Here is a 61,437-nt window from a genome sequence, read left to right as displayed (position 1 = left end):
TCCCTCTGGCTTCCGTTTTCTCCCCCCATTAGGTATCTCGAGCTGACAAGAATGATCAACCCAGAACAGCCCATGAGGGAGGGCTTAACACCATGATACAGCCTAAGTGCCGAGGACGGAAGGGCTTGCACGGCGGTGGAAGAGGTGGGGAGACCTTCATGCAGGGGCTGTAAGTACCAAAGGGGCCACGGAGCGACAGCCCTGGAAGGTTCTCAACCATTGGGTGCCCAACAATCTCCTGCCTGGCCTGCATGCACACTCGTGGGCCCTGACCCTACTAGTCTAGGCTGGAAGCCCAGGAATCTTTATTTTGGACCAGCACCCCAGGGAGTCCTACACGTTCTGAGAGACATCCCTGGATAAAGTAGACAGAACTTAGAGCATTTGACCAGGGTTCAAGTCCCATCTCCATCTCCTAGCTGTGGGATCTTGGGTGACTTTCTTAACTTCTCTGAGTCTCGTAAATAAAAGGCAAGGCTTGATGCCCGTTTATTTTTCCAGTTTCTCAGTTGAGGTGGTGCTAAGGAAAGTGCCATGAACATTCATGTGCTTGGCACTGGGGATGCCAATAAGTAAAAAATAGGGGACTCAGTGGGCAGTGAGGCGGGGGGAGATGGTTACAGCCTCGTGGCCTATCCAGGGCCAGAAAGTTCCCCTGCTGATCTCAGGGGAGACTCTCCTGGGGGCCCACCTCTAACCCTGACACGGGCTGGCTCTGGACTAGGAGGCGGGTCCCAAACTGCCCTGCTGGGTCTCTGTACCTCCTGTGCCTGCCCTGTGCCAGGAGAGCTGAGTCATGGAAAAAGTTAGTTCTCCAGGCTACAGCTCACCCCCCACTCCATCCAACCCACAAAGGCTCCTTTCACGGTTTTCTTTTTTTTTTTTTTTTTTTTGGTGGGTGGTGGAGGGGAGGCACTGTGGGGCCCTCTCCCTGGGCTGGGATGTGAAATTTCAAACTTTGCCCTGAAGTTAAATTCCTCACCCCCTGCCCCCAAGGAAACTAAGGGAGGAGGGGTACCAAGAGCAAAGGACAAGGGATGGGGGCGACAGGAAGGGGTCCTGCCCATGCATTTCTCACCAAAGCCAAGCCACAGGGACCCTCTGAGCCCACCTGCTGGACTGGACACCCCCCAGCCCAGTGCCCCTTCAACCTCATCCTTCTCAGGACCCGGGGGGGATGCTCTACAGAGGAGGTGACAACACCTCTACGGGGGAGCTGATGACAGAAGAAACCTGAGGCCCCCGGGGATGCCAGGCCCACAAAATCCACATCCTGAAGGTGATACAAGCAGAAAAAAGCTGTCTGCTTCCCGGCCATAAGCCAACCCCCAGCACCTTTTAGGATCGTCTGACTTGTTCCTTTTCATTCTGATTTCATCCCAAAGCTGACTGCTGGGAAAGAAAAGGGCACCATCCCATGTGGCCTTCCTAAGTCACTTGGATTTGCTGTGCCTGTTTCCTCCCGCGTCAAATGGGTGTGAGGACACCCACCTCTGCGGACCGGCTCCTTTCTTAAATGAGAGTATGTGTTGAGGGACCTGATACCCGGAAGGTCAACGTGAGTCCTCAACCTCCTGTCTGCCCACTGCCTGCCTTCCATCCCAAGGACACACCCAGGGGAAATGTAGGCAGAACCCAGTGGTCCCCCAGCTGGCCTGGCGTCGGAAGGGAGCAGGACACATGTGGGGGACCAGGGGATATAGGTGAACATGCCACGGTGTTTATGAATTGCCTAACATCTCTGTGCCTCAGTTTCCTCCTCCATAAAGCAGCAGGCATGTGGGGAGGTGGGGCTATGATCTTCGCAGGCCCTTTTAGGCTCGGGGTGTTGCCACTACGTAGGAGAAAGGTCTGGAAGAAAAAGGATAGCTGGGGAGTGAGCAGAAACATGGGAGGCCTTGGCTGGGGCAGCTTGGAGGTGCAGTGTCGCAGGCGGGCCACTAGGCGGTTCCGAGGATAAGGGATGGTAACAGGCGGGGTCCGGGGAGGGGGGTGGGGTTCCAGCTCCAGACTTTCCCAGGGGCTGATTGATTAACAGGCCCGCGGACACCAGGCGTGGCGGCGGCTGGAAAGGGCCGGTCTCTTCTCAGGTTGGGATTTCTTTTCCATTTTTACAGACCTCCAAGGTGGGAGGTGTCAGGCACTTCGACAGAGTCCTATCTTTAGCCCCAGTCTGGGAGTGGGAATGAGGGCGACGGCCGGCTCCTTCAGTCACACTTGTGGAGGGTCGAATGGAGACGGGAGGGAACGTCATCCTCCACCTCTGTCGCCCGCTTGTGCCCGAGTCGGGTGGGGTGGGAGGAGAAATCAGGTCCATGTTGGAATCCCTCCCTCCTGCAGTTTCTGGCCGGGTAACCAGGAAAACGGAGCTACTAATACCCCCGTTGCAAGGTCAATGGGAGGATTAAATGTCAGAATATAAACCCTCAGTGTAGGAGAATTTCTCCTCCAACCCCACTCATCCAAGCCTTTCCTGTTCTTCCAGTGGCTGTCCAGATGAGTTTCCCAACTCCCCGGGAAGGAGGACCCTCACCTGCACAACCTCTCCCCAGGACTAGAGGGTCTTTGTGGAATCCCCAGCCGCCACCTCCCCGAGTCAGCTTTTCTGAAAGCAGTTCTCTCACCGGATTCGCAGCAGAATTACCAGGTGGAACACAGGGATTCCAGTGCACCCAGCCCTGCTGAATCAGAACGTCTGGGGGTGAGGCCCAGCCTCCTCGCCTGAACACGCCTGGCGCTGGGGAACCACTGTCCCAGATTACAGGGTAGTTGCCCGGCTCATCCCCTCCCCTGCTGGCCTGGGACGGTCAGGGGCAGTGGGAGGCAAGTCCCATCAGCACTTTTAACTGGGGCTGCCTCTTCGTGACTCACCTCCCAGACTTCCCGCAGCAGACATCTCTAAATAGCAGGCTCCCACCCTCCGGCAGAGGAGGTATTCTCCCTGCGGGGGGGGGAGGGCAGGAGGTGACAAGGTGGGTGCCAGGCTAGGGCAGCCCAAGGAGACGCATAGACAGAAGACGCTGCCTGCGCAGCGCAGGGGGCACCGGTGTAGGACGTCTTGTTTGCAGGCTTTTGTTATTAAAGAAATTGCTGTCACTCAAGGTAATTCTACCCCAGATGAGCAATAAATATGCTCCCAGCTAATCTTACGGGGATTTTATTGGCACCTTGGGGGCAGAGGTTCCTTTACCCTGCTCACCTCCCCCCCCCACCCCCCTCCCTACGCCTCTCAAAACAAAACCCTGCTCCCCAGCTGTTTCCCCCCAGCAACAGGAAGGACTCGGGCCGACTAAGAAAGTGTACGCTAAGTGAAGACAGAAGGCGTCTGGGCAAAGGGCGGGAGTGGTTTCCTGGTCCTACCTGGAGGCAGGGGGTGACCAAAGAGCCCGAAATAACCCCTGGTCGACCTGGTTGGATCAAAGCGTGCGCGAGCTCCCCCGGGCCTGCCCCGCGCGCAGGACCCGGCACCTGGCCCGCGGGCGCCCCAGCTCGGGGAGCCCGCGTCCCCGACCGGGAGGAATGTCTCGAGGAGAGAGCCGGTCCGCAGGAGTCGGTTCCAGCGTGTTCGAGTTACTGCCGCGAGCCCTCAGGGACACCGCCGGCAAGTCCCGGCTTGCAGAGAGGGGAGCCTGCCCGGGAGAGCGCGAGTCGGAGCGAGCCCGGGGGCGCGCCCGCGCGCGCGCCCCGCACTGCGCGGGGGGAGGGGAGGCCGCGGCAGCCACTCAGAGGAACGGTAGTGGAGCCTCCGCACAACTTTAACTGTCAATCAGACTTAATGGGGTATTAAAAAATGGGGGGGAAAAAAGGGCAGCCCTCTCGCTCCGCGCCGCTGCTGCCCCGGGAGCGAATGAATAAGGCGGCGCTGACGAGGGCGTCCGATCCACACGCGCTCCGCACCCGGGCCCTCTCCAAGTTGGAAAGGACAAAAAGAAGGCAATAAATGCTAACAGGGGAGAGAAAGGGAGCCGGATCGAGCGGCAACTCCCGGCCTCTGCTGGGAGAGGGAGGGAGAGAGCCGGAGAGAGCGAGCGCGCGCCAGGGCGAGCCATGCACGTAAAGAAACTGACACCGGGACCCCCCACTTCTCCTGCACGTTGCTGGCAATCAGATCGCGTTTAAGCAATTTCCTGAGCCCAAGAATAGCAATGAGTCGGGAGACTTTCGCGGGCTGAAATTGGGAGCTGCAAGCACTCCCCCCCCACCACTTTTTTTTTTTTTTTTCTTGGAGAAGGGGGGGGGGGGGGGCTACAATTGGAAAGGGCCTTCTTTTTTTTTTTTTTTTTTTTTTTAAATCTTGCACTTTGAAACCGCGGGACTGTAGCAGGGTGCGTGCGTGTGGTTGGTGCCTTTTTTTTTTTCCCCTTGCCTAAACTCCTCTGTCAGCCTGTAAACATTACCTGAGAATTCCCCAGCCTAAACGGCTGCTGGGGCAAGAAACTTCTTGTTAGAACTTTCCACCTCCGGCTTCCCCTCCAGCCCTCTTACCGTCCCAACCTTCTCAGACGGTTTTTCTCCTCCCGAGGAGGATTTATCTTTTTTTTTTTTTTCCCTCTCTCTTTTTCTCTCTTTTTTTTGCTGGTTCTGGGGTTTTCTTTTTTTTCTCACCCGGTGCTTTGCTTTTGGGAAGAGGTGATTTCAACAGTGGCCAGGTGGGACGCCTCTCTCCCCCTTTCATTCGGTTTATTTATTATTGTTTGGGGTGTTTTCTTTTTTTAATTCCTGTTTTGCTCGGTCCGGGGAGTTTCGCCCCCCCTGCCTGTCTCCGCGGCGCGGAGGATGGTGTGGAAATGGCTGGGCGCGTTGGTGGTGTTCCCTCTGCAGATGATCTATCTGGTGGCCAAAGCAGCCGTCGGACTGGTGCTGCCCGCCAAGCTTCGGGACCTGTCGCGGGAGAACGTCCTCATCACCGGCGGCGGGAGAGGCATCGGACGCCAGCTCGCTCGCGAGTTCGCAGAACGCGGCGCCAGAAAGGTACCGGGGCACGGCGACTCCAGGGGGTGGGGGCCGAAGGTGCGGGGGACGCCCACCTGCTGCCGCAGCCGGAACCCGCGCCCAGAGGAGTCGCCGGCCACCCTACTTCTCGGCGCCACCCGCGAGTGCTGAGCTAGCCAGTTTCACCTTGTAAATTTTCCCGGGCACCAGACTGTCTTTTCTGGCAGGTCCGGAGCTGGTCCGCTCCTTTGGGATCGGCGGCCGGTTGGCCGTTCGCCGCCACCCCGAAACTTAGGAGACCCACCCATTTCCCACATTCCTCCCTCCCGAAGGAAGGTGTTGTGTTTTCCCCCCTCGCCTTCCCCTCGATGCCGCCACCCTGGTGAGTGCAGGGTGTGTGCGCTCCTGGGTAGAGCTGGGAGCCGCCTGCTAGCTGGCTTCGTATTTTCCTTGGCAACCCGCTTCCCAGCTCCAACCTGGGCGGCTGCAGCTCTGGAGGCACGAAGAGAGGGGATACTTGGTTTGGGTTTGAAAGGGGGGTGGGGAGCGGTCTTGGATGTCTAGCCAGGCCTGACATGCACTCCCACGCCCAGGTATTTGGAAATCTAGAAAGAGGGGGACAAGGGTAATGGCAGCTGATAAAGCGCCCTTGTTCTCACCTTCAACCGTGCCCCCTCCCCCCCCCCAGATGCAGCCCCAGAGGGGATCCCTCCCCAGTAAATGGGGAGGTGGCACTGTGGGGAGGGCCCTCCCCCTCCCCAGGGCTGTCTTTAGCTTTTTGGTGGTTACACCATCTCTTCCTCTGGTTTTCCCAGACCTGGTGCCCGAGAGTGGGGAGGGTGAGCCGGCTGTCACCCAACTCTGACCCAAGCTAGGCTGACTCACCCAGTGACTAGAGCAAAGGAGAGAGAGAGATTGGAGGCTGGCAGGCCAGACTGTCTCAAGCCGGCCCTGTGAGGAGGAAGAGCAAAATCAGGGAATTAGTTTGAAACTTCAACTGTTGAGAGCAAGGGGGGGGGGGGGGGGGGAAGGGCCGGCAAAGCCAGCTGATCTGACACGGAGCCACATACCTAGGGGATTAAGTAAATATGTACTGTAGAAAACCAAACCTGCATGTAATTCCAGGTTGCTTTTGTTTTGTTAAATACTGCCCTGAGATTTACAATTCCTCCGGGGTGGCTCAGACTGGGACTGAACTTTGGAGCCTGAACTATCAGCCAAAGCTGATGGCGATTAACTCTTCCCCTGCCGGGCCCGCGTGGGGGAGGGGAGGGCCGTGGTGGCCCAGCTAGCTGGAGTTGGCTGTCCCTGGCTCCTGCTTCTCCTTGGGTGGTTTGGACAGCTGCTTGACCTTGCAGTTGGAAGGATAGTTCGGAAGTGTTTTTAACCCTTGGACACACTGAAAAAGGAGAAGTAAGAGACTTGTACTCAGCAGTTTCATTGCCTTGGGGTGATGCCTCCTCGAAAGTCTCCCAAAGCTCTTTGTGGAGGGGTGGGGAGGGGCGGAGGGGGGGAATCAGGATGGCAGATGAAGGTGTCCTTGTGGAGATATGTGGGGTCTGGGACAGTCGCGTGTGATTGTCATTCCTTGGATGTCTGCATCCCGCAGAAACTTTCTTCAGAGTCTTCCAGCTGGCCCAAGTCCTGGTCTCTTTTACTGCTTTTGTAACTGGCTGCAGTAGGCTTACGAAGAACTCTTTTTGTCAATCTGGAGAAACTTGACTAGTGTAAACAACCCTAAATTAAAGAAGTATATGGCATGGGAGGGGGAGGCAGTGAAATAGAGTGGAGTGGCACCCCACAAGCTCATGCACTGGGAACCCTGTCCCACCTTACTTGGAATGGACATTCTCTTCCAGGGTATAAACTCAGGGCCAATTAGAAATATGTCTCAAATTGGTATCCCGTCACCAGAAACAGGATCCATGGGGGCCCGTGAAACTTCCAGGGCCGTTCATGCTTAGGTTTAGTCATCAGCCCGGTCAGGACGAACAAGAGTGCTCCCTATAACTAATAACTGTCTGACCAATTACTAGAGATGGTTTTTAACGAGCCCTCCACTTGCCGCCATGGTGGGGAATTTGGAATCTGCCTGGGTCCATCTGGGGCCGGGGAGAGGGCCTTGGGACAATGCTGAGCCCAGGAGTGTGTGCGCTGCCTCTGAGAGCCCTTCCAACCTGGATTTGGGTGGGATCGGATCTGGAGGGGGAAGGCCCCCAAAAGAGAAAGAAGGAAGAGCTTCTCCCAACAGTGGCATATCCAGAAGAGAAGTCCGTTTACCTTTGGGAAGGAGCAGCAACCCCCCTCCCCCCCCCTTTCTCATAATGATCTTTGGCAATATTTGTGGGCGGAAGTGTGCCTTAGGCTACAAAGGTGACCCAAACGAGGGTTTTTCTTAAAGGGACACGAAGGCTCCAGGAGTCAGAAGTTCCCTCACCTGGAAACATCTGTTCTTACCCATGGCATCCTGAGGTTAACCAAGGCAGGGCTGCCCATGGTCAGGGTCTCCGAGTGGGTTATTCCCACTATACTCCTTTTTTAAATTTTCTGTGCTCCCCCGGAATTCCTTCCATGAAAGCATTCACAGAGCTTGGGCGCATCCGGCTAGCTGGTCAGCTGGCACAGCCTCCCAAGTCTTTGACTTTGACAGGGTTTTAGCAGGGGGGCCCTGGGAGGAGGAGAACTGGACTGTTTGTTTGGAAGTGTTTGCAGTGGCTGTTCCAGCTAGATGAAAGCCCTGGGCTGTGATGGTGGGCCCAGGGAGGCAGGGGCAAAAAAATGCGGACCCGGTCCATCCGCGAAGGACGGCTAGAGCTGGGAGTCAGGGCCCCACCCCTTTCAATGAGGTACTGTGAGAACTGGCTTGGAGTTGTACTTGCTTGGCTGTTATTGAGTTTCCAGCCTGTGGGTTGATAGCCTTGTCCCTAAAGCAGCTAGCCAGGAAGTAGCCCTTTATGTGGCTTTGGGAATCCTATTCTTCCCATCCATTCAGCAGTCCCATATCCTTCCCATTCCCGGTGCTGGGCCAGGCCCCGGGCCCATCTGTGCCATGATGACCGTCTAGTTCACCGACCCTGCTTGAGGTGTCTGGCAGGTGTTTGGTATAGCTCTAAGCCTGGAGAGGGGGTGGGCCCAGCAAAGATGAATAAGACCCAGAGACAGTGGCAGGTGTTTAGAGTCAGGGCACAGATCATTCGTTTCTTCTGGCCACCATAACAGATTAGTAGGGCCCCGCTCCCTTTAAGGACTCTAAGGGAGATTCCTTCTTGCCTCTTCCAGCTCCTGTGGCTCCTGGCCTTCCTTGGCTTGTGGTGGGATCTGTCCAGTCTCTGCCTCCTCGTGTGGCCTTCCCCTCCGTCCCTGTCTCTACGTCCTCTCCTCTCTTTATAAGGATACCAGTCAATGTGTAATGAAGCCTCAGCCAGGAATGAATGAGCCTGAACTGATTACATGTCCAAAAACCTCATTTCCAAATGAGGTCACATTCGGAGGTTCCAGGGTGCCCATTCATGGGTGGGGGGCGGAGGGGACACTACACAGTGGGAGCCCGGTGGAACTGTTAAGCTATAACAGAGGCTCACAGAAGGGCTTCGGGAAGGAGGCAGCATTTGAGTCAAGAGTTCCAACCTGAAGGGATGTGACAAGGTCACTCCGGGTGCAAGATAGCACCCGATCAAGGACTATGCACCCCATTGGAACTGGGGAAAGGAGGCCGGAGGCAAAGAAAGACAATACTGTGGATTGGGATAGGGAGCTGGGGAGGTAGGTGGGGAGTCGTATCTCAGACTCTGAGTCAGGCCAGTACAAATAAAAACAGGAAAGAGGAAGAAGAGTGGAGAGGGGTCCCGACAGGCCTTCCTGTGGGACCCAGAGTCACCAGAACAAAATAGCTAGTAAACAAAATAGTAGTAAACAATGATGGATGGGACGCCCGGGTGGCTCAGTGGGTTAAGCGTCCAACTTTGGCTACGGTCGTGATCTCCCCGGTTCGTGAGTTCAGGCCCCACGTTGGGCTCCGCACTCCCACTTGGGAGTCTCTCTCTCCCTCTCTGTCTCTGCCCCTCCCGAACTTGCACACTTGTTCTCTCTCTCTCTCTCTCTCTCTCTCTCTCAAGTAAATTAACTTTAAACAATGATGGGTGATGAAGGTCAGTGGCCCTTCCCCCCTCCAACCTCACCTTGAATGCAGACTTTGCCAGAAGTTTCTGGGAAAAGGATCAGGCTCCCATTTGTTGTGTCTTGGAGCAAAAAGGTAGGGCACCTGTCCTACCTGTGGCATTTGGGAAAAGCCATTCAATAGCATCAGGTCCTTGGGTTTCAAACAATGGGCCTTACAATTTGGGCTGTGTCATGAATGGGCAAACACCTCCCTCTTACGGCCTCACCCACTTCCCCTGCGGAACAAGACCTCACAACTGGATCCATGCCAGCTGTGGCCTGGCTTACCTGGGCTGGGAGGCCAGAGACTGGGTTCTAGACCCAGCTCTGCTGCAACCCTGGGAAAGGAACTACCTTCTCTGGGCTGCAGCTGACAGGCACACCTATAAAATGAGAGAGGACACAATGACCCCTGAGATCCTGGCATGCCTTGAAAGTCTCGTTTTATGGATCAGCCTCCCAGGGAAACAACAGGTTGCTAATAAGCTCCCTGAGTTGGGAGGAAGAGACCTCTTCAGAACCCATTTGTCCTCCTCACTGCTGATCTCAGTCTTTCTTGCTACTCATCAGATCCCACTGACTGAAAAAAGAAGCAGCTCAGATTTGGGAAATGTGCCGACAGTGGATGGGAGGCTCACTCCCACTCCTCAACTATCTCAACAGCCTCCAGGGAGCTGTCTGCCATGGGTTTATTTCAACTCTTACAGATGTTAATGTTATTTTTTAAGTTTTTTAATTTATTTTGAGAGAGAAAGAGAGAGAGAACCAGCAGGGGAGGGGCAGAAGGAGGGGGGGTAGGAGGGACAGAGGATCCGAAGTGGGCTCTGTGCTGACAGCAGAAAGCCCAATGCAGGGTTCCATCTCACAAACTGTGAGATCGTGACCTGAGCTGAAGTTGGATGCTTTACTAACTGAGCCACCCAGGCGCCCTGGAAATTTTAATATTTTCAACCTGTATTTTTCAAGGGATCCAGGGGCCCAAATTTCCCAACTAGCATGTCAAAGGAGAGCTTTCACCTTTTTTCTTTTCGAATTTTTTTAAATATTCATTTATTTTTGAAAGAGAGAGACAAAGAGCATGAGCGGGGGAGGGGCAGAGAGAGAGGGAGACATAGAATCTGAAGCAGGCTCCAGGCTCTGAGCTGGCAGCACAGAGCCCGGTGCGGGGCTTGAACCCACGAACCGGGAGATCATGACCTGAGCTGAAGTCAGACGCTTAACTGACCGAGCCAACACAGGCGCCCCTAGAACTTTCAGCTTTTATCCTAAAGTCACCAGATTGTCTATTTGGGCTTTAGAGAATGCTCACTAGGTCTAGCGATGCTGAGCCTCGGTCAAGAATCTCACATCCAGTCTACCTAGCCTATCCACTAATCCTTGCTTCGAGTCCAGGCTCTTATGAGCTTCAAGCTTCTCAGAGCCATGGCTGTGATCCCTGCACAGAGCCCTCTGGGATCTTCATCATTATGGTTACTTTCCCTGCTCCATTTCCAACTTCATCACTGAGCTGTGACCTCAGCCATATTTTTTTTTAATGTGTTTATTTATTTTTGAGACAGAGAGAGACAGAGCATGAGCAGGGGAAGGGCAGAGTGAGAGAGAGAGACACAGAATCCGAAGCAGGCTCCAGGCTCTGAGCTGTCAGCACAGAGCCTGACGCAGGGCTCGAACTCATGGAGTGTGAGATCATGACCTGAGCTGAAGTCGGACGCTCAATCGACTGAGCCACCCAGGCGCCCCTGACCTCAGCCATATTTATGAGAAGGTAGCCCTTGGCTGTCCTTTCTACCTGGGAAAGCTATCTGATTGTCACAGCCACTGCAACTTGTCCCGGAAGGACCTTGTCCCAACCTGCCACTGCCATCAAAATCCAACAGAGTCCTGGGCATCGGTGCCGGAAGGATTCCAGACCCAACGTATTCTCCTCATTTATCCTTGTGCAAAAGCACCACCCCACCTGGAATGTTCTAAGAGGCTCTCCTTATGGCTGCCTTCAAAAGACACAATCTAAAAATACACTAAGTATATAAGATATTTGAAAGGAAACATTTGAAACGTATTATTCAGATGAACCATGAAGGTCAGGAAAAGTTAAATCCAAATGAGAAGGAGAGAAGGGACTCTGCTTAGATGCTGGCTTCCTCAAATGCCCATGCGACTACTGTGGGACCAGTGCGGGAGGCGTTAGCGCTCCAAAACTGAGTGCTCTGGATTCTTAAAAAGAGAGGGCCAAATACCAGAACAGGTTAGCAAATGAATGGTGGGCGGGAACCCATTCATTCATTCATCCATTCCCTTAGTCATTCACTCAACAGACCTATGCACCTTCGGTGTGCCAGGTATCAGAGGCACTGGGGATATGGTAACGGTAAGGAGCAAAGCAGACAGAAATATCCGCCATGTAAACAGCCCACAGTTTAGTGAAGGAAACAGAGAGATAATAAACAAGAGACATAAAATAGAGAGCACAGTAGGCCGTAATGGAAACACAGGGCAACACAAATGAGGCAAAGCAGACCAAGAGGACATGGTGGGAGAGGAGAGAATGGCATTCCCGGCAGTGCAGGGGTGGGGAGGAGGGGGGCGGTTAGGGCAGGGGCTTGTGGGGAGCAACATTCTCTAGAAGTGGCTTTGGCTTTGACGCTGAGTGAAGCTGCGAGCAGTTGGAGGGTTTGGGGCACAGAAATGACAGATCTAACCTGAGTCTTAGCAGGATCTCGGGGCTGTCAGAAGCCAAGACAAGGGAGGTGTTATCAGGCCAGGGGCAGGGAGCTGTTCGGAGGCCACTGTGCATTTCTGCAGCCCAACCCCCCACCCCCCACCCCCCACGGCCAGAACATGGCACCAGACCTGCGCCGCCCTCTTCTGAGAGCCTCTTTCTCAGGGCGGGACCTCAGCTTTGCATGTGGGACTGGGAAGATGTTGGCTGTGTCCTCCCGATGTCTCTAGAGTCGGATGGAAGCAAACGGGCTGAAAGGGGATCTAAGTGGGCCGGAGCACCCCTAAGTGGAGTGGGTGGGAGTCATCGGGGACCCGGGCCTCAGAGTCTTCTGGGGAGACCTGCTGTCGGCCAGGTCCCGATCTCTTCTCGCTGATACCTCCGGCAAAGAATGCCAGCCAGCTGGAGGGTGGCATGGCTCTGGGTAATTGTGACCGTGGCAGACCGTGTCGCTTGATTCAGCGAGCAGAGGAACCGCACAAACAAGGTTCTCTCCCAGTGGCACTCAGGGTCTGGCATGATGACTGTCCCCAGACTGACAAAGCCCCTGATGCTTTGGAAAGATGAGCCCGCTCCGGCAAGATGGCTTGGATGGTCATAAGGATGAACCGCCCCCCCCCCCCCCACTAAAATGAAAACAAAAGCAGATGTTCTGGTGCCCAGGGTGAAGGAGACGCTTTTCCGTTCCACTTTGTCGAAGCACTTCTGGAGCACTGTGGTCAGGATTGGTCAACACTTTGAGAGGGTCCTTGAGCAGTTGGAGAGTGTCCAGGAAGTGGGCTCAGGATGACAGGGACTTAGGCTGGATGGCAAATCCGTGACTCCTTTAGGGGCTGGAGACGGAATCAGCAGCCTTACGATTCGCAGAGGCAAGGGGCCTGGGCCAGGTAGGGCGAAGGGCCGCGCCAGGCTGCAGGGGCGGGGGGTGGGGGGTGCTCCAGGATGTGCACTGGGGTCCCGCACCAGGACCGCCGTCCTGCCCTTTGGAGCCAAGCGGGCTGCTCTGGGAGAGCGTGTGCTGTGGACGCCTACCACAGGGAGGGAAAGGCTCTGGGCGGCCACCCGGGGCCCCTCCACCCCTCAGGCTCTGAATCATGGTTACTACGGTGAGGACAGTGACCCAGGCAGGGTCAGGGGCCAGGAAGGGGAGAGGATACCAGCATCGATCAACCAACACTTGGAAGAGGAACTCTTCTCGACGTGACCTCACCGGTGTCCTTCAGGGGTCGTGTCATTCCTTTGCTTGGGTGTTTCAGGGTGCTGGAGAGAGGAGAAGGGAAGGTGCGGGACAGGCCCCTGTCACATCCTTCACTCTGACCTTCAGTCATGACTCAGACCCTGCGGCCCCCAAACTGGATGCTGAGGGCTTCCTTGGGCTCCTAGTACTCTGCACGACCGCGTGCTATATGCAGCTGTAAGTTGAGTAGAGTACGGACGTGACAGGTGCTTTCTCACATTCTCTGTCTCGCCCACGTCCCGAGGTGGGTGTGATCGGCGGCCCCCTTCTAAGATCCAGGTGAGGTGAATTGTCCAGGATGCTTGGCCGAAGGCAGACTCTGAACTCAGGATTCCCAGCTTCCAAACTGGGCCCTTGGCCACGAGGACAGATCATCTCAGCCTGGCCCCGCCTACCCCAGTCAGGGTTACAGAAGGGTCAGGAGACAAGCTGTTAAATAATGGGGCCTCGTGCACAGAGGGTTCTGGACAGAGGGTTGATAAGCTGTACCAGAGTCAACAGGACGCAGTCAACAGGATGGGCCAGGATGCAGTTCCGTTCCCCTTTACTCAAAACACTTTTAAGCACTAAGTATTTGCATACAATGAATGGGATACTTGCCAAAGGATTAAGGTAGTCCTTGGTTATCAGGGTTTGCTTTAAACAACTGAAAAGCAGGAAAACAACACAGTTTGTGCTTCAAATCTACTTCATTTGGACTTAATCTGACAAGCAGTGTAACCCCTCCAATATGCCAGGAGCCAGCTTTGCGGGAACAGTGAGTGCAAACAACTTCCAGCTAACCCTGAGCCCCCGCCCCCAGCTCGATCCTCTGAAGGGACCAAGAGCTTTGATAGTACAGAGAAGGGAGCAATCACTGCACATTAAGGGAAATCTTAGAAGACTTCTTGGAGGAGGTGGCAATGTAGGGAGTTGTAGTAAGTCTTCATCTTTGGCTGATTGTAGAACCCTGGGATCTCGTGGTTTGTGGGTTCGAGCCCCACATCAGGCTCTGTGCTGACAGCTCAGAGCCTGGAGCCTGCTTCAGATTCTATGTCTCCCCCTCTCTCTGCCCCTCCCCCACTCTCTCTCTCTCTCTCTCTCTCTCTCCCTCTCTCTCAAAAATAAGTAAACATTAAAAAAAATTTTTTTTAATAAATAAACCCTGTTCTAAGAATACACGATACACATTTTTTTTTTTGAGAGCATGAATATGCACACACCGGGGAGTGGCAGAGAGAGAGGGAGAGAGAGACTCCCAAGCAGGTTCCATGCTGTCAGCACAGAGCCCAGCATAGGGCACCATCTCACAAACCACAAGATCATGACCTGAGCCGAAATCAAGAGTCAGACGCTTAACAGACTGAGCCACCCAGATGCCCCAGGAGAGGGAGACTCTTAAGCAGGCTGCACGCCCAGGGCGGAGCCCGTCTCAGGGCTCGATGTCACAACCGTGAGATCATGACCTGAGCCCAAGTCAAGAGTCGAACACTACGGACTGAGCCACCCAGGCGCCCCACAAGACACATTTTTAAATGTTTATTTATTTGTCTTTGAGAGAGAGAGAGAGAGCAGGGGAGGGGCAGAAAGAGAGGGAGAACCCCAAGCAGTCTCCACACTGTCGTCACAGAGCCCAATGCAGGATTCGATCTCACAAACCATGAGATCAAGAGTAGGGGGACGCTTAGCCGACTGAGCCACCCGGGTGCCCTGCAATACACATTTTTATGCTTTCAAGTGGTCCTTGGATGCCCCCGATGCCTATCCCATCCACCAGGTTAGGAAGCTTGGCACCACGCCTAAGTCCTTCAGGCTTGGATTCCGGTGCAGGATTTGAGCTCATACCACAGGCAGGGGACCCCCTGGTGTCCTGGGACCCAGAAGCCAGAGCCAAGCCCAAGGGGACAGCAGATTTGTGGCCTGGTGGTGCTTAATGCCAACAACAGTCAGTTCAGCACCGGCCACCTGGCCCCAGCCTTTCTGACTCTGTTGGCCATTCCCCTTGCTTTGGTGAATGAAACCTTGAAATCCCTTTTTAGGGGCCTTCCAGGGAAGGTGCCAAAAAAGCGTTTTGATCATGAACAGTGTGACCATTTTGTCCGCATTTGAAATATCCCTCCTGGGAGGTGTTTATAGATAATTGTCTCCTATCTATATGTCCCACTTCTACAGACATCTGGCCCATCTAGGCCCTCACATCCCCCGATACCATTTGAGGTTCTAGGAGCCAGTTTTCAAACTGGGTTCCAGAGCGTCCGAGGGGCTCCAGGAAGGTGGGACCACATGGGAGGTGGGAAAAATAGGGTTCTGAGGGGCCCCCACCACCACTTAACTAGATTGGCTTCACTTCTGTTTAATACCTTCGAATTCCATGTGAAATTTTTGTGTGCATTTTGAAAGAATGCGATTACTTTCAAGAGAAGAAAAAAACCACAGCTTAAAAATAGCTGTTCTAGGAAATGCTCAGGGTACACGCCTCTCCCCAGTTGATCCTTGGATGTGCCAAGCATCATCACACTGGGTCCTCAATCTTTGGCTCTTTCCTGCAAGGCGTAGAAGCATGTGGACTGATGGGTCCTCCTGTGAGCTTGTTCCTTGGCCCTACAGGAGAGGGACCCCCACCCCCCTCGACTCCAGGCATGTGGAACCCCGCGTCCTGCTCACTCCTCAGCCAGGGCCTCTCCGCCACCCCTAGGGAGTCCGTGAACTAGAAGCCTTCATTTCTCAACCAGGATTGAAGGGGCCTCCCAAGTCCAGCATCCAGCCCTGAAGGACTGGGATTTGACCACCCCAGCCCCAGAGCCAAGGGCTGATCCATGGGTCTCTTGAGGGCTAGAGGCCAGCCCCCTGGCCACAGCACTCATGCAGTTCCTAATCCCATAAAGAGCCACCTGCGGTGTGACCTTAGACAAGTAACTTTATCTTTCTGGGCTTCCGTTCCCCTGTCTGAAAAATGAAGGTGTGGAGATTGAGTGAAATAACATATGTAAACCTCCTAGTTCATCATTTGCAAGAAAGGATGGTTCCTTCTAGTCAGGGGTAGGAGGGGGGACGGGGGGGGCAGTGTGGGGGAGAGGGGGAAGGCAATGGGGGAGGGGTGAGGCAGTTGGGGAGCAGGAGTGGTAGAAAGGGGGCCAGCTGGGGGGGAGGGGGGGACAGTGTAAGGGCAGGGGGACAGTGGACACACCCCAACCATGATTCTGCACCTTTTGTTTACTGAACCAGGTCGTCTATCTAGCGCGGGAGGTGGGGAGGTGGGGGAGGGGGAGGGGCAAAAGGCAAAGAACATGCTGGCTGAACTTGACCTGGTTCTGAGGTTCCCCAGGAAGGGGGTTATCCCACCCATGCCACAGAAACCCTCGAGCAATTTTAGCTAGAAGACAGTGGGAGGGAATCAGTCTTCCCACAGAGAGAGGGCTCAGAGCCTGGTGTCTTACCACCCACTGAGGCCTCCATCCCTGTTAAGATGGCCGGTAATGACTGTCCCTGTCCTCGTGGGTGCAGGCCTTTCTGTGGGTGAAGAGCAGAGGGAGGCTGGCCAAGGGCCCGGCCTCTGCTCTGCTCTGCGCCGGGCTGCCCACTCCCCTGAAAACCACCCAGCTTCCCCTCTGTGGGTTTTCATTAGTCATTTTCATCTCAGCATCCAAGTAGCTCAGTTGGTCAGGGTTGGGCTGTGGTGAGGCCAAAGTCACAGGTTACCATGGCAACTCGGGGCGCTCTGTGGCTGCTCGTTGCCATGTGTCTGATGCAAAAGACTGTAAGGTCCTCGGGGAGCAGGAGACAAGTCTCCTCACTCACCAAGCGTCCTAGGCACTTGGCACAGTATCGGGCACACAGTAGGCACTCGATAAATGTTCGCTGCCTGAGCAAATACGTGATCGACCCATCCTGGCTAGTTTAGAGCCTGTGTTCACTGAGTGCCTACTGGGCCTGGGCCCGGGGGCTGGTTCTGAGCACTTTCCATGTAAGTCATTTACTCCCCACAGTGAGGCCTAGCGTTGGTGCCGTTCCAATCCTCTCTCTACTGGCCGCGACTCTGGGGGTCAGTAACTTGAGATCTCACATCTAGTAAGTGACCAAGCAGGATTTAAACCCAAGGTGTCCTCTTGAGCTGGTGATTCTGGTACCTCCTCATTAATCATTCTATGGAACAGAACGGGTCATGTTGACAGCCCCCCAGCAGACTCCGTGCGGCCGATGACTTTAACAGCCAGGGAGTCTAAATGCATCAAACAACATTAGCTACAGTTCTCCTGATGGTGGGTCTGGAGGTATCCTTCAGACTGGTTTGTCGACCTCTGTGACCAGAAGGTCCAAGGATGGGACTACCTCTGGGCATGGCTTCAGGGGCTCAAACACTGGTGTCAGGATTCAGTCTCTCCTTGGGCAGGCCTCCTGCTCACGTGTGCCCCTCGCTGCCTTAAATACCCCAGCTCCCAGTCCACAGGATGGAGTGGTGTCTTCTGCTCAGCAGTTCCAGAAGGATCCAGGACTTGAGTCTCCCTGTCTGTGACTGGGTTGAGCCTGAAGCAGTCGCCAGTGATGGGTTACAGGCCTGTCCCTGAGTCAGGGGTGGACCAGCCCCAGCCAAGTCACAGTGGTTGAGAGTGGGGAGGTGGGCTTCCGTGGGGGTCTGTGGGAGTGCTGTTACCAGGAGCAAGGGTATTAGGAGCAGGCGTTTAGTCCTCCTTGTAGAAGGACCAATCCAGGTTTTAGTCATCTCAAGCAGAAACTTCCAGGAGATCCAGGCCCACCTGTTAGCCAGTCTAGTCTAGTCTCCCAAGTCTGGTCCTGCAGACATTATCAGGTCATTTACTGACACTTAGGGGCTAAAAGGACAAAGTGGTCCTTTTAGGCTTGAGCTGAAACCTCCTCGCCCTCGGGGAGTTTGTATCTCAAAGAGGCAAAATGAGCAGCCAGTCAAGGTGGCCTCGCAGGTTGTCAACACTTTCTTCGTGACCTTTTCTAGAAGACTGAAGGCCACTATGATAGGAGAGTAAAGGAAGTCCCTTTGCGGGGTCACTGTTCCTCGTGGTGGTTTCCTGAGTGTGAGAAGCCCAGTTCTCCCTCCTTTCTGGCCACAGGCAGGTGAGCAGAAGGGAGCCCATATTGGGTCCTTCCAGGGTGGGAAGAAGGGTCTCTGGGGAACTTCTAGAACTCCCAGGACCAGGGTCCTTTTAGAGCCCAGCCAGCCAGCACAGCATGCTCCGACCCTCTCGGGCCCCACAGCAGGTTATCCTGGGCAGCTGGGGCCAGCGTGACCACAAAGGGCAGGGCGACCTTACGGCAGGCTAGCAGTCCTGCCAGACACCCCCACGTGACATCAGGCCACCCTTGACTCCCGCGCCTCACGTCCTCACCTCTCACTTGGCACAGAAGGGCTCCCGCCTCACCTCTCCAGGCCACTTCCCTGTGAGCATGCAGCAGAGTGCAGGGGAATGGGTGGGGGTCCTCCAGCCCGGAGCACAGGGGCCACCCTGCACCCCTCTGAGGGCTCACGCCTCCTTGGCGGGCGGCTCCACTGTCCTGGTTTTGGGGCCACCTCTTGGGCCTCTGTGTCGGGCCCCGTTCCAGGAGCCAGTAGAGAACAGTGGTTCAGATTTTGAGCTCGGAAACCTCAAGCCAAAGTTCTTCCAGTTACTTTGCTGAGTGACCCCGGGCAAGCCTCTAGACCTCTCTGAGCCTCGGTTTCCTCATCTCTAGAGGGAGGACTCAATGAGATAACGTGTAGAAGTCCTGAGCACAAAACAGGCCTTCAGTATGTGTTGGCCCCGGGGGTGCGGCCGAGGATCGTGTTTGACTATTCACTCCTACCCGTCTCGTACCCCCTCTACAAAAGCACTTATGACCGGTTTGTTTGAAGCCGGGGAGGGTAGGTTAGATGGGGAGGGGCTGCTGTGCCACCGACAGCCCACACACTTTGGGGCAGACAGACTCGAGTTTCAATCCCAGCTCCTCGGGCCGGAGACCTTGGCCAAGTTCCTCAACCTCTCTGCAGGAGCTTCCGGTGGCTGTGCTAACACACGGCCACGCGCTCAGTGGCTTAAAACAGCATACACTTAGGCTCTTAGAGTTCTGGAGGTCGGAAGCCCGGCACAGGTCTCCCCGGGCTAAAGTCAAGGTGTCGGGGCTTCATTCCTTCTGCAGGCTCTAGGGGATCACCTATTTCCCTGCGCTCACCGCTTTTAGAGGCACCTGTGTCCCTTGGCTGGTGGCCCCTTCCTCTGTCTCCGAAGCCAGCGGCTGCCATGCTTCCTCACAGCTTCCTCTTACTCCCTCCTTCTGGCCCCACTTGTCAACTTGTAAGGCCCCCTTGCGATTATACAGGGCCCACCTGGGTAATCCAGGATAATCTTTCTATTTTAAAGTCAGTTGATTAGCAAATTTAATTCCATCTGCAACCCTAATCCCCCTTTCCCTTGCAAGGTAACACCTTCACAAATTCTGGGGATTAGGGCCCGGTGTCCTGGGGAAGCTTTCTCATCTGCAAAGTGATAGTGCTAATCCCAGCCTCCCAGGGCCTTTGGGAGGATTCCAGCAGATGGTCCAGCATGCTGGGCAGGGGCTCAGAAAATGCTGGTTGGATCTGCCCTGAGCACCTGCTGAATACAAAGCTCTGTTTCAGGTGCCATCCAGAGTCACCAAGGATGGAAGACAGAGCGGCTGGTATTGTGATGAGGGCAGTAGGACATCCCCAGGGAAGGTTTGTCCTTGGAGAGCAGCATGGAAAAACAGGGACTTTTACTGACCCTGTGCTGGGGGAGCAGCTGCTCCTGGGTCAAACCAGAAGGCTTCCTATTGGGGGCGGATGTGATAGGAGGGGAGGGCACACAGGGGACTCTCCTAGGTCACAGGGCCCAGGTGGACATTACACAGAAAACAACACAAGGCCGCCTGGGTGGCTCAGTCGGTTACGCCTCCAACTCCTGGTTTGGGCTCAGGTCATGATCTCAGCGTGTGACTTCGAGCCCCACATCGGGCTCCGTACTGGCAGCACAGAGCCTGCTTGGGATTCTCTCTCTCCTCCTCTTTCTGCCCCTCCCCTGCTCTCTCTGTCTCTCTCAAAATAAATAACAACTTTTAAAAAATAATCTAAAAAAAAGAAAAAAACACAAGGTTCTGGGTTCCAGCCTCAGTCTAGCTGGGAAAATGGACCAGTGGCCCTCAGTAACCTATATGGTGTGATGGGTGCCTGATGAGCAAACCACGATGGGAGTCAGCTATGGGCACAGCGTAGGGCTTCCAACCAGTCTCTGACTTTGCTGTCAATGCAGCTCTTCCTGTGCACTAGGTGACTTACAGGGACCATCTGAGAGGTAGGAACTGTTCCTGTCCTCATTTTTTAAATGAGCAGAATAAGGCTCAGAGACGTTAAATATTTGCCTAACATCACACAGCACGAATAGTCGTGGGATTTGAAGCCAGGCAGTCTGGCTTCTGCAGAAGGAAGGCTGGCAGTGGCTCGGCCTGGGGTCTAAGGCGAGACATCAAGGAGGAGGTGGAGGCCACGGAAAGAAAACATCCCAGGCCAAGGGGAAGTGCGTGTCTGGAAAATGGGAGAGGAGGTTGGGCCGGCTGGAACTGAAGTGTGAGTAGCGTGATGGGAGATGGTAAATGGCGACACCTCACAGTACTTGGTGGCCACAGACTGGATTGAAAGAGTGCTAGGGAGCCAAAGAGGAGCTTCTACAGGGTGTGGGACCAGACCAGGTTCCTGGAAGGTGAGGGAAGCCTGGTTTTCCAGCAGAATTTTCCTCTTTCTGCAGGGCTGGTGCTGAAGGGAATCCCCTTATGGCCCAGCATCCAGGCCAGGCAAGAACCGTGAAGATTTGCTCCCAGCATCCTTTCGCCTTTGCTGAGCAGGCCGATTCCCACTGCAGAACGTCCCACTGCTTCCCCAAATCCCCCAGCCCTCCAGGCCCAGATCCCCAGCCTGATAGCATGACGCCAGCCAGCCGCGAGGGTCAACTCCATGGCGTTTGACCTTCCTCCTGCAGAGATCAGACCGATTCCTAATTAATGGACTGTAGGCTAGATAGTTACCTTGGCACAGCTTGCAAGTAATTTAAAGCTTGTCCTCAGGAGGCCGGGCCATAAATAATGCTTAATTAGCCGGAGGTCTTCCTGGGACACACCAGCTGTGTGTTATTGGGCACACCAGCTCAGGGACCCCCGGATGCCTGGTTGGGATAGGAAGGGGATGCTGAAAGAATCACCCCTCCCCCAGTGAAAAATCAGTCTTGTCTTTCCCAAAACAACAGCTATAGTCTCACCTCCACCAGCAAAAGTGTTACCAGGGTTGGGGTCCCAGCTCAGCTACTCCTGGCCAGGCCCTTGACATTTCTAGGACCTCGGTGCCCCATCTATAAGATGGCCCAATAGCTCAGGTCCATGGCCCCTTGAGGACTTGCTTAAATGTATAGATCAAATCAAGAGGAGGGTGGGGAAAAAGGACTTTGGAGACTTTGGATTTAGGAACTGAGGCTAGGGGATGATAGACCTCACTGAAGCACCTTAGACAAGCTCTTGAATAAGTCCTAGAGCACTAGGGACCACTGTGACACGATTGTTTTCACCGCTAAATCTAATACGCTTCTGTACTGACTGCTTTTGGTTTTTTTGCATGTGTAGAGTGGGTGTGTAGGCAACTGTGAACCAGCTAGCTGTCGTCAGCCGTCTGTTGGGATGTGCTGTCCATTCTGCATCGTGCAGTGGGTCTGTTGGGGCCATGTTTCCCGCTGTCCAGGGCAGGAGGGGAAGGCACGTGACCTGGCATTCCGTGCCCCTGGGTATGGCTCTAGAGCCCGGTCCATGTAAAGGCCCCGCCCGGCTCCCTCGTGCGAGGCCTGTGGGCCATACTTCATCCGTCCCGAGATCCCCTTCAAGACACATTATCACCTGTTTCACAGGAGAGGCAAAATGATTTCATTCGTTCGCTCACATGCTCAGCAGGCACCTGACGACCATGCCACGTGCTGGGAATTCATCCCGAGAGCCTATGCTAGAAAGTGTGTGTTGGGGGGGGGGGGGGGCAAGAAATAACTTAAAATTTCAGATAGCGGCAAAATGCCGTAAAGACAATAAAACAGGGTGCTGGGAGGGAGAGAGATTTAAATATTAACTTCGGTGACAGGGAAGCTGGAATTGGCTCTGGTGTTAGATGGTGCCTCGTTGCATTCCTGGGGTGCTTTTTAAAGATCTGTAGTCATTTCTTCCTTACCCCCCCAGTCGCCACAAGGACTTGAATTAGTGGGGTCCAAAGAGGGGAGTCTGTGGCGGCTCCTTGGGCCCAGGGGACCATTTGCCCATATGTCCCCAAAGCCCTGGCCACTCACAGGAAATCCAGAAGGCAAGTTTGGTAGGTGGCTGAGGAGAGAGGGCCTGCTTGGGTTCCTTTCCGTGTCTCCAGGTTCTGCATCAGACCCCGGATCTGAAGGCTTCTAGCCAGCCCCAGGAGCCTGGTGAGGCTTTCGTGCACTTTTGACCTTCCCACAGCGGCACAGGGAGGCCAGTTTTGATTCTTCCCACTTCCCCGGGGGGGGTGGGGGGGGGGAAGACGGTAATGCCCAGAGATGCCAAGTGACTCATCCAAAAGTCACACAGCAAATCAACTCCAGAGCACAGTGCTGGCCTGCCGGCCCCAGCCAGGCTGCCTGCCATTCCCAAGGGCAGTTCAGACACCTGGGCCGCCAAGGGTGTGCGGCCCAGGGCCGTTCTGGGAGCCGCCTGGAACAAACGGTGGTCCCCTGCCTGGTGGAGGCGGGCAGCCGGCGGGACACGCTGGCATCTGCTCACACCTGGAGGAAGGGCCCCCAGCACCCCAGCACTTCTGCTTCCGTGAAGAGGGATGAGCTTCCCAGAAAGCCGAGCTCAAAGGCAGGCACTTCCCCAGTCTGTTGGGCAGAAAGCCCAGAGCTGACCCCAGAGGCTCAGCCCTCGGTTTTGAAAACCCCCTCCCGCCCCGAGAGGCAGGGGATGGGGTCCCCAGCGGAGAGGCTGACCCCAGATGGGTGGACGCCGCCAGCCCCCGGGGACGCTCCGGAGGAGGGAGGCCGCGCTCCAGCTGGGCCCGTGCCTGCCAGGGGGGCGGCGGAGGGTTCACGCTGCGGCCAGCAGACTGGCTGCGTGTTGCAATGTCTGGTGGCGTTTGCAGCATCCTGTCCGTGTGTGCAGCTGGGGTAACCTCAGGCCGGCGTGGAGGAGCGTGTGTGGCGCGCAGGCCTCGCGGCCTGGAGGCTGCTGGCACCTTGCATCTCATTTACAGCTCCGGGTTCAGCCGCGGGCCAGCGGCGCCCGTGACGTCACGCCGTTTGTTTACCGCGGGGAGGAAGCGCGGGCGGTCCCGGCGGCGGCCGGAGGGGCACCCCTTCCAGCCCCCGCGCGCGCCGCGACCCCAGCCCCAGCCTGGCCCTCCTCCCCACCTCCCCTGCCCCCTCCCTCTCTGCGCCCCTCCCCGCACCCCCAACCTCAGCCTGGCCCTCCTCCCCACGTCCCCCGCCCCTTCCCATCCGCACCCCAACCCGGTCCCTACCTACCCCGCCCCCTCCCCAACCGCGCTCCGGACACCTCCCTGAAGCCCCCTCCCCCCCACCTCCTCACCTCCTGGACCACAGCGCCGCCCCGCCCCCTCCACATCTACCTCCCAGCCCTCTTCCCTACCCTCTCCCTTCCTTTTCCGTCCGCCAAACGGGATCCCAGCCCGATCCCCACCCAGGACTCCAGCCCAGCCCTGCCCCACCCCCTCCCGGGACCCCCGCGGGCCCCCACCCTCCGCCCGCCCCTGGGCCCGCTTTCAGAAAGACTTCCTGGAGCCTCCTGCCAGACCCGTTGAGGTTTCGCCCGGCGGCTCCTCCTTGCCACCCCCTCACCCCATCATGTGAGCGCAGACTCGCCTCCCTGCACGGAGCAGGCTGCGGCGGCTCATTTCGCTGTCAGGGGCGGTGTTGGGATGGCCGGCGCTTTGTTATTGGAAACTGGGGTGTTTACCGGCGGCGCGCTAGGTGGGTAGCTGGCCAAGGGCGCGCTAGGTGGGCAGCTGGCCTGCTTGGCCGGCATCCAGGCACCCTTTTCCTGGGGAGGCGGCCCTCGCCACCTGGAACCGTTTCAGCCCTCTCCACCACCCCTCCCCCTCGCTTTGCCTAAGCCCAGTGTTGTGGATGCTGAAGGGACCCGGGGGTCGGAGTCAGGACCTTTCTCTTCCTCCGAACCTGGGACTTGCCAAAGCCGACCTTCCCTGGAGAGGGAGGCTCAGAGGCTCAGTGCAGGACCACTGTTCTACCACTGTCTCAGACCAAGCCCTTTGGGGTCCTCTTGGAACCCCTCTTCCTCTGGCTGCCCAGTCCTGAACCATCCTCTTCCAGAAACTTCACCCGACTGCCCCATCTGCCTCAAGTGTCACCCGCCTGTAGAACAGCTCCTGACAGGCCCCCCTGCACCGCCCTGGTTCCCACTCCCATTCCCAACCCCCAAATCCCGCAGTCAGAACCCGGTCCAGAAGCCAAGTCAAAAGTGATCATTTCTGTGGTGACAACCCTCTGAAGGGTTTCCAGTCTCATTGGGAATGGAAATCTCTGTCCCCCCCCCCCCGCCCCCGCACTCCTTACAGCTGCAGTGCTCAACTTCCTGTCTGCCACCTGGCCTCCCTGCTGTACCCCAACACCCTGAGCTCATTCCCACCCCAGGACCTTTGCACTGGCTGCTCCCTCTGCCTGGAAGGCCCTTGCCCCAGATATCTGCATCCCTCCCTCCTTGACTTCCCTCACGTTTGCCCAAATGTTATCCTACCAGGGAGGCTTTCCCTGTCCCCCCCTTCCAAGTAAATACCACTCCCACCCGGGGATCATTCCATCCAGCCTCCCCCCCTACAAAGCTTCCCTCTCCTTCCATGCACTTTTGGCCACCTTTATATATTGCATTCGTTCCTATGTTCGTTGTTCCCCATCTCCCCTGTACACTCGTGAGAGCAAGTGCCAGGAGAGTGGATAGAACTTTCCTGATGTATTCCAGAGCTTCCAGCACTGCCTGGCATGCGGTCACCACTCAGTAAGCCCCCTTGAATGTGTGAGCGCGTGAGTGAGCGAGTGAGTGTGTGAGTCAGGACAGGGAGCAGTGAAAGAGCTTGGCTTATGGGGTCTAGTTTGAAGCTGCTTTGAAACTTCTGGTTGCACAGCCTGCATGAATTACTTAGCCTGTCTGAGCTTCATTCACGCACGGCACTTATGGTCCCATTTCTCAGAATGGTGATGCTGGAGATGTGCACCATGCTGGAGAGTGGCCTGTAACCGCTGGCTCTCCTCCGCTTCTTGGCACCTGCATCTCAAGGTCACCTGGTGTTCTCTGCAACGGCCCGGAGGGAGGTCCAGATTCGGGAACGGGGGCAAAGGTCATGAGGTGTCAGCTAGCAGTTCTGGCCTGAGTTCTCCCACTCCTGGGTTTTGCCACGTGTGGTCTACGGGTAGACAGAAGGAGGTGCAGCCCTTGGGCCGGGCTTGTAGGCTGTTAGTGTTTGTGAAAAGAAGCGTCAGCCCCTGAGTTTCGGGCTGGAAGTGAGAAGCTGTTCTGCGCTTCCTTAGAGGCAGCCTTTGAGATAGTTTCCCTTTGAGGAGGTTTTCCCAGTGGTCCTGGAACCAAAAAGAGTCACAAGAATCACACTCTGGGATGAGATGGGGACTTAGCCCAGTTGTCCTCCTTGGTTTCTGAATAGTTGCTGAAGACATGGCTCTTGGCAGGTGAAAGTGTTAGGTGTGTGTGTGTGTGTGTGTGTGTGTGTGTGTGTGTGTGGCGGGGTGGGGGGTGGGGTGCCCCTACCCTCATGGACGTAAGGCTTCCATTGTTGGAGGGAGATGTGTGTCCGAGAAGAGATCTGGAAAGTCAGAAAGCAAGGACGTGCACAAAGATGTCTATGGCGTCTTTGTTCATTGCTGTCAAAACTGGCAACCAAGAGGCCCTCCATTAAGTGAACAGATAAATAAACTGAAACATTCAAGCAATGAGATCCTATTCAGCACTAAGAGGAAATGAGCCATCAAGCCACGAAAACACACGAGGCACCCTAAATGTATATACTAAGTGCGAGAAACCAGTCTGAAAAGACCATATACTGTGATTCCAACTGTATGGCATTCTGGAAAAGGCATAGTGACCTTACGCGTGTCAGTGTGGGTTCATCAGTTGTAACAAGTGTACCACTCTGATGGGGGATGTTGTAGTCGGGGAGGCTGTGCCTCAGGGGGTGCAGGGGAGATGTAGGGACTCTCTGTACTTTCTGCTCCATCTTGCTGTGAACCTAAAACTGTTTAAAAAAAAAAAAAAAAGCCTCTAGTGGCCCTATGTTACTTATGGATCAAATACATATTCTTGGTCCCAGAGGTCAAGGGCAGTATGTAACTGGACTCTACCTGAACCTGTCCATGCTGCCACCCTCTCCTGGGGACTCCACTCCACCAGCTCCAAGATGGCCTAGCCTTCTTCCTTCCTTTCTCCTGGACCACACTTACGTGGCTGCCCCCTGGAAGGGCTCTCCCCTCTTTTCTCTGTGTGTCTCTTTTCTGTCTCTTATAAGGACACCTGTCATTGGATTTAGGGTCCACCCTAATCCAGGGTGATCTCATCTCAAGATCCTTAACTCATTACATCTGCAAAGACCCTTTTCCCAAATAAGGTCACACGCATGGGTATCAGGGATTAGGAATTGGATGTAATTTCTTGGGGAGGGTGGGCACGAGTCAAGCTGTTATGCCCCTCTGCGGGCAGTAGTGAGGACCTCACCTACAGTGCCTAGAGCAGGGCCTGGCACACAGCGAGCGCCCGAGAAACATTAGCAGTGGCAGCGGTGAGTCCTGTTCTCCTTCTTGCCTGCTGGGAGAACCAGGGATGCTGGCACACCCCTTCCCCCAACCCCCCCCCCCCCCCGACTGCCCCGGCCACTGTGCTGACCTATGCTCAGGGACAGTGGGTCCTGTCCCCACCTGTTCTCCCACATCAGCCTCTAAAGGCCGCCGGTAGCCTCGCAAAGTGTTGAGGATCATCACTGTCACCCATGTGGCACATAGTTGGTCAGCAGGGCCATGTGCTACACGGCCACAGGGCAGCGGCTTCCCGGGAGGTGGACACCTTGCCGTCCAGCCCTCGTCATGTGGTGTGCACTCGGTGACAGCTGTGCAGTGCATACATGTGGCCCTTTATGGGGTCACTTGGCTCTTCGCTCTGCAGGTGAAGTTCGGCGGCCGAGTGCACAGGACTGGGCATCAGACCCAGCGGGTTGGAGTTCCGGCTCTACCGTTGCGAGCTGAGTCATTTCAGGTGTATCACACAGCCCCTCCGTGCCTCAGTTTCCTCATTTTTGGATTGGGCCTGGGGCCCCCCTCCTAGAGCTGCCAGAGGGCTGGGTGGGGACCTGCAGCAGGTGTCCGCATGATGCTCGCGGTTCTCCCCGTGGCTCCCACGGGCCAGTTCCAGGCGGACCTCGGTGGGAGGAAGTCTCTGTCCGGCTCCAGGCTGTGGTCAGGGACTCGTGGGAGGAGGACACTGCTGCCTGATCTAATCTGAGGAGCTTCCTAACAGTCCGCTCCAACAGCTGAGCCGGCGGTAGCCAGAACATTCTGGGCAGGCCCAAACAGGGAGCGAAGCCAGTGCGAGCCTGCCCTGCCTGTCACTCGGGCAGCTCGGCAGCACGGGGACAGGAAGGGGGAACCGCCTCCGGCCTGAGCCCCCAGCGAGGAGGCCCAGTGCCTTTGCCCCCTCTGACCCGCTGGGGTCACACATCAGCGGGGGGGACACAGACAGCGAACCAGAGGCTATGCAAAGGGCAGGGTGCAAACGGGTGCATGTTGAGGGCAGAAACGGGGCTCTCGGGGAAGGGGGGGAGGTGGGAAGATTAGAAAATCTGAAATGTCTCGAGGGAGTATCCCATCACTGTCATGGATTCTGAAGGGTTGTCTTTGAAAGACAAGGTGGGCTGCTTGCCTGTTGGGGGTGACCGCCCAGCACTCCCAATGGGTGAGAGCTGGAGGCAGCTGGTTGGGGTTCATTCCTAGAAAAAAAAAAAAGCTTCCGTTCCAGAGAAGAAAGGGCTAAGGATCCAGAGTGGTAGTATTCAAACTTCGTTTTATTTTTTTAGCAACGGAATCTGTATAGAAATGGCTGTTCTAGAAGACGAATAAAAGTGACAGTGCTCTGAATGACCTGGGTGGAGGGGAGCGGGGACCCCGTCTACCAAGCCTCCCACCCCTCAGCAGCCCTGGAGGCTCCTCGCTAGATTCCCCCAGGGTTCCCGGAGCTCAGCGGGAACACCTGTCTCGGGAAATCCTTGGACGGTTTTGACACTGGTCTCCACCTTCGTGGGCCCAGGACTGTGGACAAAGGAGGGTCTTGTAAGTCGAGTGGAAGGATGGAAATGGAGAGGTCTCTAAGATTCTGCAGTGCGGCCCCAGTTGAGGCTGTGTCTAGAAGCAAGGCAATGAAGCCCCGGTCTTCCAGGCATCTGCCACCCCGGTGACCCCAGTTTTATGGAGGGAGAGTGGGATCTTCTGCGAGCAGAGATCTATTTATGTTCCTGAGTTAATAATAAGAATAATAATAATAACGAGCGTTTGTCATGTCCTTTCTTCATCTTCCCAACCACCCTTTGAAATTCATAACCTTAATTTATAGAGAGGTTCAGTGGGTGTCTAAGTTCGTGTAACTTCTGAGGGGTAGATCAGAGAACTGAGCCCAGCAGTCTCTGGCTCCTGAGCCTGTGTTCTCAGCCACTCTTCTCAAAAGATAGGGGGTCTCTTTTTGGAAACAGGCAGGACTGTGAAAGGGAAGAGAGCTTAAAATTTAACTTCCGCCGGACAGCACGTGTCCGTGCTCCCAGCGTCACCAACCCGCACCCCTTGTGGGCCACACGAAGCTCTGAGAATGGATTTTTATGAACGTCCTCCCGCTGGAGGTGCTAAGAGTGGAGGAGAGCTGTGCACCCTCAAAACCGTGACCCTCCCACCCACCCCCCTTCCCTGCCATGGTCTGGGGTCTCTGGTGGGTATTTTCTTCCTTCTGGGAAACCAACTCAGCATCGCTTCGCTCCAAGACACGGGACCTGTGAGACATGAGCTGTTCTGCCAAAGACCTTCCGAGGGACTTAGATCTTTCCGGGGCCGCCGATTATAAACAGGTGCTCCTCCTGGGACCCGCCCGGAGACCACCCAGCTCACGTCACTGGGGAGGGGGACTGTGCTGTCTGCAGCTGAACTCCAGCAATGAATGCCAAGTGCAGGCCTGCATGCAAGCATCTCTGGGCAAAGAAGGCAAGGCTGGGTGGAGAAGAGTCACTCACTGTTCTCTGGCCAGCAGATTTTTTCTAGAGACTTCCCTGGGCCAATGTCATGTGACAGTGTTAGTTGGCTTTTACTCTTGCTGGGTGCTGAGGTTACCAGATGGATAGAATGGATGGGATTCCCCAGAGGACCTTGCAAGCTTGCGGGGGAGGCAGGGGTGTTCACGCACAAAGATCAGTGTTGGCAGTTGGGCGTGGGAGGCTTGGGTCACGCTGCACCGCACCAGTGGTGTGACCCTGGACGAGTCATTTTACCTGTCTGAGCCTCACCTGCAGAATGGACAGAGTAACCATACCCACTCATGGAATTGTAAGGATGAAAGGAGAAAACACACGGAGGGTACCCAGCTTATGGAAAGTGCTCACTAGATACTGGCTGTTGTGTCATGATGTTGTTATTGTGGATTATTGTGTGTTATTGAAGGATAGAAGGAGCAGCCAGAGAAGCTTCACAACCAAGGGGGCATTCAAGCAGGGTTCTGCAGGATGAATAGGAGTCCACAAGTAGGCTTGGCATTTAAAGCAAAGGAGAACAGCGTGCTGGGCACTAGGTAGGGTCACAGGGAACTCGGAATGAATGACGTTTATCCAGGAGACAAGATGTAGATGGGAAAGGGCGAGGACAGCACACTGGGGGCCAAGTTCAGCATGTGATGCGTGAGTGTCAACCTGTAACCGTGAGCTTCCTCGCTCATCCTCACGATGGGGAGAGAGAGCCAAACAGACAGCCACCTCGTGCTGGGTGGGAGCCCCGAAGGGGCAGAGCCAGGGACCTGGGGAGCAGGCAGGGCTTGGACCCGCGGACCTCCGACCTCTGGCCTCATGGCCTCCTCAGCTGTGAGAAGTGGGTAACGGTGGCCTTCAACTCTGGGGCTTCTCGGGCTCAGGCTGGTTGGAGCTGCGGTGAGGGCAGCTTTGAGGGAGAGAAGGGCAGGGACCCTGGGCCAGACAGGGCGGCCGTGGCCTGAGAGGGGCCGGATGTCTTGGTCCCCTTCCCTCCATGCAGCCTGAAGGACAAGAGCTAACCGTTGGCCCCAGAGAGGCTGGGAGGCCGCCAGTGTGGAGTCACCCTGAACCCGCATTTTATCAACCAGGCCTAAGAGTGAATCCCGGGCCCGCTGGCCCTCACCAGCTGCTCCCTGTCCTGGGAGTTTATTCAGAGGAGGCCGGCTGGGGTTCCACGGGCTCGTCAATCTGCCCCCTCCTCTCCTGTTCACCCCACGCCCCTCTCAGACCCCTGCCTCCTGCCTGCCTGTCCTCTCCTCCATTCTGACGCCGGGTGGGACTCTTGTCCTGCCAGCTGTCCGGAGTCACCCCCAGCTGACTCCGGGCAGGGACCGTGTGGGCAGACCGGCTGGGCTAAATCTGCCAGTTTCCTGGTCAGCAACTCTGGGTCCCCAGAGGGGTCCAGGCAGGGCACTGGAGAAGGAGAAGCCAGCAAGGCACAGGTGAAGCCCTCCCATCCCCAGAGGACCCGCCCGTGGCCACCAGTGAGGCACCCATGCATGGCCCTGAGCCTCTTTTTCCATCTGAGAGTAACCCCTTGCCCCCTTCAAGGGTCTCAACCTCAGATTTGACTCTTCACATCACAGCACAGCCCCAGGGTGGTTTTGAGGCACTGGGGAAATCTGGGTCTCACTGAATCTTGGTCCAAGCAGACTCTGTGTTGAGGGTTCTAGGACCTTCGTGGCTCCATCAAGGAGGATGGGGTGGGTGGTCTCAGCCTTCATACCTCCTCCCTGCCCATCCCACCTGTGGCAGGTGAACTGTCATTCATTCACCCAGCAAACAGCATGTGCCGTGCTGGGCCCTAGAATGTGAAAATGAACAAGCCAGGATTGAGGGCCCTCAGGGGGCTCCCAGCCCAGTGGGGTTGGGGGGGGGGGGCGGGGGGGGCAGCAAGCAGCCCTGTCATTGTGCCCAGGGAGAGCTGGAGGCTCTGAGCACAGAGCATGAGGAAGCCAGCCCACCAGGGCATCCTCAACAGACCCCGAAAAGGAAATGGCCCCGCCTGGATGTATCCCCTGCCCACGGGAAATGAGTGGACACAGCGTTCCCTTTGTCCCCTTTCCCCCAGTCCCTGTTTCCCTCTTCAGGGCTTTCTTCCAGCCACATGGACGGTCCTGGCCTCCCTGGTTTCCTGATGGCTGGTTTCCTGGGCAGACCGGAGGCGGGGTTAGACCCAACCCTCCTTGCCCTACCTGAGAACTGGGGGAGGGGGTGGTCAGGAAGAATTAGTTAATCTGGCCAGGAGTCCCTGGTGCCCCTTCTGCCGGAACCCCATGCACACCTGTGTGTGCTGAGAAGCAACCCAAGGTTCCCAGAATACAAGCCTCCTGTGTGTACTACTGCCCCAGACCCTCTGAGGGGCTCGCTTGTGCTCCTAGGACCCCTGCACCTGCCAACACCCACCCCAGCTTTACACTTCCCTTCTCTTTCCACTTGTCTAGAAATTCTCAGAGTCCTCAGAGGCACTGCCTTCTGCCAGACCCTAGGGAACGGTGCAAACCCCGTGGCCCTGTTCCCCATAGGAGCTGGAGGTGGGATAGGGTTGAGCAGGGACTAGGGGAGGAGAAAAGAGGCCAAAGATCCCCTTCACCTCAGGCTGACATAGTCAGAATTAGATGGAGGGTGGTTGGATGGTGGGAGAGGGTGAGTAGAAGGAAGAAAAGAGAGGTGGATGGATGGATGGATGGATGGAAGGGAAGGAGGGAAGAAGAATGGATTGGGTGGGTAGATGGATGGATGGATGGATGGATGGATGGACAGATAGGCAGATGGGGTAACAAGGGAGGATGGAAAGAAACTTGGGTGACAAGGACTATAAGGCAAGGGTGAGGTTTGGTGGAGTGGAGGATGCTTACACCCAATTGCCTTCCCACAAGAGATGGTTTTTTTCTTCTTCCTGAAGCGAATCTCCCTGCCTCCCCTGAAGGAACACACTCCAAGTCTGTTTTTAGTTCAATAGACAAGAAAGTGTCCCTTGGAGACTGTCTAATTGCAGTCCGTTTGCCCTTAAAGGACTTTTGTGGTCATGGAGAGCCACTGATGGAATCCTTCCTTGTAAAACACTTCCTGTATTTTAAGACTTAATTATAAGAAATAAAGCGGTTGGACTAGGTGGGGTCTTCAAACTGGCCTTCCCAGGGATGTTTCAGGGGTTGAAAAAACAGTCTTATTTTCTTTTTAAAAATATTTCAGGGGCGCCTGGGTGGCTCAGTTGGTTAGGCGTCTGACTCTTGAGTTTGGCTCAGGTCATGACCTCATAGTTTGTGAGATCGAGCCCCATGTTGGGCTCTACGCTGATAGCACAGAGCCTGCTTGGGATTCTCTCTCTCTCTCTGCCCCTCCCCACTCTCTCTCTCTCTTTCTCTCTCTCTCAAAATAAATAAACATTTTTTGTAAATTTTCAAAAGTATCTAAAGCACTAGTAGAAAAAGCAGGTCCGTCGGAGACCACCAGCTCTTTTTGTTTCCTTTCCTAATAAGATGAAGCCCATTGCTTTATTCAGGTGATTTGTACATTCCAGAAAGTTTGGGGGTGGGGGAGCACACCAGGTCTTTTGTGTATCCCTCCAGCTACTCCCTTTGGGACCCTTTCTGCTTAAGTGAAAGTGCTGAGATTTTAAGGTCTACAGTTGATAAAACCGTTCCCACCACCAACTAGTCTGTGTGACTTTTCTCTCTACTGTGTCACAGAGCGGACTGGAGAAATCCATCGGGTTCTGGGCTGGTGTGATTGGAGCCACCTCTGTAGCCTTCACTTGAAAACGCTTGCTTACCCAACACGGCCTTCCTGTTCTCGTTAGTTTCTTCTAGAGGGAAAAATCTGTGGCTGGACCTGGAATGTCTTCCTTGTGAAGAAACCTAGTTTCACAGACTGGGTACCATGTTGGGTTTCATTTTTCAAGGAGGAGTTTCATTGACAATTTTAGAAGGAAGAAATGAAAATAGAAACCCATTAGACTAATCCCTGGGAAAACCCCATCTCTTCCTTTTTCCGATGCCTTCCAGCCCCTGCCTCTATTGCCCTGTGCTGCCAGAGCTGAATTTTATTAAGGTTCTTAGTTCCCTTTTACCGACGGGGGCCTCTCTGGACCCAGGGACACATCATGTCATGGGGAGGTGGGTTGTTCTCGCTGGGGTCAAGGTTGAGAGTGAACCAGCCTTCTCTTCTGAGCCTTTTATGGCCAGCCATTCATAAGTTTGTCCAACACTGTTAGGAGTCCATTCATTGGCCCCACCAGGGTCTCCTCCTAGTGCAATGGGTCCCACATTTATTGCCTGTGGGGACGGCAGCATTTCTTAGTGGGAGCCTGGGTGCCTCTCTTCGTGCCCTCCTTCCCAGTGGGACCACAGCTAGGTGGGGAGTCCGCTTCACCTCTGTGGGCCTCATGGCCAAGACCTTCCAGTCCATTCTGGAGGCTGGTGCTCATAAACCTGGCTCTAGACCTACTGGGTGGGAAGGCCAGCTTGTTCCTGAGAACATTCTGGAACACCATACAGGAGTGCTGTCACTCCAAACTGTGTAGGATAACTAGAATCTGTTGGTGGGAGGCGTCCTGTGGAAAGGAATGTGTAAGAAAGACGTGTGTGGGAGCCCGGGTGACTCAGTTGGTTCAGTGTCTTCGGTTCAGGTCATGATCTCGCAGTCTGTGAGTTCTGGCCCCGTGTCGGGCTCTGTGCTGACAGCTCAGAGCCTGGAGCCTGCTTCACATTCTGTGTCTCCCTCTCTCGCTGCCCCTCCCCCACTCATGTTCTGTCTCTGTCTCTCTCTCAAAAATAAATAAACATTAAGAGAGACTTGTAAATAATGTATCCATCGACTGGTCGTAAATGGGCTCAGTAACTGTCCGTTCGGTTCAGAAAGTCGTATTGTTAATGTGCTTGGCGTGCTGTCGTTGGATGCAATCGGGGAGGCTAGGTACTTGACTTGCCAGTTACTCGGGCAAACTGCTGAATTTCCATTGCCCACCATTGAATTACGATGGGTCATTTAATCACCACCTATTTGGTGTTGCCATCCTCTCCTTCCAGATCGTTCTCTGGGGCCGGACTGAGAAATGCCTCAAAGAGACGACAGAGGAGATTCGGCAGATGGGCACCGAGTGCCACTACTTCATCTGTGATGTAGGCAACCGGGAGGAGGTATACCAGACGGCCAAAGCTGTCCGGGAGAAGGTAAGTGCCCAGGAGGGTCTGTCCCGAGTTCGGCTGGACACAAGACACAATAGCCAAAGAGAACATTCTCTCACCTGCCTGGCCTGGGAGAGAGCGTTGCGAATGGCAAAATGGCTGTTTTCGGGGCATGTCTGGGGACTGTCCCGGAAGCTGGCCCAAGCTGTGTGTGCATGTCCGTGTGCGTGAGTGTATACGTGCATGCGTGTGCGTGTGTGCGCGTGTGTTCTTTGGGGCAGGGATTAGGTGTGTGGCTTGATTACATAACAGAAGTAATCACCTGTTGTCCCCTTTGGAAGAAACCTTGTGAGTTTCTGGGGGGCAAAAGTCCCATCGCCCTCTGGGAGGATCCTTCTCCTGACTCCAGCCATCTGTTCACGGTGAATGTATCAGTGAGCTCCACAAGAGCGAAACCCATCCTGTTTGCTATCTAGCCCGTGGTGAATGTTAAGTGCTTCTGTGTAGCAATAACCTCATTTATCGTAAACATGCTGTGTGCCACGAAGTATTTCTGACCCTCAGATCAACCCCGGTATGGCCATCAGCTCCATCTCACAAATCCAGACTGAGGCTCAGAGAGATGATGTGGCTGTCCAGGGGCACACAGCCGGTGTTGAGGGGGCAGGCCCCGCCCCTGTGGGTGCAGGCCACCGGGACCGGCTGCCCTAACAGCCCCGCGGCCCCCTTGCCCACAGGTGGGCGACATCACCATCCTGGTGAACAATGCGGCCGTGGTCCACGGGAAGAGCCTGATGGACAGTGACGATGACGCCCTTCTCAAGTCCCAGCACATCAACACCCTGGGCCAGTTCTGGGTAAGGGCCGTCCTGGGCCACAGCCGGCCCTGGGCGTGACAGTGACGTGTTCCTGCCCTCCAGGCTGCTGTAGGGGGGTGGGGAGAGGCTCACCGGGGCTTGGGCTCAGGCCAGGGGGATGTCCAGAGGCAAGGTGGCCAGATAAGAGCAATGACCGCCCAGCCCCTGGAGACATCTGGACGTACAGAAATGCGGAGCTCGGTGCCCTGCGGTGGGCGGGCCTCGGCCCCCTCCCCTCCCCTCCCAGGAGAGCTCAGTCATGGAGTGGTGCCCGTGCCCGGGGTGGTCGTGCTCCCCAGAAGAGGTTTCAGAGGGGCCGCTGGAGCCCGCGGCAGCTCCACGCTGACCTCCCACCCACCCTCAGACCACCAAGGCCTTCCTGCCGCGCATGCTGGAGCTGCAGAACGGCCACATCGTGTGTCTCAACTCCGTGCTGGCGCTGTCTGCCATCCCTGGTGCCATCGACTACTGCACGTCCAAAGCCTCGGCCTTCGCCTTCATGGAGAGCCTGACCCTGGGGCTGCTGGACTGTCCAGGAGTCAGTGCCACCACCGTGCTGCCCTTCCACACCAGCACCGAGATGTTCCAGGGTATGAGGGTCAGGTCAGTGAGCGGGGGACTCCCCTCCCTTAAGCCAAGTCCCCCAGCGGATCGGACCAGGGACGTGCTTAGTATGCACAGAGAGAGCTAAAATTTAAAAATATCGCGGAAGCCCCTTCTGTTTGGCTTTGTGGTCTCATACCCGATTCTCTATGTGCGAGGCCGTGGGACACTGTAGTGGCTTAGGGTCTTGCTTCTCAGGTCACGGAGCTCTTACAAAGTATCAGTGCACATGCTCGCAGTGGAACACTCCCCAAGAGAACAGAGTTAACACATGAGCAGCATGGATCAATCTCAAAAGTATTACGTTGAGCAAAAGAAGCCAGACGCTTTCAAAGAGTGCCTTCTGCATGAAACTCTAGCACAGGCAAAACCAGGCCAAGGTGATAGACATTAGAATAGTGGCCATCTCTGGAGGGGCGGGGACATAGCCTGGGAGGAAGCACAAAGGAACTTTCTAGAATATTTTAAAATGCTCTCTCTTCCCAATCCAAGTGGCAGTTACACAGGTAAAAATTAATCATGCCATACACTTAAGATTTATTCAACTTTTTATGCAAATTATATGCATAATTATATGTATGCAAATGATAGCTCAATTTAAAGAAAGACTGAAGCCCAACCCCCTGTCCTCCAGGCCAATGGGACTCCAGGGGAATGGGAACTATTGGTTGAGAGCTCATGCTTTGGAGCCAGCCACCTGTGGTGCTGACTCACTTATACCTGTATTGTACCATCTGACCCTGGGTCCAATTAGTTCCCACTGTAGCCTTCATTGCTCATCGGTAAAACAGGAAGGTGAGTGGGGTGGCTGGGTGGCTCAGTCAGTTGAGTGCCCGACTTTGGCTCAGGTCGTGATCTCACAGCTCACGAATTCGAGCCCCACATCGGGCTTGCTGCTGTCAGCACAGAGCCCCATCGAGCCCACTTTGGATCCTCTGTCCCCCTGTCTCTCTGTCCCTTCCCTGCTCGTGCTCTCTCTCTCAAAAATAAGTAAACGTGAAAATAAAATAAAACGGGACGATGAGGATGTCCACGTCTAGGGTTCTATGATAAGGATAAAATGGGATCTGGCAAGGAACACTGCATGTGTCTATAGTAAGTCCCCAATAATGGTGCTCTAATGATGTACAGTCATGAAGGGGCACAAAGTTAGAGACAGGTGACGATGGGGAATTATCCAACAGCTACTTTCCTTGCTTTTGCAATGCAGCATATAATAACAGATTTACCTTCTAAATTATACACAACAGGTTCTTCCACACACGAAGATGGCATGGAGGTTCACCGTGAGAATTTGATGAGACAGCTGGTGGAAAGCATTTAGCACAGCACGAGCCATGTGGGAATCACTCGGCCCCCCTTGGTTGTTATTACTGAGACTGGTTTGGTCATCCCTCCTTCTCTACACTTGTGAAATCTTGAGCCAGTCTTGCTACCTCTGTAGGCTTTACTTTGCTCATCTGTAAAACAGTGGAAATAATATTTCCCTCGGGGATCTTTGGGAGGATTACAAATAATACATGTGAGGCATCTGGTGCAAAGCCCGGCATGCTAGATGTTCAGTAATGAACGGCTGCTCTTTTTGTCCTTAACTCACAGTGAACATCTCCATGAACGCAGATGTGATTAATCTTCCTATCAGATCATACCTTTCGTGTGCCACGGAAATCCACATTTCCACCTGACTCACATGCAGATGATCACGGATTCTGTATTTAGAGGAGGTGGGATTAATGACCGTTGATGTTCCCAATTGGCTTGCCGGCCCCCCCATACCACTTTGGGCCGGTTTCTTTTCTTCTGGGTATACAGGAGGTGCTCAGTAAATGCCTATTGGACGGAAGAGCAGCAGGGGCAATCCTGGGTTTCAGGTGGGCTCCAGGGCACAGAAGTAGGCAGGACATCAGCAGACCTCTCGCGTGGTGTTCCTGTCTCATCTTCTGGCCGTTTCCTCTCTATCACTTCAAGGAAAGGCGACATTTTTCTACAGTGGTTCAGAGGTTGGGCCCAAACAGCCAAGGACCAAATCACAGCTGTGTGTGACCTTGGACAGGTGACTCAGTTTTTCTATGCCTTGGTTTCATCTTTAAGAAGGGATTGAAAGTGTACCCTTCTTCACGGCTTAGCTGAGCTCCTAGATGTGACTCACCTAGCCTGCCTGGCACGTAGTAAGCACTAGGGGAATGTTAGTTACCTGTGGTTGTGCAGGTGAGCCCCGAGGTTTGGGGGAAGGGTCATAAAAGGATGACTGATGTGTAAACAACTTCCATTCCCTAAAAGAAAAGAAAGAAAGAAAGAAAGAAAGAAAGAAAGAAAGAAAGAAAGAAGAGAAGCATTGGTTTCCTGTCCAACCATGATTAACAGCTTCCCAGCGTTAAAGGGAGGTAGAGACAGATGTTTAGGACAAAACTGATGGGTTTTCTGGCAAGAACGGCCATGTAGGTGCTGTTGTTTGCAAGTTGCTATTTATTGATCTTGTTCCATGTCCCAGCCGCAACAGCCACTTCACAAACGCTGCTACACGTGGCCCTCAGCAACCCCGTGAGGGAGCTCTTGTCTGCACTTCACAGACGTGGGAACTGAGGCTCAGAGGAGCGAAGCTACTTGCCCAGGGCCACACAGATGGACATGGGCCGAACTCGCTTATTCTGCAAGTCTGCACGGCCTCCGTGGGAGTCATAGCTCCCTATATACCCATCTCACCCACCAGGAGGGAAAGGAGAAAGTCCCTCCAGCAGACGCACCGGCCTCCTCTGTCAGGCTCCCCTGCAGGGGTCTTGCTAGGAAGGGCCCCCCTGTCCCCACAGAGCTTGGCCCTATCCATCCTGTCTTCCCTTCCCCTGCATAGCAAGTAGGCCGGGCCCTGGTCATGGCTGGAAAACCAGACTGTCCGCCATGTCTATAGGGCTCGTCAACACATTCATCTCTGCAGGCTCCCGGTGGCCGTCCTTCCAGACTGCAGGGCTGTGAGCACCTTAGCTGCACGTTAAGATAGCAGAGGAAGCTCGTGGCCAGGAGGGTGTGGGGGGAGATCCACGGGTTCTCTGAGACCAACCGGGCCCGTGCTGGGGTCCCAAGAGTTGCCTTTGCCCAAGGTGACATCAGCTCCAAGAGATTCATCACCCTAAGTGCTCCTGGTACCTGAGCACAAGCCCTTCATGGGATCAAGGTCAGCCCTGCGCCTACAGGCCCACCAAGGATGGGAGGACAAGCTGCAAGTGAGGAGGGGGACAGAGATTTGGCCCGGGGCTCATGCTGGCCTGGCTTGAGCCCTTAGGGCCCTACCATCTCCCCAGAGCCTCAGCTCCCTTCTCTATGAATTGGAGCAAATGGTGCTTGTTGGATTTAGCTCAGACCTGACAGGGAGCATCGTCACTGTGCGGGGCTCAGGTTAGAGGCCTCTGAACAGGCACGAGAAAGCTCCCTGGTGCCCGCTTATTCAATCATTCATTCATTTACCAACCCCGTGGAAGGCACTCTGTAAACGTTTGACCAGCTCAGTGAATCAATGAATCAAGGAGGGGACCGGCAAGCAGGGCAGAGAAGGGCATTCCCAGCAGACCCCCACCTCCAGATGGGCCGAGCAGGGCACATTCGGGGAGCAGCAAGTTGTTCCGGGTTCATCGGTTCAGCGAAGCGTTTATTGAACACCCACTATATGCCAGGCAGTGCACACCGGGGGCTAAAACAGGGAGCAAGACCGACCAGACCTCTGCCCTTGTGGCACTCACGGTCTGACAGGGGAAACAGGCCACGGACAAGCAAACAAGCAGACAGGCAAGGCCACGTGGTAAATGCGGTCAAGGAAATTAGCAGGGGGAGGAGATCAGAGGCCACCCAGAGAGGATGGGCCGAGAACCCTCCCTGGTGGGACAGCTGGCGAAAGGCCCTGAGATGGCAGGGAGCTGAAGCGACAGAAACAGAAAGGTTGGCCTGGATTTCAGGAGCAGAGTGACAAGGGAGAGAGGTCAGGCAATGGGCAGGGCCCAGGACAGTGCTGGAAGAGGGTCTGAGCCAGGCAGCAGCAGGATCTGAGTGACATGTTAGTACTTTTTTTAATGTTTATTTATCTTGCGAGAGAGAGAGCGCGCGCGCAGGGGAGGGGCAGAGAGAAGGAGAGAATCCCAAGCAGGCTCCACACTGTCACTGCAGATCCCAACATGGGGCTCGAGCTCATGACCGTGAGATCATGACCTGAACCAAAATCAAGAGTGGGATGCCTGACCGACTGAGCCACCCGGGCGCCCCTGGGTGACATTTGAAAAGACATTTCAAAGGAAGCATTTTGAAGAATGGTTCCCAGGGGGTGGGCTACAAGACCTCCATTCTCCAGGCGAGACCCACTGGGAAGAAGGGGAAGGAGGAACTCCCGACATTTCTGGGGAAGCAGGCAGGGGCGGGGAGAATATTCCAAAGGGGACTCGAGTCTCCCAAACAGGAAAAGCCAGAGGGACGGCCCGCGGATGTTAGCCACAGAGATGGTCAGCAGAAGTGCGTGCTTCTCTGGGAGAAACCCATATTGTCTCTTCCTGTACCAGGTTCCCCAACCTCTTCCCTCCGCTGAAGCCGGAGACTGTGGCCCGGAGGACGGTGGAAGCCGTGCAGCTGAATCAGGCCCTCCTCCTTCTCCCGTGGACGATGCATGCCCTCATTATCTTGAAAAGGTACGGGCTGGGGGAGAAAGTTCTGGGTCACGTTCACGCTGGCTGTTTCCCCTTCCGCTGGTGAATGCTGGCGGGGAAGAGGCGGCAGGAGGAGAAAATACACATGTGATCGATTACTCATGTCTGCTGTGGGCAGGAAAACCAGCGGTGGTGACCTGTGTCCCAGGGACTTCCCACACTTCGTAGGGAGCAGTGGTTCTCAAAAGCGTTGGTCTCAGGACTCCTTTACGATCTTAACAATTAGAAGAACCCAGGGACCTTTTTTGATGTGTCGTATCTGTTATTAGTAACTGTATGAGAAATTAAAACTGAGAAAAATTGTTACAACATTTATGTATGTGTTTAGATTTAAAATATTGATTGATTGATAGGCAGCGGTAATAAATCCATACCTTGTTATAAATATGATATTTAAAAAAATTTTTTTCAACGTTTTTTATTTATTTTTGGGACAGACAGAGACAGAGCATGAACGGGGGAGGGGCAGAGAGAGAGGGAGACACAGAATCGGAAACAGGCTCCAGGCTCCGAGCCATCAGCCCAGAGCCCGACGCGGGGCTCAAACTCACAGACCGCAAGATCGTGACCTGGCTGAAGTCGGACGCTTAACCGACTGCGCCACCCAGGTGCCCCGAATATGATATTTTTATAAAATGTGTATTTTCCAAAAAATATGGAGTAGGAAGAATGGTGTTGTTTTGCATTTTGGGGAAGTTCTTTCTCTATTGCCTGACTTAATTGAAGACAACTGGATTTCTTATATCTGCTTCTGATTTTAATCGGCTATGATGTCACATGTCACGGAGCCTCCAGAAAACTCAGCTGCACGCTGTGAGAGAAGAGCGTGTGAAGGCAAATATGTCTTGGGGTTATTACAAAACCAGTTGAACCTCTGAAGAGATTTTGGGCACCCCCCCCCAAAGGTTCCTGGGCCACACTTTGAGAACCATTGTTCCCGAGACCAATACTTGGCCCCCGTGTTCAGGAAGGTTCAATCTAATGGGGGGGAAACAGGGTTTGCAATGTTTGGGACTCACAGAAACGCCCCAGGACTAGTCAGGTGGGAGGTACCAGAACAGACTACCTCAGGAGGTAGGCTTTCAAGAAGAGATCATCCTCCTTCAGAATTGGCCCAGCATCACATTTCCTAGAACTTTCTAGACTTTGAGCAGCACACCCTGCCCATCCTGGTCCCACAATGAAGGGGCCATTCTAGGTGCCCAGCAGAACACAGGGCGTCAGGGAGAGCTTCGACCCTGGAGCCCCAGCGACCGTGGGCCCTGGTTCCTCTGGGCCTCCAGCCATCTGCCGCCTCAAACCCCCAGCTCACCGACCCCTCTGACCTGAAAGGCCTTTCCGGGAAGTGAAGCGCCCGAGTACCTTCATCAGACATCAGCTCCCAGGAACGCGGGCTCCCCTCTGGCTGTGTGTCTACAGCTGAGGATTGGCTCCAGCCGCGGGCCCAGAAGCTTCCTCATCGGGCCACATCTTTGCCTCCCTTAGTCCATCCTGACTGAGGCTCTGACATGCCCTTGGCTGCCTCTGGGAGCCCCTAGGAGGGTAGAGCCTCATGTCCTCACCAGGATGGGGCTGCCATCCCCCCCCCCCCTTGGGGAGCTTCTTAGAAGCCTTTCTGAACATTCTAGGAAAAAGCTGGTTTGTCTAGAACATCTCAGTGCTTTCCACAGTAAGCCCACAGCCTACATTTCCTGTTCTATCTTCCACTAGTTTTCCACCTCCCACCCCCAACCCCTGCACTGCACCCCCTTGTCACTTTCCCCAAGAGAAACCTTTACAAGCTCAACTCCAGAACAACCACGCCCCCAGGGAGACTTCCAAATTGCTCTGGCTGGAAGTGAGCCTTTCCCATCCCGCACCTGGGGTGGTCCAGGGCCCTTCAACTTGATTCAGCAAATGGACTGGGGCCCTCTCTATGCCAAGCCCCACACTGCAGGCCAGGATCAGAGATGAGGTATCTTCAGGCATGGGTTTGCTAAGGAAACAGCGAGGACCCCCACCCCAGGGCCCGCTGGGGAAGCACAGGGGCTTGGGAAGCCCAAGGAGAGGCCTGGGGGTGAATCTGGGAAGTTTCCCTGGAGGAGGTGGTAACTGCCTAACTCCTCAATCCCACACAGCAAATATTTGTTGAATGAGTGGCTCGTGGAGGGAATTGATCTCCCAGATACCTATTGGCTCCAAAATGCTAAGAATGTGGTTTTGAAAGTTTGTTTCTACCAGCCACCTTTACCTTTACCTCGGAAACATTGTTTATCCACTTACTTGAAAGCCCTTCCTTGTGGCTTGGAGAGAGGGCTGGGGCAGCTTATGGGAACCATTGCTCTACTATGACCTGGTGGCTGGTGCCCCCACTGACCCTCTTCTTTTCTCCCTCCCCACTCCCCCAGCATACTACCACAGGCTGCACTGGAGGAGATCCACAAATTCTCAGGAACCTATACCTGCATGAACACTTTCAAAGGGAGGACATAGAGGCAGGATGCAGAGACATGCTTGAAAGCCACGGAACCTGAGGGGGCCATGGCACACCCCCATGCGCCTGTCCCTTGGCACACTTCTGCTGGGTGAGTGGGACTGTTCCTGTCCCCAGGAAGAATCCGGGTGAACCCCCAGGCCAGCCCCAGGACCTTTGCACAGGACTGATGGGCGTAACTCTGACCCCCATGGGGAGGCAAGAAACCAGCCAGCAGCCACCTTGACACTTTCATACATGTCTAATTCTGTAGAGTTTATTGTTAAATTGCTTCTCGAGTCTAACCAGCCTTAGCAGTGTGTTTAGACTGTTTCCAGGAGGGTCTATACCCAGATGCTCTTTTCTTTGCAAAATCCACCCATCCTCAGCTTGTGCAAACTGGTTGTATGGCAGGAATGATAAATAAAGACATCGTTTTTGCGAGTTCTTTTGCTGAAATCCCTGAACCCCTGGTCCTTGCCATTTGGGAAGGGACTGATCCCCACCACAAAACCCCATCTTTAAGAGACAGTTGTTCTGCTTGGGGTCCCCAGCTGCTAGGAGTGGAGCGGGTGAGAAGAGGGCAGAGGTGGCGAAAGGTATTGGAGCCCGAGCCTGGGGTACACGGTTCCTTGGGGCTTCTGCCAGGCCCCTCCCAACAGCCATGAGTTGGGGGACACGTTGCACCCCCATCCAGTTCCCTGATACGACCTTGACGAACTGGTCTGCGGAGAGCTGCCCTCTGCTCTGCCACAGCCCCACCAGCACAAAGCAACCAACTCAGGAGAGAACCAGTCCTTAGTGAGTACCCACTGTCTACTGAGCATGACTGGGTACTGAGAGGGCAATGTTGCTGAGAGGCCGACATTCTGAAGACCACCATCATTAAGACCAGTATTAGGAGGGTGCTACAGGCCCCTGACCCAGATTGGACCTCAGGGGATAGACGTGAAATAGCAAAGGGGCACCCGGATGGCTCAGTCGGTTAAGCGTCCGACTTCGCCTCAGGTCATGATCTCACAGTTTGTGGGTTTGAGCCCTGCATCGGGCTCTGGACTGATGGCTCGGAGCCTGGAGCCCGCTTCGGATTCTGTGTCTCCCTCTCTCTCTGCCCCTCCCCTGGTCACGCTCTGTCTCTCTCTCCTTGAAAAATAAATAAGCATTAAAAGAAGAAGTGGAATGGCAAAGAACGAGGAGGTTTGGAATGGCACAACAGACCCGGGCTCAGTCAACGGGGAAAATCACAGCCAAGGAGATGTGGGGAGAGACGCCCCCTGGTTCGCCTGGTGTATGCTCTTCCCTGCTGCAGCAAGCTTAGTAAACCTGACCTTGGCAGGGGCACAGGTGAACAATGGCCTCCGTGCACACGGCTCTTGCTGGGGGGTGGCCAGGAGCAGGGAGGGGAACAGGCAGTGGTTCCCCAGAGGTGAAGACGGTCACAGGCCACCAATCCAATGGAAGAGCCTCCCACGTACTGTGTAAGGCCAGCGTTTCCACACAACTCACGTTAGCAGATTAATCTCGGAGCTCAGGCTGTTGTCAGATCTGTGTGCAGAAACGCCAAGTCATGGTCACATCCGCTGCTCGTGTAGTACCTGCCAAGTGGCCGCCAAGTCAAGGGCATCACATTCTAACGGTGAATCATCCATTGCACCAGGCAGCAGCTCTCGGGAAGCCCTTCCAGCAGCCACAATGTGTATCAGCCAAGATATGACCCCAGGTGTCATCCCTTCAACAACGGAGGCTTGTCTTAGGATTGCCACTTGTCCTTCAAGGGTGGCTACAGCTCTGCTCTGTGTCCTCTTTGCGCTGGGAGCCTGGCCAAGAGAGGAGCCAACATCTGGGATGATGTCTTATGGCAAAAGTAGTAGACACGCCTGGCCACCCGGCATCGGCTCTGAAAGTTTCTGCCTGGAAACAGGGGATGTCACTTCCGCTCACAGCTCATTGGCCAGAACAGGTCACGTGGTCCAGACGGCCGTGGGTGTGGCTGGCCATACAATCCCCCTGGAAGAGTGGTCCATAATTTTGAACTATTATGCCATGTGCCACGCCGTGGAAGTCGTCCGTAGAACATAAGGAAAAAGTGAAATGTAGGCAGGGGATGGAGGGAAGCCGATAGATGCCGCCCAGGGATGTGGTGGCCTCTCAGTGCTTCACACCGGGCCCTGAGCGGAGCCCCAAAGAAGCATTGGCCTTTTGGTGGGGGTGGTTTTGGAAAGATCGTTTTGTAGGCGAGAAAACAGGCTCGGAGCAGGGAGATCGCGTGCCCGGGTTCGTAGGGCTGGTAAAGACCAGAGGCAGAATTTGAACCTGGCTCTGAGCTACAAGACCTGTCACACCGGCAAGAGACTCATCACCTTCATTTTGGTGCTTGAGGACATGTGTCACAAAGTCAGGGGGAGGGGTGGGGAGAAAGCTGCTAACGGTGTCCCCCTGGTACCCTTGCCAGCCCAGTGAGGTCAGTCTCGGAATGTCCATGGGCTTGGCCTGCCCCCTCTGCTGTCCCAGAACCACAGCCAGATGTCTGTCACTGGCTCTCACAGGAGAAAGGTTCCAGGTGGGGGGCACATCTTCGTGGGCAGGGATGGATGAGGAGGAAGAAGTGGGGATCCTGTCTACTGAGCTAGTGAGTGTCCAGTTCAATTGCCCCTTTTGTGATCATCCTTGAGTGGCAAGATTTCTGAGGTTACAGCTGGCTCCAGGCCAACCTTTTGGAGGGAATCGGACTCCTGAAGTTTCCACGAAATTGCATGTGACCTGCAGGCCAGGAACACAGTGAGGATCCCACGGGTCTGAGTGGACTCTGGGAGTGACAGGGCCAGCCAGCACCGCCCCCTGCCCCCCATCCCGCCCGACAAGGGCTTCGTGAGAATGGAATTGGCTTGGCTGCAGTGGGACCTCACATCTTCCCAGAGCCCCCGGGGCTTCTCCTGACAGCCAGGCAGGGCCTGGTCCCACCCCGACCCCTCCCTCTCTGCTGGGACACTTTTCAGTCTTTCTCTGGATCTCTTCCCAGAGGAACCAGGGAAAAAGCCTTGGGCAGATTCCCAGGAGGCCCTATCCTGGTCCCTCCCCCAGAATGGTCTGGGTGCTTGGAAAGCCTTGAGCGTGAGGGAGGAGATCTAATTCTGTCCCTGAGCTTAGCCAAGCCAATGAGAGTGACAAACACTGAACTCTGACTTCCTGACCCCCGAGGGGCAGGACAGGGCATGCCAACCCTGCAGGGGAGGCTCAGGCCCTGGGAAATGACCTAGTTGTCATGCCGGGGGCCCCTCCCTATCTCCAAAGAGAATCAGAGGGGAGGTGGGCACCAGGCCCAGGGAGGCGCCAGACCCGAGCCCATCCTGGCAGGGTTCCAGGGACCTGGTTATCTGGCCTGGCGAGTGGCCAAGAGTTGAATCCTGTGGCCACAGCCCCGCTCCTAAGGCCACAACGATTTGAGAAGTGGAGTCTCTTCTTCTCGGGCCAAACCAATGGCCGGAAGGGACCGGGATGACAGAAAGCTCCTGGGCTGACCACGGGCTCAGCCCTACCCCAGATTGTCCCCCTTCTGAGCCCTTCTCATCATGCCCCTGGAGATGTCCCAGTGTGATGGGGGACAAAAAAGGGAACCAGGTTACAAATAAATGAATCCTGCTGCCTGAGTGCCGTGCAGCACAGAGGGAACAAAATGCTTACAGGTGGGAGGACGGGGGCCCAGGGTCAGGGAGGGGCCGCTGTGGGGTGCTGTCCCTCCACCATCGTGCATCTGGAACTTCTCCCACTGAGGAGGCTTCTCTGATTTTCAGAAAGGGGACCATTAATAAGAGCCCAGAGGTCTATGTTTGTGAAGAGAACATCAATATGCAGTCACTCCTGACTTCGAGCAAAGCAGGGGGTGACGACGGTGTCCGTCGGCACAGAAAGAAGGCTGGGAACCGCCTGTGGGCACCCCAGTCACTCTGTGTTCCCCTCCAGTAGGGCCCTCATACTAGGATTCAGTTTACCAACATTCGTTAACACACTTTTCCTCCTAAACTGTGTGCTGTGGAACAGAGCCTGGGCCTGGGGGCCACTGCCCCTCTCACCTCCCATGCCTCCCCCCCACCCTGCCCCGAGGTCCTCAGCTTCCAGGAAACCGGCAGATCCCTGAGTACCCAGCTTCTCCCAGCCCACCATGGCCCGAGGCTCCCCAAGCATCAGGAGGCCCCAGTATTTTCAGGGAAGGATCCAGACTGGAGTTCCACTGGCTCTTCTCCTTCCTGCATGTGAGGTCACCTTTCCTGTCCTGCGGAAGGGACAAGATGTTCCTGCCTCCTGGGCAGGGATGAGTGTCCAGTGCAGAGGTTCTGGGAACTTTGGGAGGGGGATAATGTGATGCTGCTGGCTCCCACAGCTCCTAGCCAAGACCGAACTGCCCCTCGGGACACCACACCGTCTTGGTGTGGCCCAGCCTGACCTGTGACAGCAGCCTGCCCTGAGGCCCGGTTATAGCTCCTCCGAGGCTGGGGCGGAACGAAGCTGGAGCTCAGGAGACCCCAACGTGGGCGGTAGGTGCAGGGGCCGGGGGGCCCGTGGGGAGGGCAGAGCAAAGGGGTCAGACAGAGAAATGCTACATCGGAGGGGGTTCTGCCATCTTCCAGGACACAGCGGGCAGGGCCGGGGAGTCTGGCAACCCCCCGCCTCCCCCCCTGCCCCCCCACCCCCCACCCACCCCCCACCACCCACCATGCTTGGCTCTGGGCAGGCCCTTTGTACCCAAGTCTCTCCGGGGCTCAGGAAGAAAATAACCACAGAAGTCCCCTGGGAAGGCATTGCCAGGTGTGACTCGATGGGCCCTGCCCTCCTAGGGAGCCGCTCTCAGCACGTGGATCCCCTTGGGTGGACGGCAGGCCTCGGAGGCAGGGCCCCCATCCCACACTAGCTGGCTGGGGAAGCCCGTGCGGGGCGGCCTGGCGACCAGTGCGCAGCTGTGTGACCCCGGGGTCACTGACTTCCCTGGATGGAAGCAGCTGCGAGGGAGTATTTCTGCAGGGCCCCGAAGCCTAGACGCCGGGTCGCTAAAGGTTACCTGGTCCCGCCCACGTAGCCAGGCCCACAGCCCCTTCTCCAGCACGCGCGAACCTGCCCTCCCGGGAGGCGCCCTCCCTGGCCACGGTGGCCTGGGCTGCCCCCCATATCAGCCTCGCCCTGACTTCGTTCATTGCCTGTCTCACCAGATCGGAGGTGGGCAGGGGCCGTCGTTAATGTTTCCACGTGTAACGGCTGTATGGAGATTCACCTGCTCGAAGTATACAATTCAGTGGCCCGTGATACATGCATGGGGTTATGCAGCCCCCACCGCAAACATCTTTGGGAACGTGTGTGCAGGATGTGGCCTTTCCGTCTGGCTTCTTTCACTCAGCAAACGCGTTCGGGGCTCACCCTGCAGTCGCGCGGGGCGTCGGTGCCTTTTCACGGCTGAAAACTCTTGCGTGGCATGCGTCTACTGCGGCCTGTTTACCCAGTCCTCACCCTCGAAGGATCTTCCGGGCCATTTCTGTTTACTGGCTCTGTCGGGCTGAGTCTCTTCCCCTCCAGACCGGACGCTCCGTGAGCACCTGGGCCGGTCCACGCCGGCTCAGCACCTGGAGGAGTGCGTGGCGTGGTAAATATTTGCCGTCTGGATGAAGAGGGACGGAGCCTTTGTCAGAGGCAGCCACCGTCGGCGTGCTGCCTTCTCACGGCACACCCCGTTCTCCCATCCACCTCCCCTTGTACTCCAGATGGGCCCCTGCATCGTAAAACCAACATTTACCATTCGACGTTCAGGGCGCTACGTTCAGGGGCTCAGTGTTTCTCACCGAGGCCCTGCTGACGTTTCGGTCGGTCGGGGACACTTCTCTGCGGGGGACCGTCCTGTGCATTGCAGACTGTTCTGCGGCATCCCTGGTCTCTACTCACTAGATGCCAGGCGCCTCACCCTCCTGGTCGTGACAGCCAGAGGTGATGCCGCAAATGCCCCCCGAGGAGCTGACCGCCCCCCCGTGTCTGCACACATTTTCTTGTTTCGTTCCCATCGCGGGCCACAGCATCGGGAGCTGGCGCTACGGGCACTGGCTGGCAGAGGAGGCCCCGGGGGGGGGGGGTTCAGCGGCCTGACCACGGACAGGCCGGCTCCAGAAGCGGATGGGAAGCTGCCGTCCCAGGGTGGACCCTTAACCCACAGGCAGGAGCCGGGAATCCAGGAGGCTTTGGGCCCCTCCGGCCGCCTGCATCACACTTGAGTTTCTCTGCCTCTGGACTCGGTTTGAAAACTCCCTCACGCCGCCCTCTTGGTGAGTTCCGCCAACGCTGCAGAATTTTCCGGGCTGCTCCCCCCCCCCCGCCCCCAAATCCTTATCATTCCTTTCATTTTTCAATGTTCACAAGACAAAGGAAATAAGCACTTGGAGGAAGACACAAGCTGTGTTTGTTCCCTAGCTGCCGCTGTGATGTAACTGAATCCTGGCTGGGGAGGTCACACTGGGGACCACGCGCAGAGCCCAACCCCGGGGCTAGCTGTGGGCACGTCAGCTTCTGCGACCCTGGCGTGTTGACAGGAGGCAAAAGGTCCCCAAACCCCACCCTGGACTCCCTGTGGCAGTGGACTATGACAGGGGGGTGGGCAGGGGGGTTCTGGCCCAGCCCACATTTTTCTCAGCCATCCGGGGTCCCCCCCTGGCTGAGGGCCCGCTGACAGCCTGGGGAGCTGACTTAACCAGGAGCCAGGGCTGGACGCAGAGAAGGGCTGAGGCTCGACTTTGGAGGCAGCCAAATCTGAGTCCTGGCTCTGTGTGGCAGGTCACGTAACCTGCCAGAGCCTCAGTTTCCTCATCTGTACCCTCCCCGCTGCGGCCAGCACTGAAGAGAATCCCTCCACCCACTTCTGTGCGTCACTTATTTGAGTGAAAGGCCGAGAAAGCATCTGATTGGTGGGGTGGTGATCACAGGGCCACGCCTCAGCTGCCAGGAGCAGGCAAACCACAAGTAGAACCTCTGTATGCCTCTGGTTGCTAGTCAGGAGGTCCCCTGGGACCACCCTGGACTTCAGACAAGAGCTGGTGCCCTGACCGGCAGATGGCCTTCCATGGGACACTGGCAGACTCCCTGAGTGAGTCCCATCCACAATGATTCTTGTTTAGGCAAAAGGGGGGATTTATTGGTTCACGTAATCAGAAAGCCCAGTGATAGGTGATTTCAGGTATGGCTGGATCCAGGGGTTCCAGCGATGTTTCCAGGACCATCAGGACCTTCAGTTCCACATCCTCTGGGCTGGCTTTGCTCCCAAACATCTTGTTCTAGTGACCGCAAGGTGATTGCTCAGCTCCAGCCTTACCCCCTCCCAGGCTCAAGGGCAGCAGAGGAAAGAGCCTGGATCTTCCCAGTCAATCGGAGTTAGTTCTGACTGGTGATAGTTGGCTTGACTTGAGTCACATGTCCACTGTGACCCAATCACAACAGCCAGAGGAATGCAATGCTCTGATTGGCTGGTCCTGAGACCTGCCGTCTGTCCTGGCAGCTTGGAAGGGAATCAAGCCCGTTAAAACACGTGGACTGGAGTTGGGATGGCGTTGGGTCCCCAGAAGTCCGGTGGGGTGCCCCAGCCAGGAGAAAGGAGAAAGGGTTCTAGGTAACAAAAGCAGCCGTCACCAGAGTGACCAGTGGTGGGCTCCCTGACATGCCGCTGGCCATGCCCCACGGGCAGTACTGAGTTCCCAGAGCAGGACCGGGGCCTCTCCTGACTGACAGTTGGCCAGTGTGGTGACAGATGGTTGGCGGCCCCCTGCCGACCTCTGGCCCCGTCTGACGGGCAGTCAGCAGGCACCCCGGTGGGCAGTTGGCCCTCAAAGTGCTTGGCAGCCGACCGGCCGTATCTGGCAGTCTTTCCTGGGGGCTGCCCTGCAGAACACGGGGAGATCTCCTGGGCTCACCACCGCCCCACTCTGGCTCGGCCTTCCTTACACCACGGCCCCAGCTGGGCAGAGAAGACGGCAGGGGGAAGGCCAGAGCTGGCTCCCTGGCCTCCGGCAGGAGCTAGAGGACTTTGGGGGCCAGTGGTTCCCTCCGAAAGCCAGGGGCCTGTGGCCCTGGAATGCAGGGATCCAGGAAATGTGCGAATGGGCACCCGGCCTGGCCCTGCTCGCTCAGTGTCACTCAGCTTCTAGTAGTTCTGAAAGGCCCACCAGGGGTCGGGCGCTGGGGCTCCAGGCGGCGGGCGGTGGCAGCCGTGAACTTAACAGGCAGGGCTGGCCCTCACTGAGCTGGCGGCCCATCGGGGAAGAGGGGCCTGGCTGGGGTGCTGACGACGTAGATGTGCCCTGTGGATGTGTGTGGAGGGGGGGCCTTCCAGAGAGGTGATTTGTCAGCTGAGGCCGCGGGGGGGCCCCGCCGGGAGGAGCAGAGAGCAAAGGCCCGGCTAGAGGAGTGTCCGAGGCCATGAAAGAAGGTTGGAGCAGCTCTCGGGGAGGGGTGTGCCAGCCGCTGGCCCTCTGAGCTCTGGAGAGGCTGTGAGGCTGTGATGGGCCCGGGGGAGGATCTGCGCTCTCCTCCCAAGGACAGTGACAGGATCAGCCTTGCCTTTTAGGAAGGTCCTTGTGGATCCAGAGGGAACCGATGGTGGGGCCAGGGGTGGAAGGTGGGGGGCAGTTGGGTAATCCAGATGAGAGAGGGTGGTGACCCTGAGCGGAGAGGGGTGGGTGTGACAGATCAGGGAGTTCGCTTTCGGTGGCATCATGGGGCCTGGCGGCTGCCCCCACCCCAGGGCTGTGGCCAACAGCTGCCCAGTGCCGTGCACAGAGGGATCCTAGGACTGCACACTCGTCCCCCCCACCAGCCCCCCACACCGCGTCTGCACGCGGTCCGCTTCCAAGGACCCAGTGGAGGAAGCGCTTTGTGCCTTCTTTGCGCGTCCTCGTGTTGTCCCTGGAGGCTGCCACACGTGCCACTTTCGTAGTTTCGGAAAGGGATTTGGTGAGTGGAAAGGGGGGACAAGGTGAGCGTGGGGACCGCCACGCTGGCCGGTCGGGCCGCTGACAACTCCCAGGACGACGGAGGTGGCTCCGGCCGCCCCGGCCCCTTCTGCCACTGCCGTAACCCGGGCTGCCCCGTGGGTTTCGGGAGACCACGTGTCTCACGTGCCAGGGGTGGCTGTCGCTGCTATGCCTGTCCCCTCCCCTCCCCCATCACACTCATCCCTGCCCCCTCCCCCCACCCCCACATGACTGGAATAAGAGGCTAAGACGAGGCAGGTCTGGACGTCCGGCCCCGGGGAGGCCGCCACAGACTGAAGGCCGGGCCACCCCCGGGCCAGGGAAGGAGGCTGGCCTCTTCTCGGCCAGCTGGTCCATGCGTCCGGCTCCTGCCCGGGGCCAGGATGACAGATGGCCCCCGAAGGAAAGGTCAGTGTCTTGGCAGAGGCGGGCGGGGTGGGGCGCCTTCTGAGCGCTCGCTCGGCCCACGGCTGGCGTTTGGGAGCCTGGACCTCGACAGCAACCGGACTTTATTTTGGTTACTAAGGATGGGAAGGTTCGGGTCATAAATAAACTGCCTGGCCGGGCAGCCGGCCTCCGATCCCCCAGGGCGGCCCGCGGGCTGAGGCCTCTTCAAGGCCAGCATGTCCCCCGCCTCTCGGCCCCCCGGGGCGGGAGGTCTGGCGGCGGGGGGCTGGGGAGCCCAGTGGGGAGGCGGGGGAGAGAGGAAGGGGTCTCGGGGCCTGGGTTCAGAGCAAGGTTAGCCAAATAGTGGATAAATTAAGCGAGGGAAACAGACATCTCCCCTCTCGGTGAACTTTTCACCCAGCTAACCTGCTCCACACCCACTCAGGTGGCAGCAACTCCCGCCCCGTGGCTGTCACCTCCCCGGGGGGGTTGTCACCTGCGTCTTCCCCCCAGCCACCAGCACCACCAACCCCAGGAGAGCAGGTTGGGACAGAGCCCCCAGGCTCCCAGGCCACAGGCCCAACGCAGGGCTGCCGACACCTCATTCAGAAACTTGGGGATCTGACCCCTGCCCTCCTCTCCCCTCACCCGGTGCCCTCTCCCTGGGTGGGTCCCACGATTTTGGCCCAGCCGGCACCTGCCCCTGATGGAGCCGGGGACTACTGGGGCGGGGCCGAGGCTGTCTTCCCTGAAAATGGCCCCACAGGTTTAGGGCAGGACCCTCTACCCGGACCTCCTTCTCTTGGCTTGCTTCAGGCCTGAGCCACCCCTCAAGGGACCAGCTCCATCTTCAGGGGGCGAGGCAAGAGGCCCTCCCCATGGAAGTGGTCCCCCAAGCAACCGCCATTGCCCCGGGCTCTGTGCCACGAGCAGGTATGTCCCTCGGCCAGCAGAGTCTTCTCTGAGCCGGGGCCCGCGGACAGACGCGGCCTCACGGGTCATCAGGCTACAGCGTGTGTGCCAGAGGAAGGCCTGGGCATCGAGAAGGCCCTCCCCAGGAGGGGAGTCTGCTGAAGAGCGGGAGGGGGCCCTGACGACAGCCACCAGGCCTTCTCTGCCCACTGTCCTGTTCTCTCGTGGCCGTCCAGCCTGGACACATAGCTGCTGCTTGGAAGAAATGCACGACCCTGGCGCACAGGTAAGCAGGGCCGGGAGACAAACGGGGCCCGGAAGGGGCCAGGCGTTCACTCGCTCCGTGGGCACGTCGGGATGAGTGCCCGCTGCATGCTGGGCCCCGGGCCTGGGGCCGGGGACACGGAGAAAATGCGGTGGGCCAGGAGCCTGTGCTGGCTGAGCGGAGAGAAGGTGGATGGACAGATAGGCCAGTATACAGACCAGTCACAGGGGCAAATATCAGACAGTGGCTGGAGCGGTCAGTGAAGACTTCCCGGAGGCGGTGACATCTGAGCTGCGGTCAGGATCCTAAGGAGGAGACATCCTTGTGAAGGGAGGGGTGTGGGGCGAGGCAGAGAGCTGGGCCGGCCTGAAGCGCAGGGCTGTGGGGCAGCGTCGGAGGCCAGGCCTCCACCTTAGCTTTGCCCTTGGCCCTCCTGGTACATTATCTTCTTGTCTGCTCAGACCAACCCACCTCCCTGACAAGGACACCAGCTGGTCCTAGCGACCGCACGGGGCTGCGCAGTGACAAGCCCTTTGGATGGCGGTGGGTGGTCTGGACGGAGCCCGGGCTCGGACACTCGCCTTCGGGGGCCGCAGTTTGGATTCTGTGAGATGGGGACTCAGTGCCCACCCTCCCGAGGACTGGGGAAGAGGAGAGCTGCCCGGGAGTCCTCATTTCTCCGGAGAGAGGGTGGGGGGCACCTGCAGCGTGGCAGAAGGTGTGAGCAGAGGCGCCCCTGTTCTGCATTTACATGTGGCCCGCGCCCCCCAGAGGAGACGGAAACCTGAATGCTGTGGTCTTGCCCTCTGTACCCTCCTTCCCTGGGCACTGCTGCAAGGCCTTGGCTGTCTGTAGGCAGGGAGGGCTGGAGGAGCCCTCGGGCTCCGTCACGGCCGATGTCATCTCCCAGACGGTGGCCTTCGAGAAGCTGCTGCTCCTCCATTGGACTCAGAGCCATCCTTCCCGTTCAACAAATGTGTCTGGTTTTAGGCCAAATAATGTGGGGAACCTGGTCCCGCTGGCTGTGTTCCCAAGAAGGGGCGCTGCGGACAGATGTAGTCACTCCCTCCCGCCTGGTGTTTCTGGGGATCAGGAGCCTGGAAGTGGTGGAAAGGGCACTACTGGGGATGGGGCCTGCGGACACCACCCCATAATTCCACACGGGGGCCGCAGAGACCCAGAACCGGGCCTGGCGTGGCAAGGAGGCGAATTTATTTGGCTTTCCTACAAAGAGATCCCGACGTCAGGGAATCTTCCTGGGGTCCCCTAAAGCGTCACCTTTCTTGCATTTCCTAACATGAAGTTATTAGCTCTGTGTTTCCTGGTTATAAAAAATAATATACACTCATTATTATTTTTTTTAATGCTTATTTATTTTTGAGAGGGAGAGAGCGTGAGCAGGGGAGGTGCAGAGAGAGAGGGGGGACAGAGGAAGTAGGCTCTGCCCTGCCAGCAGAGAGCATGGGCTTGAACCCATGAGCTGTGAGATCATGACCTGAGCTGAAGTCGGACGTTCAACGGACTGAGCCACCCAGGTGCCCCTCATGATTTTTAAAAAACTAAAATAACGTTAAAAGGCATTCAGATCTATCTCCCTGCATCACAGCTGCCTTCCCTGACCACCCGTATCTGTCACAGGGCAAGGACCCCACTCCGATGTATTGAATGAGTGAAGGAAGAAAGGAAGGAAGGAAGGAAGGAAGGAAGCAAATTATATAATCCTTCAAGGAAAGTGGACTACTTTATTTACAAATGGGTCATTATGGCCATCAGCATCCTGCCCCCCGAAAGAAACAGGTTCTCCTTAATGCCGGCCCTTCCAACAGTGGGATTTCCCTGGGACGCAGTGACCTTTCTGCTTCCTGTCTTTCCCACAGTTCCTGGGCCAGGGGCTTCCCAGAGCACATGGTCTGCCCATGGGCTCATTGTCTTAAAGTATTATTAAAAAGATGATGCCGTGTCAAGAAAGAAGAAAATGGGGGGAGGGGCAGAGAAATGGGCACCCACTAACTGTCCCAGCAAATACCATTTTCCTGCCTGCGGGTGGTCCTTGGGACCCGCTCGGCACACGCAAATTTTGTATGTGGTACAAGTTTTTTACTCAGGTTTATGATTCTCAATTTTCACTTAACACTCTGATAGATGTTTCTGTGCATAACTTCCAGAATTCTCACTGTAAAATCATTTCAGGGGTGCCTGGGTGGCTCAGTCGGTGAAGCGTCCAACTTCAGCTCAGGTCACGATCTCACGGTTCACGGTTCAGAGCCCACATCAGGCTCTGTGCTGACAGTGAGGAGCCTGCTTGGGATTCTCTCGCCCTCTCTCTCTCTCTCTCCCTCTGCTCCACCCCCCCACTCTTTCTCTTTCTCTCTCTCTCATAAGAAATAAATAAATAAACTTAAAAAAAAGATAATATTCAATGGCTTTCGACTCTGCCTTCGTGCCCCTTTCCCATCATATTTCTGGTAAATTCCTTTCCTAACGGGCGTATAGTTTGCATCAGGTTGTTTGTTTGTTTGTTTGTTGCCATTGACAACTTGCAGCCCTGGATATTTTACCAGCTTGGGCGTTTTGTATCTTTTAAACCTTCCCCTTGGGAAGAATCCCAACAGAGGGTCCAGGAACCAAGAACACAAAAAGTTTTATGGCTTTTTTTCTGGGCGTGATCCCCTGGCTTCTCAAAAGGGAGATGCCAATTTGCAATTCCATCAGTAGGGTGAGGATATGAATTTCTACGCATGCTTGCCAATGCTGGGTGTGGCCTCAAAAACATTCCTCTTTTTGCCAATGTAGTATAAAATAGTCTCGAAGTACCTCCTTCAATCTGCCCTTCTTCGATTATCAGTGCAGAGAAACCTTTCACGATGTGGCGATTCAGAGCAGGTGAATCTGACCAGTGAATTCACCTCCGAGCCCCAGACCATCACGTATAAAGGGGATAACGTCATCTCCTTACGGCCTTTTTGTGATTTTTTCCCAATTCGGCCGAATTTTTCTTTTTATTTGCATATTTATAAGAGCTTTGGGCCCACACTGCACCTTCAGAGTACTGAAATCCAAACCTGGTCTTTGCCCCGAGAGTTTACAAGATATTTTCATCTTTCTAGTGTTTCTCAGAACTGCCCGAAGTGAGCCTTTCAAGAGTAGCTTGAATATACGACAGTAGTGACATTATCTGCAGGACCCAGACAACTCAGAAATGAATTAATTTTATCCCAGGCACAGCTATCAGGGTTGTGACCATGTAAATAGTTTCCAATCTTTCACACCCGAATGAATGGATTATATCCTGCGGAAACCTGCTTGGTTGGAGAGATTTCATTAAGATGGAAATGCAAGGGGGTGCCCGGGTGGCTCAGTCGGTTAAGATTCTGACCGGCTCAGGTCATGATCTCGCGGTTCGTGAGTTCAAACCCCTCATGGAGCTGCGTGCTGACAGCTCAGAGCCTGGAGCCTGCTTTGAATTCTATGTCTCCCTCTCCCTCTGCCCCTTCCCTGCTTGCACTCTGTCTCTCTCTCTCTCTCAAAAATAAATAAACATTAGGAAACGATCGGAATGCAAAAATTTTCTGGGACAAACAAAAAGATTACAGCATTTCATAGATAATATAGGAAAAAGTTAGGAACATACCACAGTCACCAACTCTGTATCTGTTAGATTTTCTTGCTGCACTTCCTGTGATAATTAAATGAGATAGAAAACTCTTAAGGCAGTGCCTACCGCAGGATAAACACTCAGTGCCTGCTGACTGCCTTAGTCCAATTTCTTTGTAGGTACATGATCTTTTCATATCCCTCGCTCACATGTGTTGGATGCGTGATTTTTTTCTTATTTATGTCAATGAGCTCTTTATATATTGTAGCCATTCTTCCTTGGTGTCATATTTCCTGACATTTTACTTTGTTCAACAAAATTTAGGCTATTGGAAAGTTTGTGGGTTTTGACATCTGTTCCTTCCCCCCCAGAACTGTCTTGGGATCCATTAGAGTCACTGCTTTCCCTCAATTGTCCAAGACAAAGCAGGCAGAAGCCAGAATCTGGAGATCTACCAGTTGGAATAATTTAGTTGATCTTGTCTCGGGCTCAGTCAGCTTTCCCTGATGTCAAGGCTCTCCAGGGACTTGGCTCATCGAAGCATGTGGAATAATTCTTCTGAAACGAAGGACTCAGAGTCTGCCCGTTCTGGGTGACTTTTGCTTCAAACGAGGTTAGTCTTCTTGATTTTGTGTTGGTGGTTGTTCTCTCTTTTTTGCAGCAGATTTGCAGCCTTCTATGTGCAAGACTCTGAGTGGGGGGGGGGGGGGGTAAACAAAAAAGATACATCCCCGCCCCAGTGGAATCCACAGTTTACTGGGAGACCCACACTGGCTAACGGCATCTAGTCAGTGAATATTTAATGAGCATCTACTGTGTCCCAGGCTGTCTGCTAGAGACTGGGGACATCCATGTGAGCAGAGATGACCCCTGACTTCATGGGCTCATCTTCATTAGCCAAATAGCCACACAAATAAATGGAGGATGACATTTAACATGGATGAACTACGAAGGAAGGGCTCACGGAGCTAGGGGGCTGTAACACAGGGATGTGACTTTTTCCGATTGAGGGTCCAGGGGAGCGAGGGGTGTCAGTTAGAGAAGGCTTCCAGGAGGAGGTGACATTTCAGGTGACTTCTGAAGACTGGCCGGGAGTTGACCAGGTACAGTGGGAAAAGTCTCTTTGAGACAAGGGGAGTAGCTCATGCGAAACCCTTGGGGTGGGAAGGGATAATTTTAAACGTCCACGCGGCTAGATCCGAGGTCCGGCACCAGAATTCTGGGCTGAGAGGCTGGGTCCCTCCTAGTCTACCAGGTCAGTGTTTCGGGGGACCCTCTCCTGGTTTGGCCCACCCCCAGGCTCCCATCTGCCTTGTCTGGCGGCGGGAGAGGTGTGAGGGGAGTGAGGAAGGCCATGTAGAGCCCCACTGGCGCCCTGCTACTTTCTCTGACCTCAGCTGGAGCCTGGCCTTCTGCCTCCGGGAGTTCACGGGGAGGTGAAGTCTCCTCCAAGTGGAGGCTGGGTCTTTCCCCTCCAGGGAGGCCCGGGAAGGCCCAGGAAGGCCCCTTCCTCCCCTTCCAGGGCTCCCTGGGACCCAAAGAGCCAATTGTCCAGCTGTGCCCTCTCCTCTTCCCGGCGCTGGGGGCTCCGTGACTGTCCTGTCCCGGGGCACAGGCTTGGGTACCGGTGGGAGGACCCAGGACCTAGGGACCTTGGGGCTGCGCCAGACCTCTGTGACTCCCCCAGACAGGACGGGTTGCATTCCCCTTGCTGGCCCCTGCTTCCCTCAAGGTCCAGGGGACGGCTCAGAGCCCAAGTTCCCTCCGTGGGACCAGGACAATGAGAGTGTGCACCACCTTGAGCACTGCGTGGTTTGCAGATTTCCAATAGACGCTTTGGCTCTTTCCCTCTGCAAGCGCCCAGGAGCTATGTCATTGGCTTCCCACCCATCCTTACCGGGAAATTCCAGCCCAAGAGTCGGGGCTTTGGGAACGTCTGCCTAGAGTTGAGAGCCAGCGAACACTGGGTTGGAATCCCTGATCCGCCTGTACTCTCCGTGGGGCCCTGGGTAGATTTTCCTCTCTGAGCCTGTCTCCCCATGTGTAAAACGGAGACGTGGGAGACAGCCAGGTAAACTGAGGCCTCACTTGTAGGACCTGCGTTCTAGTGTGTTCTAGGAGGCCTCATTTGATCTGCACGGGAGCCCGGTGATGGAGATACAAGGTAGTAGTTCTTACAGATGAGGGCTCTCGGGTTCAGAGAGGTTGTGAAACTCACTCAAGGTTGCACAGCAAGTAAACGGCCTGGCACAGTCAGGAGGGGTGTTTGCTGAGAACCCCGCCCAGTCTTGGACCCCAAAGCTAGGAGAGGAAGTTTTCTGTGCCAGCTCTTCCTGCAAGCCCAGAATTCCCCAATCTCTCGGCACCACCCCCACCCCCGCCCCGAGTGGTTTCTGCAGCCTATGGGGCTCCATCCGCAGGCCTGTATTTTGAAACTTGGCATTGGCATTGGGGGAGGGCGGTCGGAGCGACCTCCCCTCAGAGGGAGCTGCTGTCACTTCTGCCCCCGGGGGGAGAGCAGCTTGGCGAGCAGGAGGGGCAGGCCGGCCCCTTTGTTGCTCGCTGAGAGGACAGTGCGGCCACCGCACAATTCAGCTGCCAGCTCGTCGCGGTCACTCCATCCATCACCGAGGGCGGGGGCTCCGGGCCGGCTGCTCGCCTGCAGTGTTGTTCTAGTCTGCCTGGAGCTGTGAGATAAACGGGGCATGAACTGGCCCCCTGGCAGGGGGTCAGCCCCTTCTGCCCTCATTAAAGTGCCAATCAAGAAGAGGAATGGAGGCCAGCCGAGTGAGCTCAGCCTCCCGGTGGCCGAGGGGGCAGGATCCAGACTCTCCCCCGACCGAAGGGAGCCCAGAGTTCCACCCGGCCCGCAAGCTTGTGGTTGCAACATCACCCCTGGTTTTTGGTTTTCCCTGCAGTGAGAGCGGTGGCGGGGCTGGGGGTGGGGGTGCAGTGGGGGCGGTGCCGACAATTCAAGGCAGCAAATGCTCCTCACACGGGCCAGCTGGGACCCTGTCTGGTTACCTGCCGCCATGTGACAAATCCCCAAAACTCAGTGGCTTAGAACAACCACCATTTTTTTTCTTCCCTAATCTCTCTTGGATCTAAGGGTTGACTGGGCTCCACTAGGTGACTTTTCTGCTCCATGTGATGTGGCCTGGAGTGGCTGTCATCTGGGGCTCCTCCGGGCTGGGAGAGCTTCCCCGTAGCTCATGCTGCATGTACCGGCTGCCTGTAGCAGGGACCCCTGGAAAGCTGGGCCCACCTGCTTTGCTGGGTGATTGGGCCTTTCCTTCCATCTCCACGGGGTCTCTTCTCCAGGGCAGCCAGACTACTTATCACGCCTTAGGGCTCCCAAAATGTAGAGAATGGAGGTGTTAGGGTTTCTTAAGGCATTGGCCTAGAACAGGCACAGGATAACTTCTGCCTTTTTTTTTTTTTTTTTAAAGACTGTGCGTGCGCAGGGGAGGGGCAGAGAGAGAGGGAGACATAGAATCTGAAGCAGGCTCCAGGCTCTGAGCTGTCAGCACAGAGCCCGACGCGGGGTTTGAACCCATGAACCGTGAGATCATGACCTGAGCCAATGTCGGACACTTAACTGTCTAAGCCACCCAGGCGTCCCTTACTTTTTATTTTTTATTTTTTTAATGTTTATTTTTGAGAGAGAGAGAGACAGAGAGCGAGTGGGGGAGGGGCAGAGAGAGGGAGACACAGAATCTAAAGCAGGGTCCATGCCCTGAGCTGTCGGCACAGAGCCTGACGCGGGGCTTGAACCCGCAAACCGTGAGATCATGACCTGAGCCGAAGGTGGAAGCTCAACCAACTGAGCCACCCAGGTGCCCCACTTCTGCCCTTTCTAAACCAAGTCATGGGTCAGCCCAGGTACAGTGTGGGAGGGGCCTACCCAAGAGAGTGGATGTTGGGAGGCACGGTCCTTTGGGGCCATCTTCGGAATCTGGCTACCAGGCACGGTGGGGTCCCAGTGGGGGTGCTTTGCTTGTCAGAGGGGTGGAACAAGCTCTCTTTTATACTAGGTTCTCTGGAGGCCTGGAGGCCAAGTGGACCAGACACACACACACACACACACACACACACATACCTTTCTATCTTCCATAGATAGTCCATCTATTCTCTAGAAGAACCCCCTAAAGTCTATAACAAGGCATTTGGGAAAAAGTGATTACTAGCATGATTATGTATTCATTACAAATATTAA

At 55.7% G+C, this 61,437-nt stretch overlaps 1 protein-coding gene and 1 long non-coding RNA gene across 6 annotated transcripts; one reads left to right on the top strand and one right to left on the bottom strand.

The window, feature by feature from the left end:
- The first annotated feature begins 2,599 nt into the window (after positions 1–2,599).
- On the top strand, positions 2,600–43,513 carry DHRS3 (dehydrogenase/reductase 3). Of its 4 annotated transcripts, none has more exons than XM_040461741.1 (7): positions 2,600–2,701; positions 4,822–4,971; positions 34,377–34,520; positions 35,213–35,332; positions 35,697–35,935; positions 40,474–40,599; positions 43,005–43,513. In XM_040461741.1, exons 2-7 carry the CDS (start codon positions 4,822–4,824, stop codon positions 43,087–43,089), a joined length of 864 nt encoding a protein of 287 aa, XP_040317675.1. In that variant the 5' UTR covers positions 2,600–2,701; the 3' UTR covers positions 43,090–43,513. The 4 variants fall into 4 exon arrangements, with proteins under 4 accessions (XP_040317675.1, XP_040317690.1, XP_040317665.1 ...); XM_040461756.1 differs by lacking the exon at positions 2,600–2,701 and adding an exon at positions 2,974–3,102; XM_040461748.1 differs by lacking the exon at positions 2,600–2,701 and adding an exon at positions 4,594–4,649.
- On the bottom strand, positions 4,588–6,397 carry LOC121021428 (uncharacterized). 2 transcript variants are annotated; one of them, XR_005786539.1, is made up of 3 exons: positions 6,003–6,397; positions 5,818–5,883; positions 4,588–4,881 (listed from the first exon to the last, which is right to left on the bottom strand). It is a non-coding gene; the product is annotated as an uncharacterized LOC121021428 (long non-coding RNA). The 2 variants fall into 2 exon arrangements; XR_005786536.1 differs by lacking the exon at positions 6,003–6,397 and having other exon boundaries at positions 5,818–5,946.
- Positions 43,514–61,437: the final 17,924 nt, after the last annotated feature.

This window comes from Herpailurus yagouaroundi, unplaced genomic scaffold, assembly GCF_014898765.1.
Source record: "Herpailurus yagouaroundi ecotype Mexico unplaced genomic scaffold, PumYag 77, whole genome shotgun sequence".
In the NCBI taxonomy this organism is placed as follows: Eukaryota; Metazoa; Chordata; class Mammalia; order Carnivora; family Felidae; genus Herpailurus; species Herpailurus yagouaroundi.
The sequence above is the reverse complement of the archived record's forward strand: the minus strand, read 5'-3'. Positions and strand labels throughout refer to the sequence as shown.

Coding starts and splice junctions, on each gene's coding strand:
- DHRS3 (XM_040461731.1), top strand. CDS start 4,777: ATGGTGTGGAAATGGCTGGGCGCGTTGGTGGTGTTCCCTCTGCAGATG. Junction 35,936..40,473: donor TTCCAGGGTATGAGGGTCAG/GTCAGTGAGCGG, acceptor TTCCTGTACCAG/GTTCCCCAACCTCTTCCCTC. Junction 40,600..43,004: donor GCCCTCATTATCTTGAAAAG/GTACGGGCTGGG, acceptor CCACTCCCCCAG/CATACTACCACAGGCTGCAC.